The sequence below is a fragment of the Rousettus aegyptiacus genome, unplaced genomic scaffold (genome assembly GCF_014176215.1).
Source record: "Rousettus aegyptiacus isolate mRouAeg1 unplaced genomic scaffold, mRouAeg1.p scaffold_m13_p_11, whole genome shotgun sequence".
In the NCBI taxonomy this organism is placed as follows: domain Eukaryota; kingdom Metazoa; phylum Chordata; class Mammalia; order Chiroptera; family Pteropodidae; genus Rousettus; species Rousettus aegyptiacus.
Window position 1 is genome coordinate 78,302,857 of NW_023416286.1, and position 72,089 is coordinate 78,374,945.

Sequence of the window (72,089 nt, forward strand, 5' to 3'; positions counted from 1 at the left end):
AAGAAATATGCAAATGTAATCTTCACTTTAGTCTGCATGTTAACAAGCACAGCCTAGCAACTAATCAGTCTCCAATACCCCGATGTGGTGTTTCCTGCTGTAGGAGTAATGACCTACATCGAGATGTTTTACTGAGATATAAATATGTAAATGGAAAAATCTCAGGCAATTGTTTTAGGCCACCAGCTCTTTAAAAGGAATAAAAGCACTAAATAATGGTTAAGAAGGAGTCTGGGATCTAATCTTTTTTGTTTGCCCTTAAGAAATTAATGATTCACTCTTTAACCTTCTACATTTCTTTACCACACATAAACAATAGAAAATACAAGGCTATAATATCTTTTCATTTCTCTGCAGAAAGAAGTAAAAGCAAACAAACAAGAATATGTTTAGCCACACATCATGTCAACCCAGACCGAAAATAAAAATTACCATTTTTTCATAGAAACTAGTAAAAAAATTAATCTAAATTTTCTTGGAAATATAATAAATGAAGTGAAAAATAAATTACTTAAGTTGATAAATATATATTGGCTACCTAGTTTGTGCAGATATTTGGGATAAATGAACATGCAAAACAAACTTAAATAACTCTTCAGGGAGCTCACATTTTGGTACAAGACACAATTTAAGAATGAACAAAATGACCATATATCACATACACAATATGTTAGAAGATACTGAGAGCTATGAAAAATAAACAAGTAGACCAGAGGAAGCAGATAAGCAACACTTTACTAAGAAGATGGCATTTGACCAAAGATTTGAAAAAGATGCAATAATTAGGTATATGTATGTCTGAATGACGAGGGTTCCAGGCAAAGACAAAAACTGGTATAAAGGCCTGAATTCAGTCTTAAATGTTCTTACCACAAAAAAGAAATAGTAATTATGTGACAGGATAGAGGTGTTAGTTAATGCTATGATGGCAATCATTTTGCAGTTTATAAATGTATCATCAAATCATGTTTACACCATAAACTTATACAATGTTATAGATCAATTATATCTCAATAAATCTGGAAAAATAAAATTAATAATGAGGTGGAAAAAAATATTCCTGATGTGTTTGAGGAAGAGAGAAGCCAGAGTGACTGAATGGAGTGAGCGAGCAACGGGGCGGGGAACTAGTGGGAGATGAAATCTGAAATACAACGGGGTTCATATCATTTGGATAGAGTTTCTCCACCACCACACTATTGGACTGGATAGCTCTTTGTTGTGCGGAGGCTGTCCTGTGCCTTGTAAGATACTTACCACTTTTCTGGACTCCATCCACTAGTAGAAGGTATCACTCCCTCCTGATGGAGTGATTGTCAAACCTGTCTTAGGATATTAACAAATTATTCCCTGGGAGTAAAATGAACCCCAGTTGAGAATAGGGCTTGTGGAACATTGTCCAAACATTATAAGGACATTTTCTTTTATTCGTAGTATAAAGGTGCATTATTGGAAGATTTGGAGCCCAAGTCTTACATTTTAAAATATCATCCTGATTACTACCTTGGAAATAGATTGTAGGACCAGAAGGGAAACATGAGGATACCAGTTAAGAGGCTGATGATGCCCACACAAGAGATATTAGTGGGGCCCATGCAGTCCTAAGCGGTGGGATGGAGAGGATGGGAGGGGCCAACATGGCTTTCTAATAGTTTGGATGTGGGATGTGGGAGAAATGGAGACGTCAAGGCTAACACGCTTATGTTTTTGACCTGAACAACTGGAAATGTGGTTGATGCCATCAAATATGATACGTAAATAATAAAATAAAAGTATAATAGAGCGTTTTAATGTTTCAGCTATTTTTCTTCAAAAAAAAAAAAAAGTCAGCACTACTTGTCTTAGGCTAAGATCTACTATAAATTTAAGACATTACAAATACATAAGTCTATTGGGTCCATAGTAAATATCACTCTTCTTAGATATTTTTTTGTTCACTAGAAACTTGAATCTCCATTATTCTGTATAATGAAAATAATAAATGCCAATCTCCTGAACAAAATGAAAGTAATCTTTTTTCATGTAATTTCCTTCATATTAACTTCTATATTTCAATTCTTTATATTAAAGAACTTGCATTAATAAAAATAGCATTTCTTTTAAACCTAAAAGTAAACATTGAGTAAGTTGGTTGTATGTAGAAAATCAGCCTACCACACTTCTCCATGGAACCTGAAAATCTGCTGTAGAATCCTTGATAAGTTCTCATTTATCAAACATTCCCCTTTACTAGGCTTTAAGAAAAATACTCCTTGTGAAGTCCACTTACATGCTTTTTCTTTCTAGTAAAAATGCCTTTCTCAAATCTTAGTTTTTCATTTTTGTCTGACTTTATTGTTTAAATATTGAGACATTTATTTAAAGGCAAATTTCATATGGTTTCTCTACCTCACAACTTCTCAAAGCCTTGTATATGCTGAAGCATATCTGGAAATACCAAAGAGGTATAACAAATTTAAGCTTTCTCAAAGCAATCTGAATATAGATATATATTTCAATGTACGTGTAGCGTGTATGCATCTCCTATGTTAAGAAATTCATTTTAAGACTACTTTAGAGTACAGCCATGCTACCCTAAATAAGCCTGATCTTGTCTGATCTTGCAAGCTAAGCAGGGACAGGCGTGGTTAAGTACTTGGATGGGAGACCACCTAGGAAGACCAGGTACTGCAGGCATCAGAAATAAAAAAATAAGGGATTGTAAACTGACAAGGTCTTGGCAATCTGTGAGCTCAACCAAGGGTTGCCTCTGTTTAAAATTCTTATTTTTTTGCTTCCGAGTACTCTACTTGTGCATTTCCTCATATAAACATGTTTTTCTAAATAAATTTTTTGCATACCCGATCCTTCCTTACATATAGGAATGTTGTAGAATTCTGTTTTCAGCACCTTTGAAAAATGCTTTACATAATATTTTTCAACCTCATGACCACAGGTTTTTTTCCATATGCCTGGTTTCCGAGTCCACAGTTTTATTCTGACCTCCAACCTTTTGATTTTAATTAATTTAGTGCAATTTCTGTAATATCTCCATCTGTGTAAGCAAATTGTAATGCTTCAAACTGTGTTTTTTTCTACTCTTTCTTTTATCTTTCATTCTATTGTCTCTATACGCATCAAAATACTTCCAGTCTACTATACTAAACCTAGAAGAAATAGTTTTAGTTTTCGTTGTCATTCACAGATAGAATTCAACTGGACTCTAAATTTTTCTGGGTTTAATTTTAGTGTCTCTTCAATTTTATTTTTGGTTCAATTATATTGCTCTCCTGGTTCCCTTAATCATCTTTCTTATGAACTGTTAGCAGGCTTTTAGCCAGAATTTCTGTTTAGAGCTTTCTCTGAATAAATCCTTCTAGTGATATCATGTTTTATGCATCACCCACTATTATGAGCTAAATTGTACAGTTTTTGTCTAAATTTCTACTTGTTGAAAAATATATAATAATTTTAAAAGCACTACTTCTTATGAATTCTCTTTTATCTTTGCATTCAGAATGATCACTCTCTTCTCTAGCCATTCAAAATACTTTGTATTTCTACTGCTATGTTTATCATTGTACTAATTGTAGGAAAATTAGTTGTGTATATTTCCACTTGTCTTTTTAGACTGTAAGTAACATAGTGCTGTGTAAAATAGTAATTTGATTTGGGGATAACACATTGACTTTGTGAATATAATAACTTCACAAATATGAGGCTTTGGTTTTTATTTCATTTTTAAAGCAGTAAAAATGTTTTCCTTAATTTAAATAACATAGCATACATGAGAATTAATAGCACAATTTTTGTAAATTAAACTATATTTAAACTCCAGGAACATCTCCAGTCTCCTCTTTATACACTCCCCAGAGTCTTTATAAATATCAGCCACATACTAGATACTTAATAAGTGCTGTTGAGTGAAAGCGTGTAGTTAAATTTCTTTTCCATTCTTTGTCCACGATAATGGAGACCAATATTTATTTCAAATGTCTAACATTGTTCTTTTTAGCACAATGTTCTATGAAGAATAGACACTAATTGTCTATTGTGTCATAAATAAAAGTTTTTCATGACAAAAGTAATAAATTCAGTTGAATTTTCCAAACATCCTATAATAACTTTTATTTTTAATCATTTTTAAAGTTAGCTCTAAAGCCAGGTAGCAATCATAAGCATTTATTGACCTTTTGTAGTAGTAATTTAATCTTTTGGGGAACAAAGTTGATTAATCACAGCTTGACATATTAAAATTTGTCATAATTTTTTCCCAAAAGTGCATATAATGCATCAAGTTCTAGGGCATTCAGTGTAATAACTAATGCACATATTATCAATGAAATATGCTTAGCAACGTCCTCCAAAAATTTAAGGTTACCAATTTTGTTGAAGTCTATCAGCCTGGAAATAGCCTTACAAGAGCACATGCTCTTAATCTCACTTTCATCCAGAAAGTCTAGGAAAATTATGGTTAATAATTTAAAAGAAAGGAAAAGGGTGAGTGTATAATAATAACGAGAATTCAAGAGACTCTATCAGTGAGTGAGAGATCTTTAAAATATGGCTGATATTGAGAATTACCTCATTGAATAAACATTCAACATCATCTCCTAACATGAAGAGGCTGGGACACTAAAAACTATTTTTCAGATCCCATTAGAGAATCTTACAATATTCATCAATAAGTTATACTCTTAGTAAATTTAAATTAGGAACTGAGACAAAGAGAGAGAAAGAGACAGTCCTGGAGATTACAGATTGTTCCAGAGGTGGTGAGGTTCTTGCAACTTTCCAAATCAGCAGAAAAGGCATGGATCTGGAACCAATATTTATAGCAGTAATCTCCTAATTTAGTGGGGTAATTCTTAATTCTACAGTTTCCGAATGTGACAGGGAGAAGCTTCTACAGAAGCACATTGACTATATTGTGAAATCAGAAACTTGGGCTAGAGTAAGTTTCTTTAAGCACTCAAATAATTCATCATGTCATTCAACACTATGAGATCAATCCTCCTTCCTTATTCTAGCTGAAGTGGATTTTGTTCTTATTTGTATTCTGACTAATAAAAAATTGTGTCAGGGATTTAACTACTCTCAACAATATGGAAATTTGGGTTTCATAATCTAGATAAATAGGTTGGAAGAGATTCAAGTGTGTGTTTGCTTTGTGAATAGGATATTGGCTATTCATATTATACAATTACAAAACAATCAAGTTATTATCTTTAGTAGTGAAAATAACGTTTTGATTGAAGGCCGGGCTTTGGTAGATATGGAAGCTGCTATGGTAAAGCTTATGGTGAAAATGAAGCTTATCCTGCAGGTTGTTAAATTATTTTCAGTGCCCAGTTTCATTCAGTCTCTCATCAGAAAGTTTGTTGGAAAAGAGTTAGACCCTGTAATATGTGATAAGGACATTTGGATAGAATTAAATAACACTGAATATCACCATCCTCTCAAAGTCCATGGGCCTGCATTGTCAATATAAGATGCCTCTTTGCCTTTGTTTTTGAAAGCTGTCCCTGTTTATCTTACAAAGGCCTCACTTAAAGTCAAGGCTGCCTCAGACACTCCAAGAGATATCAGTTCTCCTCATCTCCCAATTCTATCATTTCTTATTAACTCCAGACTTCAACCTGACACTCAGTGGGCAAAAAATTACCTAACCAGATTAAAAAAGATTTACATAGTAAATAACATAGATTTTGTTTATCTTCAGAAGTATGGATAGATGTAATGGTAATGGACATAAAACTAATTAAAAAGAAGCAAGCACACTTTAGATTGAGCGGCCTTATACAATGATTGTTTGAGAGAAATTAACAGAGATGATGAATTATATATCCTAGTCTATGGATCTAAAAATGGTTTCATCTATTTACTTTGTAAGTAGATTGAACCAACAATCACACTTATTCTATGATTACTGAAATTATAATGCCTGCAAGTCTTCGTTATGATAAAATGAAAGAAACTCAAAAACTTGAGGATATAAATATTACAAAGAATTCATCATATACAACTTATTTTGCTATCCCATAGTTGTGTCTAGTGAGCTAAGGAACTTTTAAATTTAGGATTATATTGTATTAATATCATTGAAAACACTGCGGTAATTGTTCTCTATAAAAAAAGGAATAAATATGAGAGATGCTCAAAATTGATCACTTCATTTCCATTGGAGATGATGGAATCCTAGCATGTCAGAAATCTCACCTAACATCTGTAGGGAAAGTGAACACACTTGCTATAACAGGCAACAAGCTTATAATAGAAATGCTTAGTACAGTGTATTTTTGGTATATTGATGGTGACTAATTGCTAGTCCCAGGACAGAAAGATATGACCAGCCAGCTAAAAACCATTCTTTTTAAAGGCATGATCAAAATATAAATCTAAGTCTAATTAAAAGTGGAACAGATGTGAATCGTCGCAATGGAGAGTTCTGAACTTTCTTTAATCCCCAGACCTGGTTAAGTTGAAAAAGGCAGGAACAATGACATGAAGGAAGAATGGCAAGGGTTTAACATTTAAGGAAAGATCCTGTGTTAGTATCTTAATTATGTACTGTAAACTTTTCTTTTAGCCTTCTGTTCAAAAAGAGACTTGGTCATTTACCAGTATAAATAGTCATTCGATGAATACACATTACAGTTATTTGTCTTTTTTTGTTTCCCCTCTTTAATTCCCCCCTTCCCTTTCACCCCTGATCTATGGATGTTGCCATTTTCCCCTCAAGAACTAGATCTCTGAAGATGGGGTGTCTTCTCCCACACACTTGCGGCGTGCCCCCGGGGCCTGGTGCACCCAGGGTAAGGTCCATGGCTCTACCTGGAGCACGAACCCAGGGTCTTCTGTGTGTAAAGCAGATGTGCCAACCACTACACTATGAAACCACCCCAACATTCTAGTTGTTTGATTTACTAAGTGATTAGTAATTTCTTGTGATCCAGAAGTGGTCTGCTCGTGGTCTACTGGTCAAAGTGGATTTTGGAAATAACCCCATGTTACCATGGGTTTTCTATATTCATTAACCTGACCAATGAGTACTTTCCAAGATCCTGAATATATTAAAATAGACATACTCAGAAGTTAACAGAAATGCCACCTTGGTTTCCTGACCTTAAAAGCAATTATTGTATGGAAGAAGTGTAACATCTGGAACAAAACTTCCTTAACAAAATAGCAAAGCAATAGCAATACTATAGGACCAAGTAAACTGCATTAGTAAGTACTACTGTTAAATGGTTAAAAGAAGTAGGTAGCATATCTACATTTAACTCATCTGATTGGTCTACGTAAGAGACAGATGTGCTTTGAAAAAGTGATACTGGAAAAAATGAATGCATCTCTTGGTATGAAACTATCCATCTGCTAAAGGTGTTTTCTCCATTCTTTAAGAGAAAACACCAGAAGCAATTTGATTCAATCTCTCAGGAAACAGCAGTAGACTCTCACTTTCCTGCCTGTGTATTGTATTAACTTTCTGTTAAATGTTCTAATTAACCCACAGGGACCTTGTTCATTTCACTTCCCCTTAACATAGCATATTAGTCTATGACATTTATAGTGCCAAGACCTGGTAGGAAGAAAGAAGCAGGTTCCTTGAATGAGTTGGTAAGATATATGCATTCTGGAAGCTGAGAGATAAGCCTCATGAAAATTCAGGAGTCTTCCTCCTGAGTGAAGTTTCCAGGAGTCATTGCACGTGTCGGGGAGTGATGTCAGAATATTCCTTTCAGAGTGAAATGCAGATTGTAGCTCCATTCATTCACTACCACTAAAAGAGAAGCTCAATGTTGTTTGGAATTTTTCAACTTTGGAAATAAACTGTATCATAGGTATGTGCATCATTCTGACCCATTTTACTCAGTAAGTTGAAGGTCTACTAGCTTTTATAAGAACCCAAAGCAAGATGTTTTTTCCACTTTATCCAGGGTTCACTTCAACCAGCACAGTTACTAGTCCTCAGGATCAGATGGACAAAGTTAGAGGACAAGCAGTAAAATCCCAAATATTGGTTAGTCTGTAAGGCAAACACACAAGTTTCAGTTTAACTGATAACACAATTCAAATACTCTGTATTCTTTTTTGAAAACAGTTGAAAATTTGTTGCAATATTAGAATTGTGTATATAGAAGAGATAAATAAATGATCCCTAATGTATATTACTGTAAACTTTATACATTTAAAATGAATTAATATCGATAATAATTGAGAAGCATGAAGTATTAGATTAAGGAGGAAATATAGTGTATCAAAAATACTGTACAGATTACTCACACAATTTAAAAATCTTTGTTTAGAAGTTAATATGTCATACTTATTCCTACTTATGGATTGATTTAGAATGTTGATTGGTACTTGTATTTGTCAACAACTTTTTGAAGTTTTACTTTTGAAGTTTTACTTGCTAGAGGAGATGTCTCGCCTTACCTCTGTGTTTAGCTCAGCTTATCTCCATGTGTGGAATGCTCTCACTACTGTGCTGGTTGGGGTGGGGTGGGGGAGGTGTGAGAGGGGAGCCTCTTTGGTTTCTTTATTGTGCTTGAGAGATGATTCAGAGGTAGCTTTTTATACTATGAAGATAGTAATGAACCATAAATCATGTTACATACAAAGCAATGATTATTATTTTAATATGAAGGCAGGAAAATTTACCAATACAAGTCTTGAACAGAGGTGATAAATTTTTTTTTCACTCAAAGATGAGGCATTTAGTTCTGTGGACTCTGAGCCACTACAGCCCTATGCTCTGAATTTTGACCTTTGAAATGGGCTCTATCTTGGTCAAATTGCTCAACATATCTTTTAAAGAAGGCTTATTCTAGATCATTCTCATCTTTGGGTTTTATTATATTTCAGTCACACTCATTTCTACCCTGCCATATAAATCTTTTTCATTTTATTTACAATAATCTGTGATGGCAAATGTAGTTCAAAAGGAGTGGAATAGCTTAGTTTAACTAGAAGTCATATTGTTAAGAAAAGGCAATTTTGCCTCACACAAAGATAGGAAAGTTTCATTCTTCCTAAAGAAAATTATCTAGGCATTAATCCCTGGAGACAAAGTAAAGGAGATATTTTCTTTTATCCAAGGAGTTCAGTTTTCTGTGAGAAACACCAAGAATATTCCTTCCAAAGTACTAAAGCAAATAAAAAACTTTTTTCTTCTTTCACAAAACAGTTTGAACATTCACATTCTGCTATAAACTTAGATATTTTGCTTTGTTTCAAAAATCTGGATGAAATTTTCCTAATTCTAAAGAAAATGTTTCTTTAGAAATAAAAAATAATATAGATTTTCCTGCTACAATCTGGTAGTAATTTGAGAAGGGATTTTTGATAATTAAAAATGACTGTATAAATAATACACTATTTGCATGAATTGGAATTTTTTTTTTTTTGGCACAAATGAGTGGCATAAGAACTGTGTTGGATTTTTCTTAGGTAAATTATAAGCGGAAAAGAAGCAAAAGAGATTCTTCAGAGAGTTCTTATGACAGTCACTGAGTGATTTTATCCATAAATGAAGGCCAGTGGTTATAGTTACCTATGAGTGGTACAAAACAATGTAAACAACCCTGTCACATAACATGCACTACATTTTTGAGATAGACTATTGAAAATAAACTGATTATAAACCACAAATAATAATTGTTAAAACTACTCAAAATTGTGGGGAATAAAGAATCATATTAATAAGTTAAACTTATAAAGTAGAATACGTGGTTTGTATTTTATTAAACAGAAACACAAAAATTGAAATACATTGTTTCATTTTTTTAATATAAAACAAGACGAAACTAAGCCAAAAACAAAAACATGAAGGAATAACTATGTTTTAAATCAGCTAAACATCTTATGGTATCAAAAAATATCTGTGTCTATGCATATATATATATATATGTATATATATATATGTTCACATGTGTATATATGAGTATATGTTGTGTATATATATGCACACATATAGATATGTGTTTATACACTGACACACATATATACATATATGTAGATAGGCACACACATAGTCAACTGTGCATACACATATCAATCATTTTGTGTAATATACTGATTAATGCGGTTGCTTAGACATTAGAATTTTGCTAAATCAATAAATTATGCCATTTTCTTGGCATGGTTTCTAGACATTGATATTTTGTGGCAGATTATCTTTTTTGACGTCATGAGAGGATTCATTGTATCTCGATTTTAAATAGTTAATGTTAGCCTGTATAATTTTATTTCAAACAATGCAGTAATCAAATCCTTTTAGGAGTGAGGTGTTAATTAGCCATTAACTTTGAGCACAGCATATGAAATGCCCAGGAAGAGATGATTAACAAAGCTTTGAGAGTTATGATTTGTGTAGCAAATGCAGGCTGTTTGCTGATATTTTTATTTTCTTATTGATGATGGTGATATCTCATTATAATTATTTAACTATAGCCGTGTTTTAGTTTGCTCCTTATATTTTTCTGAAGTGATGCCTCCTTCATGACATTTGTCTTTGAACATTGATAAGTATTGCTTCTGTTATTTATTTTTGTGTATTTAATGAAGTATGTATGTATCATTTTAAATTTGTACACCTTTATTACTTCTAAGTCACTTCTGTATAATTGTAATCACTGTGCCTTAATTTATTATTATTGAAGTTCCATAAAGTGTGATAAAACTGTCAAAAACATTCTGCTTTATATATGAAACTTATATTTATTAAAATTCGGAAGTAAACATTATGTTTCCAACTTACAAATAAAGAAAAAGCTATCCCCCTTTTATCTCATCTTCCTACCCTTCTCCATAGACATGAGGGAGTGGCCACATAACCCAATTGCAAATCCTCCTATCACGTGTTGATGCATTAGAGACGGCAAACATTGTGGAAGAGGACTAAAGAATCAGGTAGACAAAATAAATTGTTCAGTTGATAGTAGCTAACTTGTTATCGGTTATCCTAGTTAGTACAGAAAGCACACAAATGAAGTAACTATGGTGAAAGGCACGGTGACTGTGCATTGGTCTAACAGTAATAGCATGGACTCCCATTTATCAAGTTTGGTGAAGCCATTACTACTTTTCCAAACTTTGAGCAACAAGAACAAATATTGAGCCCTCAATCCTCGAGCATTTGGAGACTGGGTAGAAAATTGACCACCTTGGACCTCTTCTTCCCTAGAAGGGGTAGGAGTTTATTTCTGACAGGAAATGATACATATCCCAAAATATAGTTTGCTTTCTTGCTTCCTCAGTTAGCACCACTCTCCAAAGACTTACAGAATGATTCATGTGCACAGGATTTCATATATCATATCGGACCAATGGGTACACTTTATACAAAGAAGATGCAGGGATGAGTCCAAGACCATGGTATCCACTATTTGTTTCAAAACTACAGTTTCAAGAATCTAGAAGACTGACAGAGCAATGAAATGATCAGTCAAATGCACAGCTAAAGAACCAGCTCAATTGTTATGCTTTATGAGTGAGGTGCCATTTTCCAGGATGCAACATGTCAAAGATCCTTATGCGGTTATGTATCCCAGCTGGAAGAACACGTGGTTCAAAATTCAAGAGCTGGAAGCAGGAGTAGTCTCACTTATTATCATCCTAGAGAGTCTTGTAGGAATCAGTGTAGGTGAAAACAATAGTAAGGAAGCAAGATTTGGCTGAAGGAAAAATTAAGCTGTGTTAAACATTTAAAAATAATTTTGACTGGATTAATGGAAAGACTCTTTCAGAGTTTCCTTATTTGGGATGAAGAGAACCATGAATTGCCAAGAGAAAGGCTTGTTCCTGGGTGAGGCAATTAAGTAATTAATTTTGGAATTCTATGCTTCACATTCCTACAACTCTTGTTTTGTTAGGTTTGGAAATCTTATCATGCAGAGGAGAAATTGAAACCGATTATCAAGAGGGGGTAGGTAGGTAGGAATGCATTTGATGTCTAGGCAGGTCATTTCAGTGCTTTTTTTTCATTCTTTGACTAATTTTAATTTTTAATGGATCAATCAACGATCTGAGCTAAAATCATGTGACTCATGGGCTTAGTTATCTCAAGGAGGAGGGCCTAGGTCATGCCACCAGGTACACCACCCAGACCATTAGACATTCTGGCTGAGCATAAGAGGAACCTAAAATGAATAATAGAAGAGGAAAATTATGGATCTCAATTGTAGTCCCAAGATCAGCTGTAATGCCAGGTCTCTTGTTCATCATCTAAACTTTCTCTTTTAAGCTTCATTCAAGTCATAGCTCATCAGAATACCAAAGGAACCTATACGAAGAATAGATCTGAGCAACATAATAGGTGGAAAGTGAAGGAAGCTATGAAGTCTTTAGTATTCTAGCTACTGAGAGTGTGGCTAGAAAATTGCTCTCAGCTATTAAGCCTCTTTTGGACTTCTTTCCCTTTTAACAACTATATCATGCCTCTTTCCTTGGTCTGCCTGCATTCAATGACTAATCAACACAGGGTATAAGGACCTGGTCCTCCTCACCCAAATTGGATCAACTCTGAAGGGAGTTCCCCATTGGGCCAGCCACATTAGTATTGAGCATGTACTACAGCTCCACCCAATCCTACTTCGTTATACTCTCTTTCGCAGATATATCCATCTAATAAATCTCCTAGGTGCTAAATTCTATCTCGTTGTCTGCTTTGTGGGCAACTTAAAGTATACATAAGAAATTTATTATGTGCCCAACAATGCTCTAAACGTGTTAATATGTTAACTAATTTTTTTAATAAAAACATTTATGAACATGCTTTTTTATAGATATCAACTAGATAAAAATATAAAGTATATGCTAGATGATCAAGTCATTAAATGGGACTAAAATAATACTTTTTCAACTACCAGAAATAAAACTATCCTGTTAAATATGAACATAGGCGGTATGTTTCCAAAGTTACTGTGAATATTCATTATCATACACTCTCTTGTCATCATCATAGGGTATAATGAAACTTCTTTTTGACTATTTTTGCCAGGAATTCAGTTTTGTGAACATTAAAAATGTAGGATAATATTCTTTCAGTACCTAAAATATTTGTTGCATGCGTGGAGGTTATTGATGCTAATATCAGCTCTGTTGCCATCATTATGATTTAAAAAAACAGAGGATCAGGTAATACTGTGTATTCTAAAGACTCACAAGACCTTTTCATTATTTACTCTTAATTACAGTTGCGAATGCTTACTCCTCCGTTCCCATCAAGGGAAACCTTGTTTTAAATAAATGAATATTTTTTAATGAAGTGTTAATTTATACTAACATTAAAGTAAAAATAAACTATGACAGTAACTCACTAAGGATTCTTCTAGGGGGATAAAGAAATTGAAGAAACTAACACAGATTTATTTTAAAATTAAAAAGCATTCAATTTAGAAAGAGTTTAGAAAAATTACTTTCAGTAGCAAGTTTCCCAGAATAAAGTGTTCCAATTTACAATTTTCTTTTGTTATGACAGCAAGTAGAGAAAACTGCCATGGGTAATAAAATGCATGAGCCTTAGATAAAATCACTGCTTTGCTATTTAACCTTTTCTTCCCTCTCCAAGGTGATGTACAATGGTTAGTTTTACTTAGGAAATTGTCGATGAAAATAGCTTCGAGGCATGGAAAATATATGATTACTGTAATTTTTATTCCTTTGGCTTGAAAAAAATTTAGGTTTTATGTTATATAAAATAAACTACCCACATTTAAAAAAATTTCTTCCAAAAAAAAGAAGTGATAGTGCAGAGATAGATATAATTTAACAGTGACTTAGATGAAATAATTTGTTTATCAAACAATAACACTAGAAAGTTCTCTTGTCAATTTTTCTAATTTTTACTATATTGAAGTATTCTGAAAGCATTTTTCTTTATAGTATGGAGAACCAAAAAGAAAAAAAAGTTTAGTATGTGAAGTCTCCTATTATTTACTTGAAGAACATGTAATTATATATAATCATTTATGCAAACTTCTCATTGTTCGCTGACCTACAAATTAATAGAATTACCTCAATTTAAGTAAAGGTTACCCCCAGGGAAATTTCTTTGGACAAGAGACAGTAATAATCCTGTTACTTAACAATCAAATTTTAAGTGGAAACCTAGGAAAAGCTGTAGGGAATAGCAGTGTACATAGTCCCATTGTGTATTTATTGAACTACAGACCAGTATCTTACATGGGAGACAATTTAAAAGGAGTATATATCTTTCAATATGATTCCTATTCTACAGTGTATGATTTCTATCTTATTACTCCTCAATGAATGGAAGAAAAAGCATAATATACTCACATTTTACTCTATTGGAACTTAATAAGCATTTGGGCTGTCCAATAAAATAATCCTTTAATTCGGAATAAAAGCTATTGTTTCATATAAATATAGCAATAAATTTAAATGCAATCACATTTAAAAATATTATCTTATTACAACAATAAACATAATTAAATTCTACAAACACATACAAATAAAAAATGCCTAGCATTTACAGGCAAAATTTACCTCAGGTAATATTTTTATAAAATGGAAGCTATTTAAAAATTGCTTATTAAATAAAGATGATATTCATATGAAATTACACTTAGAGAAACAATTAATCAATTAATTTAGCCCAGCAATATATAATGTACCCTGAGAAGATCCAGGAAGTTGAATGGTATATTATTTTAAATAAAATAAACATTCGATCAATTTGGAAGACTGTGATATTTCTGGGTTCAAAGACTACATGTCCTCAACATTTTTAAATATGTATCCTTGGTCATAAGAGATATTATGTCAGAGACTGAAGTATCAAGTAATGCTGTAACTTAAACTGAAAAACTGAATGTAAAACAACAAAAACCAACTTTTAGTATTGCTTAAATGATTATGTGATTACTTATGGAAATGTTGGGTGTATAACAGTGATCAAAACAAAAATTTTAAAATAAATATGTGAAAATTATTTGATACATAGTTGCTTCATCATACAACTATTATTCTAAAACTAAGGAGTCGAACAAAAAGGAATGAAATATGATTTCCTGTTTTTAGTAAACATATATGAGAAAATGCAAATCATTTATATTGAAATAACACAAAATTAAAATATAAGATTTTATACATGTACCTTACTAATAGTAAATTATCAATATATATTTGACTCATTGAAAGAAATTTAGTACAAGAGATTTGCAAGTTCAGAAATGAGGCATATTGGATATATGAGACACAAGTCCTGAGTGTTTACTATTTGGTAAGAACTGTACAAGTTACTTTGTTTATTATCTCATAGAACAGACACAATGAATGAGTGAATAAAGCTGGCTAAAGGATGGAAGACCAAAAGAAGGGTACTATAAGAAAGGAGACAATATCAGTTGGTATGTGTGGTGACATAGACCAGATTTAAATGGAACAACAGAACTGAGGAGAATACAACTGGAAAATTTCGCTAGGGCTGATTTTGGAAGGCCCTGAATATTAGAAGAGATGTACCTATAATAGCAATTATGTTTTGTTAAGTAGTTACTATGAGTTTTAACATTTATTCCTACAAAACTGTACAGAGTAAGCACTAGCATTCTCCCAACATTATACACAATAAAATTAAGAATAAATTAAATTAATTAACTTGCTCCTTGTTGTAAATAAGATTTACAGATACCAATTGCTTAAATAAAATTTATACCCAAGAAATTTTATTACAGAGCTTCTATTCTTAATAGTACATTATATGGCCATTGAAATGAAATAACTTAGCTTGACTCTTTGTTTTGCTATTAATTTTAAATAGACTACCTTTAGCTCTTCTATAGGTCAATTATCTTGGTTATTTATTTTAAATACAGATTATCTATAATTTATAAAAATCTATTCTTAATTCATGATATCATTCACAAATAAAATTAAAAATTTAAATATACTTAGGATCTTTTCAGTATTTTTCTGTTAATGATTAACAGTATAATTATATTAGTGATTATAGTATAATTTTTTTTGTATTAGACAAGTTTTTTTAATTTTCTCATAGGAGATATATATATATATAATTGTTTCACTAAATTAACATTTATTATTTAAAGAATCAGATGAATTCACAAATTATATTTTGAAGTATTCAGTTTTCTATATAAAAGTTAGTTAAATTACACTATATTTTATTCACTTACATTCTCATTTTTTACTTACTTCCAGATTATAGATATATTCTAGGTGTAAAAATGCCAGTTATTATGGAAATAATAGAATGAAAGAAAAATGTGAGTTTCAGCATAACCCAATCACCAAAGTCAAGAGCCAATTTCCTTTCTCAGACATAATTCTCTCATTAGTAAAAAATAAAAAAATAAATAAATGTATTTAAAAAAATACAGCAAAGAAATAAAAAAGACAAGTAATGGTTATGTAAATATTACAATATATATGACTGACTACTGAATAATATCAAAAATATATAAGTATCTCTTTAGTTCAGCTAAGAACACTCAACCCAGCTGTAAAGGAGGCAAATTATATGAAAATACAATTTTGAAGAGAATAAATGCAAATATCAGTAAGTACATGAAAAGGCACTCCTACTGCAAGAAATTGGAGAAATCTGTGTGTGTGTGTGTGTGTGTGTGTGTGTGTGTGTGTGTGTGTGTCTGTGTGTCTGTGTGTCCTACATTGTTTACTGTGGTTTCTCCATTTACCAAACAATTTGTTGTCTCTGTTATGGTGTCTTCTCCCATTGTTTAATACTTTTTTAAATAAGTCTCAACAAAAACAATATAAAATGCTGATGAAACACAAGAAATAGTCTAGAAATTCTGAAAAATTTCAAAGAGAATATAAATACGGGCCGGTTATTAGGGTTATTTCCTGTATCCTTAAAATCAATGAGGAGATGTAAAATTGGAATGCATACCTGTTTCTTCAGAACTTTATCCGGCAGTGCATAAATAAAACTAAGTATAGCGTGACTCTAATCTTATCAACAGAAGATGTAAAGAGATTTCGTAAGTAACACCCATAGAAATACACCTTCAGAAAACCTATAAACATTTTTTGTTCAGTCATCTTAAGGGTACTCTTCACAGTTTTGTTCTTATTGGAACTATAATCCTTCTTCCATCGCACGATCTACTTAGTAAATGGTGTATATACAAAATAAACTATTTTCGTATATTAATTTTATAAATTTTGATATGATATCTAATAATTTTTCAACTAGTTTTCTTAACAATTCAGTTGTATAATACCACATAATGATTTTGCTGCCTTGCCAAATTTAGCCTCCTAATTTTACAATAGTTTCTAATATCATTGTTGTTACTATAAAAAATAAGTCCGTGTTGGTTATAGCCATCTAGTGTTGCATTTTTAAGCTCATTTTTTATTTTCCATTTGACATATATTTATATACCTATAACTTAAATATCTACGTACCTATATATGCATGTATCTGTCTATCTTACCAAAAGACATTCTGCCATTTTATTGACATTAGTATTTTGAAATATAGAAATAGATTTCCTAGGATTGAACCAGGAAGTAAAGCCCTATTTGCTATGCTGCATAATCTTTTGAAAGTTCTTCTGTCTTCTATTTTATAATATTTTATTTAAGATATTTGCTTCAGAATTCACAAGTAAGATTGTTCTGTACTTTTAGGTTTTGGCATCAATATCATACTGAGTCTGTTAAAGGAATTTCAAAGCTTGTCTTTTCTTGCTAGACTCTGAAACATTTTAAATAACATTTGGCATTATCTATTCCTTGAAGTTTTCAAAGAATTGGCTTTGGAGCCCAATGCTTTTAGGGAAAAGTAATTCTTTGACACATTCTCAGTTGCCTTCTGAGTAATTAATCCGTCTGGATTTTCCATCTCTTTTACTCTTTATCAATACTAATAATTAGAATAAAATAATTCAGTAAATGGGGCTTATTCTCTAATACATTACTAATAAAATAAGCTTTTTTGAGAGCAAGCATTAACTATTTAGAAAAGAGTAATAAAAAATTTTCCTATAAACTTAAAAACAAATAACATCTAAGAATAAACACAAGGATGGTGTCATTCCTATAAATTCCTATGTAATCCCTGTATAAAAACTGCATCATATTAATAAGAAACAAAGAAATATGTATATAAAGGGGAAGACATACTGTTTACTTTTGGTGTGGAGATATTCAAAGATGTTAATTATTCCAAAAATAATCTAGTAATCCACTTGAACTCTGAAGGAATTTAGAATATTACGAGATTTTGTTAAAGGATGTCAGAATGAGAATACGTGCAGGGGTGGCTCATGGTTGTAAAATAAATAACAGAAATGAGAAAGAATTTGCCCTATACAATATCAAAACATATGCTATGGCAATATTCATTAAAATAATGTAAAATTAAAAGTGAAATAATTTCATAGGGCGGTGAAACAGAATATTATCTAGAAACAGTCATATTTTATAAAAATGATATTTTTAACCAGTGAGTACTGAATATTCTGCTCATTAAAGTATGTCTGTTTAAAACATATACAGACAGTTTCTGACTCACGGTGGTTCAACTTACAAATTTTGGGCTTTATGATAGTGCAAAAGTAATATGCATTTAGTAGCAACTGTACTACAAATTTTGAGGTCTGATCTTTTCCTGAGCCAGTGAGATGGCTTATGGTTCTTTCTCAGGATGCTGGGCAGCAGCAAACCGCAGCTCCCTCTCAGCCGCATGATCACGAGGGCGAATAACCAATATTGTACCATGTATTCATTGTTAGATGATTTTGCTCAAGCATAGGCTAATGTGAGTGTTCTAAGCATGTGCAAGGTAAGCTAGGCTAAGCTGTGATGTTCTGTAGGTTAAGTGTAGTAAATGCATTTTCAACTTACAATGTTTTAAACTTACGATGGGTTTATTGGAACACAGCGCCATCTTAAGTGGAGGAGCACCTATGAATTAAAAAAATAGAGTAAGATAAATAGAAGTGTGATGTACATTTTCTGGACTGTGTTAAATTGTGTCAGACTTTTTCCTGCATAACAATGAGTTAAGATTTTTAAATTGTGTTCTGAATTCATGAAGGATTTAAATAACAAAAAATTCTATTCTGTTCTTTAATAAAACTCACCTATAAACTCTCTATGGTTTGTTTTATAATTTATTCAGTATTTCTTAAGTTTTTGTGAGTGAGACTTTTAAAACTCGTTTCCCAGTAAAATATCTATTTCATTTAGCTTTTCAATAAATGGTTATTGGCTTCTTCAGGTCAGAGTGTTCAAATTTGCGGGAGATTTTCATTTCCATTCTAACATTGTAAAAACATTAGATAAGCTACAAAATAATAGCTTCTTAGAAATATAAATGAGGTAACTTACAGAGGAATAAGCCCTTCTTAGGAGGAAATAGATCGCATAATGCTTACATCGCTGACTCATGGTGAGAAGCTGTGCAAACCCAGCGGTGACAGAGGGTATTTGCTAGAGTAAGAGCATAATTTCCCAACTTTTGGTGGCGAGAATTGGCTAGTGTGAGTGTTTAGAATCCCAATGATTCTCAGACCTTGATTTAACTCGTAATAGTTTACCATTTTGTTTCCATGGGACTTTCATCAAGTACATAGAGCCAAAGGCTAGGGAAGTGTAGCATGTAGACAAAGCAGTTACAGTTATTTGAATAACAGGAAAGTGTTAATGAGGAATATTTTATGCATCATTGAGAAAGTGAGCAGGATGAAATTTATAATTGCTTTTTTCTCCATCCTTAATATTAAGTTATAGCATTTTCATGCCATAACTATATTTTCATTAGCTTTAAAGTTACCTAAATCTATGTGTTAATATTATAACAAAATTAGTAATCAGTACTTTGTTAGGTAACAAAATTATCATCTTTATATATAATGGTTGGGAAAAAAGTTAAATATAAATTATCATTAGCTTAAAGTACAAATTATTATATAATATTAAATTGCAAATTTAAAAATATCTTGAAAATATATTTCCGTAAAGGTATAATTACAAATTACAGACACTAACAATATTAATATTTTTTGCATTAAAAGTTATTATTTGAGTCTATGGCCATGCCACGCTGAGCAAGCCTGATCCTGTCTGATTTCGGAAGCTAAGCAGAGCCGGGTCTGGTTAGTACTTGGATGGGAGACTACCTAGGAAGACTAGGGTCTGTAGGCATAAAAGATTAAAAAAAATCAGGGATCGTAAGATGACAAGGTCCTTGCAATCTGTGAGGTTGACCAAGGGTTGCCTCGTCCCCCCCCCCCAAAAAAAAGTTATTAATTGAAGTTTAAAGAACAATAATTACAAAAACCTTATTAATGGATTAATCATATTAACTTTATATGTACTTACTCTAAATTGGTTTATATGTATTTACTCTAAAATAAGAGATTATGGATTTTTAATTATATTTTAACATTTGTTAAGAAATAAGAATACTTGTATCATGAAAGATAATATTTAATGTTATTATTTTATAGATCAAAATTAATTAAGGTAATTCAGGTTCATTATGCTTTGTTATTAATGTGGAAAATGTATACTGTATACATATATATAATGTATACGATGTCCTGGTAACTGGACTTTTTAGATTGTATTTATCTAACATTATTTTGTATTCATATTTTTGTATTGTTTTCAGTGATTTCCAGTAAGACATGTCTTCCATGGTACCAAGGGTTTCTGTGAAAGTAGAGAATGAGAACTGCAGATTTCTTTCTTAACCATTTAAATTTTTCATATTTCATTAATTTACTCAATTTTTTTACACGTATTTTTATTAGATTATTCATATTTTTTATGGTTCAATAGTTAAAATCAAATGTTTATACTCAGTAAATATTTCGGCTGTCTATTTTTTGTCATATTAATTTTAATGAGGTAATACATCATAATGATAATACATTGATAATCATGAACTATTTGAGGGAGCACATTTTAAAAATGAGAACTTTATTTATAGTGCAATGTATTATCTATTCTTGTAAGCCTTAGAAGTCACTACTCTGTCCTTTTCTCTGCACTTTTCAAAATATTATATAAATGGAGACATATAGTATATACCCTTTGAGGCTTTGTTTTTTTCACTCAGTATAAGTTCCTTGATAACTATGTAAATCATCGTATAAAATACAGTGATTTAGTGAGTGTGGCATTGATACAAAGATAGACAAATAGATCAATGGAATGGAAATATATCATTTCAAAACTAAACCTACACATATGTGGTCACTTGATATTTGACAATGACACCAATGAAATTTAATGAGAAAGGACAATAGTCTTAATAAGTCTTGGTAGGGGCAACTGAATACCCATGTAACTAAAAGTTATCCTTATCTCCTACCTCACACCATACACAAAATTTAATTTGAAGTGGGTGATCAATCTAAACATAAGGTTTAAAACTATTAAGCTTCTAGATTAAAAGCAAGAAAAAATGACCTTATGACTCAGATTTGGGTAGATTTTTTGGGCAGGTTTCTGAGCTCATATATATATTTAAAAAATATTTAGATACTGTAAAATTTAGAAAGTACTGTTCACAAATGATATCATTAAGAAAACTAAAAAGTAAATCAAATAGTGGGAAAAATAAATGCAATGTATCTTTTGGCAAAAGCATCATATTAAGAATATTCAAGGGACTCCTGAAAACTGAGGAAAAATTCAGATAATCCAGTTTAAAAAATGGTGAAAGCCTTCAACATTCATTTCCCTAAAGTGGCTCAAATCATTAGTTTAACAGTATTACTGGAATGTAAATTTAAGCCACATTGAGTTACTACTCCACTCCATCAGAATAACTAGAATTTGAAAGATGGATTTCGAGTAATTGAATTACTCGTGTGTATTTAGTGGGAGTATAAATTGCAAATAATGCAAAGAATTTGTCAATAAACTTGAGCATATGCCCAAGCTGACCTCAGTTCCACTCTAAAAATATACTCACAAGAAATTAGAGCATATGTTCACACACATACATACACACACCAAAAAAAAAAAAAAAGTTGTGTTTACTTATAGGATTTATTTAGGATTATTCATAGCTGTTTTATTTATAGTAACCCCAAACTGGAAACAGCTCAAATGTCCACCATCAGGAGAACAGATAAATAAATTGTAAACTAATTCTATTGAATGCTATACAGAAATAAAAGTGATGCATGCAACCATGTGGACTTAATAATAACGAGCTAAAGAAACTGCATACAAGGAGGTTAATTTTTATATGATATGCTTACATTTATGTAAAGTTCTAAAGTAAACAAAATTAATTTATTTTAATAGGATTCAGAAGAGCGGTTATGAAGAAAGGTAGGAGAATTGAATGTCAAGGAACATGACAAAGCTTCCTGGGATGATGGAAATATTTTGTTTTGATCTGGGTGGCAGTTATCCAGGAATAGACATAGATTTAATATTTACCAAGCTGCACACTTAAGAATTACGCATTTTACTTCATGTAAATTGCACTTAATATACAGAAAAAAAAGAAAGGCAACAAAATGAAGCAAAGCAATCTCCTTTCCCAGAAGTCTCATATAGATGAGAGGTGGAGAAGACAAAAAAAAATCAATGACAAAATCACATTTCAAAAAGCCTTGGACACATGGGATTTAATAGTAGCTACTTTGAACTACATAAACAGAGAAGAGGTATGCTTTTAGAAAAGAGAATATGACTGATTTTGTAAGAGGAGTTTAGAGCTGCTTAAGCTCACTCTATCATCCCCGTTTCTTCTCAGCCTACCCTCAACAAATAGCTATCTGCTCCCAAAGGGGTATAATAACTAAAGGAATCAACATTAACTTTGTTATATTGTGCTATGCTGTGCTATGTAAAGATGCTATAAATGAGTAAAGTGGCATGAGGAAAGGATATTTAAGAATATCAGAAAAATACTCCTAGGAAACTGGTATATTGCCAAGAAATAAATCTATTAAGTCTCAAAGAAATTAATGGCAAGATAATTTTCTTAAAATTAAAAAAAAACAAACTATGAAAGCCAACATGAAAATAGAGACACCAGGCAAATAGAGAGCAGGGAAGGAATATATAAGTGCAATTTATGGCGTTAAAGCTATTTTGCAACCTCTATAAGAAGCAAAACTACAATTGAAAGCCTTGCTAAGGAAAGTGAAATCAAACTCAAAGGAAATACAAAAGTAAATAAAAATAAAATCAAATAAAATCAAATAAACTATCAAAAGATACAGATATGAAAGAAATGTAGAAGATCGCCATTTGCATAATACTTGTTCGTCCTTCTATTTAACATATTTTATACACTTGCATAATTTACTTTCTTTACGTATTCATCCAGGGCCTCTAAAAAGGACCAAGAGAAGATTGAGTTGTAAAGATTTTTTTAGAAGGCGTATCTGCCTAATAGAAAAAGAGAAAGGAGTCAAGGATGGGAGAGCGGTCAGACTGCTGTGAAAGTCTGATCCCAAATGAAAGGAAGAAAGACAAATTTGGGTGGACACATCCTTCACTGTCATACAGTCTAAGGAAAGTTTAAAAAGAAAGTCAGAATCTTTTGGTAAAAGTCAGCAGACAGGGGAATTCTGTCTCTCAGAAGCAGAACTGCCTTACCATACCTCCATAGTCTGTTATTAGATGCAAGCAACCTGTGGGAAGTATTGTCTTTGCAGAAACAATGGATGAATAGCAGAAAGCTGCTGCCCAGGTCTTTGGTTGAAGGTCATCCTGTAAGTGGAAGACTGAGATGCACATTCTCACAACTGTCAAACTGATGCTAATATACAGGATGCATGTTTATTATGGAGCATTACTTCACCAGTCCCCTTCTTTCCTTTGGAGAGCTTGACCGCTCCTTTCAGAGTTTTAACCAATTCCTACGATAGTTGAGTCATCAAATATGATTAGTCCAAGACAGAGCATATAATGCAAGCCAATTATGTGTTCTTCATGTTTAACAAGTCATCTTAAAACTATTTTCATGTGAGTGTTTATGTATCTATTTCATTATTTTTAATAGTTGAGTAGTATTCTATTGGATAATTTGACGAAATGTATTTACTCTTGTATTAATAAGCATTAAGTTTGGTCCTAGTTGTTTGATATTAGCACACTCAAATGAACACGCACATACACTACTGTGACTCTAAAGATAGAATCTAAGAATTGCCAAAGACAAATAGATATACAATTTTATTTTTAATATCTCTAAATGTAAAACAAGGATAGTGAAGAGATATTATTTTATGCTTAACAAATCTAATTTCTTTAATGTAATTAGTAGTACTTTAAATTACTTCTGCTGTTTGGCCAATATTTACAAAAAGTTAATCATCTTTTTACATTTTCATACCTTAAAGGAATTTACTGAGTTTTAGTATACATACATTTAAGCTGTTTTTCTCTAAAACTGACTTTTTGAAATGATTATGCTTAATGCATTTATTATGCTATTTGTAATAGAAAAATTGCCCAAAATAAATCTATTAAATTCTTGTTAAAATGTTTAAATACCATTTATTATATTTAGAGATAGATTGATTTGGCATCATATGTAAATAAAGAGGTATACAGAACATCTCAATTTACCATGTGAATGGAAATAAGTTTATATTTGTTTTTTCATGTTTGTTATGATGACATAAATTTGGATACATTTCTATTGGGTGCTCAGCATCCAATGTTTCAGTTGAACCCAAAGTTTCAGTCTTTATAAAGCTTTGAAAAATTATTTTCTAAGTTATTAAAAAAGACTCACAAATAATACATGTTTTTTTCTAACTTTAAACTATAATAAACTCAGGTATAATTATTTAGACTGTAAATGTTAAATTAAGTTCTCCCTGTCTACTGAAAGTAGAATTTTTAATGTATTTAACAAAACATGAATGAAAATATTTGAATCAAAATTTCATATTTTTCTTATTTTCAAAAATTTTGAAAACGAAGCTTAGGACTAATTTAAAAGTGACCTCATGTAAAAATGTCATTTAAATGTTGTCATATATTGCACATTATATTTCAAAATCTATGTCTGATTGGTTCATGAGTTATGTAAAATCAGAATCCATAACCATCAGGTATACACTTATTTTATTTTTATTTTCAGGATGAGTATAAGCTTTATAGTCACAAAAAAAGGCAGTATAAATATTACTACATGGGACTAGTTATTTGCTGAAATTCTTTAAAAATCTAAAACTAGAAAAATAACTTTTAAAAATTTAAATTTAAATATTCTGTGAGATATTTTAAGTGCTATTCTTTACTATAACAAAGATAGTTAAAATCAAGGGTAAAGGTTTGTTATGAAGATTTCCTTAAATGCTATGGGATGCATGTAGACTACTCAAGATTATTTGAAATCTGTTTGAATGACTAGATTATTTCATTTTGAGGGTAGTTTTGGCTCCCTGTATTCAAGGTATTGTAATGTTTTGTGAAGGCAAAAGAAAAGCTTAGAAATGTTTTATCCAATTACAAAATCAAGACTAGAAAAAGGCAGTGCTCAGGACAATTTTTACTTTTTAAAAGAATCTTTCATTGTTTATTGTATTTATTTTTAATGCACATTCATTTTTTAGGCACTCAGAATCTGAAAATTATTTTAATCATAGACCACATGTCATTGAACATTTTCGTCACTGTCTTCTAATCTAGTTTATTTCTACATTAGTTCATTTAAAATTATTATAATGTGTTTATGTTCACCTACAGCATAACAATGTTCATATATCTTTGAGGGTATTTATGTTACTTAAATAAAACATGGCAAGAGATAGAATTCCAAATTCTAATTATTTTCCTTTAAGACATATTATCACACCTTTTCTTTCTATGCTATTAATTATTTCCATGAAAAAAATTGAATCTAATTAAAAATTTTTCCTATTTTGGCATGGCCATTCTTTTTATTGTGGAATAATTTAAATTTTTATTATAATTCATGTTTTTAAATTTTATTTCAATATGTCTTGAGCAGGTTTTCACTCATCTTTCATTGGAACTTCGTAAATAAAAAAAAAACACTCCTCTTTTTTGATTCTCCATTAAGAAACTTTAAAAAATTGATAATTTCAATATTCTTTTTTCTTTGTTTATTGAAAATATTGGGGTGACATTGACTAATAAAATAAAAAAAGTTTAAAATGTATGATTCAATCATATGTCGTATATATTATATCGTGTGTTCCCCACTCAGTTAGATTTCCTTCTGTCACCAAATATTTGACCGCATATACCCCTATCTACCTTCCTCCTATTCCCTCTGGTAACCACAAATCCACGGTCTGTGGCCATGAGTCTCCCTTTGTTTGTTATTTTTGTTGCTTTCAGTTTTTTATCCACATATGAGTAAAATCATGGTTTTCAACTTTTTCTGTCTGATTTATTTCACTTAGCATGATTATTTCAAGATCCATCCATGGCAGTATTTCATCTTTACTTATGGATGAGTAATATTCCATTGTATGTATGTATCACAGCTTCTTTATCCAGTCATCAATTGTAGGGTCCTTTGATTGCTTCCATGTCCTGGCTACTGTGAATAATGCCGCTATGAACATTGGGGTGTATATATCTTTGCAGATAAATGTTTTCAGGGTTTGAGGGTAACAACCTAGAGAAGGATTGCTGGATCATGTGGTAAATCAATTCTTAGGTTTTTGAGGAAACTCCATATTGTTTTCCATAGTGGTTGTACCAATTTGCATTCCCACCAGCAGTCTATGATAGAGTTTGTTTTTCCTACAACCTCTCCAACACTTGTTATTACTTATTCTGTTGATGATAACCATTCTTATAGGTGTGAAGTAATATCTCATCATTGTTTTGATTTACATTTCCCTAATAGCTAGTTAGGTTGAGCATCTTTTCATATGTCTATTGGCATTTTTATGTCTTCTTGGGAGAAGTGTCTGTTCAGTCCCTCTGCTCATCTTTTTAATTGGATCGTTTGTTTTTTATTGTTGAATTGTATGAATTCTTTCTATATTTTGGGTATTAGGCCCTTATTATCTTTTCTTTTGTCTTATTTTTTCATTAATCTTATAAAGTATTTTTTATATAAATAAATCTTTCAATTCAGTAATTTATGCTTCATCTCCACTTATGATGTTATTTAGCACACCTATTTCTTTCTTCATTTTATATATTATTTTTTCACAAATGCTATTTTTTCATATTCCTTTTCATTATTTTGCATTGTACATTACATTAATCATATTACCCTAATTTTCTTAAATATATTTAACATCTTTAGTATCTCTCTTAACAATTTCACTAGATAATATATATTGTTGAATATTTGTATATTTTTATTTGAAGGCATTTTATTATTTTGGTCTTGGAGTGTTTATTCTAGTGGAGGCATTAGCTGTTTTTTTGTTTGTTTTTTGTTTTGTTTTGTTTGTTTGTTTGTTGGTGGAGTATATTGGAGAAGTGCAGAAAGGCAGCCCCTACTTTTATTCACTTCAAGTAATTTTCAGGAGAGTGAAGAGATGAGTCCCTGGAAAGAGACTCCAGATATCAAATAACTACAGAATATTCTTTACTGCTACATAAAAGCTAACCATGCTACTCAAGTTTTATCTTTTCCTTGTTAGGAGAAGCTGAATTTGAAAAAGACATTGCTCTTGGTAGTCAACCATCTGCCCTGGGTATTTTCAGGGGTTAATATCAAAGAAGTGAATATAAAAGGTTGACTGGCTCATGTTTTCAATGGCCCTCAATACTAGCCAGAACTTCTGTGACCCTAATGTCACCTGTGAAGTCTGGCATGTTTTATGCCAACATATGAGAGAGAAGTAAGGAAAAAAAAAATGAAATATTTTACAGCAACAGTATTCCTGGTCTTCTCTGGAAGCCGACTGCTTTAAAAGCTCAAACCCATTCACCAACCCACAGGTTAATTACATTACAGTCATCAGAACAGATTTTAAATCCCCCTTGAAGTTTCTCACATATGTTGCTGTTGTCATCTTATTGTCATTGTTGTTGTTGTTGTTAATGATATTAATCCAAGTTCTCATCAATTTTTATTCAAAGCCATGCTGTTTTTTGTCTTGATTAAAGAAAAAAGATAAATATTTTATACTCATATTGTAAACGTCTCACACATCTGCCTGTGTAACTTTTTTTTTCTACTTTAACACGTGGGAAGAGAAATAAAAGCCAGATGGAAAATGACTTAATAGGTCAAGTAACAATAGGATAACCTAATTCTCAATTTTAGACTTCCATGATCATCTGACAATCCCTTAATAACTTAAGATACTTATGATTTTATTTCTTCCTTTGTAATTGGACTCATGTTATATTTCATGAAATTAAGCCTCAGTGGCACATAATTTCTGACTCATGGAATTTATGTTGGTAAATGAAATGGAAAATGAATTAACTTCAGCATGAATTTCTAGTATTTTGTGGTTCCTAGTGTAAAAAACAATTGCTGTCAAAATATGAAATCTCCTTCTCAGTCCCATTTAAATGGGTTATGCTGAAAAGAGAAGAGAATACCATAGTATTTAAACAATTTTACCCAAAATGTACATTAAAAATAGGTATAATGTATATACTTACATAATATAAACATATTGCATGATTTATAAGATCAGCTAAGTAAAATACTCTGAATTGACAAATATTTCAGCTTATGCTTTGGCACTGTCATCTACTGCTACTGCAAATCTGTAGTCACTTTATTTCCTATTATCCCATAGAAAAATCTGCTTTATGATTTTCCCCTATGAATAGATATGTTTTTATTTTACCTTATTAGTATTTAGTGTTTTAACTATCCTTTTCTGGTCTTGTTTGCTATTACTTTTTAATCTGAATGTCTCTTCATTTCCAGAATAATTTCTACCATTTTCTTTTAAAATAATAAATCTCATATTTCTTTTTTTTCCCCACAGACTCTTGGTGCCCTGATGTTTTATTTTTTATCTCCATATCTAACTGACAGTTTTCTTCCAAGATTATTTCTCTCGATTGGTGGTCTATTGCTACTTCTCTAAGAGCATGTTGGCTTTGCCATTGGTGATTTCTGCTAGTTTATAGGTCCTGGAGCAACTGCCTTTGCCAGCGAATAAGTGCAATTTTTGCCCTTCCCCCATTGATGAGAAAGCATTAATGAGGCTACAGACAGTAGATAAGATAATAGCTACTTCAATTCTTATTCACTGTTACGACTTTAAATTTCTTTTGCAGTTCAGTTTGTAGGAGATTTACTTTTCTTTCTTTTGATCTTTGATATGAGGGAATAAAATATATATCACCATCAGTAAATTTTGAATTATTACTGAATTTATTCCAAAGCCATTATGAGAGAGATATATGTATATATCTAAGTTACAATATTAAAAATTTCTATATTATTTTATAAGCTAAATATCAACATTCAGGTCAAAACAAGTACTCTCTTAATTATTTTAATGTAAACCTTGTGGCATATTTTGGAGAATAAAATAAAGATAGCTATATAACTTACAGGGAAGTTTCCTCATCATAAATGCTTGCTATTGGTCTAGGGGGAAAAAAATGCTAAAAAGTCAAATATACATGTCTTTTATATTCAATCTAAATTGATTGGGATAGTATGGAACCTTACATTAAGATTTTCAAATTAGAATGTTTTTCAATGACAGTAAACATGAAATTTCTAATATCTTGTTATCTGAAACAACAAATGATTGATTTGTCTAATAATATGCAAAACACATCTGATGAACTGGTTTGAATATAATTGGAATGAATCAATATCGTAAAAATAAATATCTGTGGGAACATTTGCACCCAACTACTCAGGATCTTTCTTATTTCTGTTATTTTCCCCAAATAATTTTCCATTGAAAAAAATATTGATAAAGAAAACACCAACACAGACCCTACCTGTTGAAATCAAGAGAGGAGTGAGGCGAGTGAAGATAAAGAAACGGTGAAGAAGGTCTTCGATCTACTACCCTAATTTTAGAGCCGTTTGTGGAAATTTTGGAAACTTTATGGGTGTACTTACCATTAAAATTGTTTATATTTCTCGTATCTTTTTAGAAAATTCAAAAAAGCAATAATTATGGACACATCAATGAAGGAAAACATTTTTTCTAGTTATCACAATTTCTAAAGGAGAAGGTGGCAGGCAGGAGCAGCAGGCGAGGCAGCAGGAAAGCCATCTGCTTCTCAGACAGCAACATATAATTCTTTGGGATCGTTGATTAAACGAGTTGATTTAGCTTATTTTTCTTTGAGAATGATCTGCGGAGATCATAAATTCAGTTAATAGGTCTTTCATTATCAGGAAAAGGGGACCTTCATTGTAATTTTACCTGTCCTCTTATGTTGAATTGCTGTCTGTCTATTGCACCCTCTAACAATACTGAATCTGTTTTCATGTGAACTGTGCAATCAATTATGGACAATCCACAACATAGTTTCACTCATCTCACATGGGAAATGATCAGTTAGATATAATTTGTTTGATGTTATTAAGCCCAATAAAATAATTATATAAATACCTGGCGTTATCAATAATTTACTTAACACTGGATTCCTTTCCAATTACATTATTACTTCATCTAGTAGAGAAGTATAAAAATAGTTAAATTCATTCTGGTCAACTTGGGTAAAAAATAGATTAAAGCCCTTACCTGGAGTTATCAATAATTTACTTAACACTGGATTCCTTTCCAATTACATTATTACTTCATCTAGTAGTGAAGTATAAAAATAGTTAAATTCACTCTGATCAACTTAGGTGAAAAATAGATTGAAGCCCTAACTAAAATATATGTGAAGGTTTTTCTAAAGTCTCTTCCTCGTAACCAGTAAAAATGACAGAAATTGGTCCTTTTGCATTCACCCTTTAAAAATGGTTTAAATTTGATAACTAATAAAAATGGAGTAAAGAATGGCATGAATAATGAAAGCATAATTTCAAAACTAAACCTGGCCAAAAGATTCATTTTCTTCTTCCAAATATATTTTACAAAAGTAACAAACAAGTAACTTGACTGGAGTTTGATTAATTCTTCTTCCACTCAGTTCTCTTTATTTTGCCCAAAGCAGAGGTAATTAATTAAGATAAAAATAATATGAGATCAGAACCAATTAAATTGGTATAAATTTTCCTTAATTAAGTCTCTCAACTTGGCAGTTGATCATTTTGGCACTTTTTCACATATAGCTGAACAAATTGTCAAATATTTTAGGGGAAATGGTACATTGAATATATTTGTGTATATACTATAGCAATGCACCTTTTGTTAGTATATAGTAACTTCATTTCTTTTAAAAATAATTACTAAGTTAACTAATTACAAAAGAAGAAAAGCAAAAAAAAATTATTATTTTTCAAAAAGAAAAAAATAAATGTGAATTCAGTTTTGCCTGGAGTGTTGACGGCCTCAATGTTTATGGTTATTTGCATTCTCATTCAAACAGATGGCATGCTTAAATTCTCCAATCTCTATCACCTCTTTGCCTTTCCCAGTTCTATGTCAAAGTAAATAGTAACTCTTGATAGAAAAAAAAGCACAATAAATAGCATAAAGTAAATGATAAATTTAACTTATCATGTTCGTATCAAAAAACATTCGTTAACAAATTAAACTATTAAAAGATTAAGTTAACTACTTTACTAAATTAACAAATTTAATCAATTAAGCTATTAAAGACACAAGCTAGTTATATAAAAATAGTAGGATCAGTGTAGTTGGCCCAAAGATTTGATCAGTGTTTTGTCTTTCATATCATTTTGGAAAATATTTGTTGAAATATTTTGTTATAATTCTTAAATTGCACTGGGTCTTGAATCTTAATGGAATTGGGCAAAAGCAGGTACAGAACCACCACAACGTCAGTTTATACACACATGAATCTCTTTGCTCTCTCCTGCCTCTTCTTTCTCTCTCTCCATCACTTCCTCTTCTCACTCTCATTGTCCCTTTCCTCTCTCTCTCTCTCTCTCTCTCTCTCTCTCTCTCTCTCTCTCTCTCTCTCACACACACACACACACACACACACACACACACACAAACACAAAACAGAGTTGCTTACAATTTTAGGAAGTGCTATAGACCTCCTAGATGTTATGCCTAGAAATTAATTTTAGAATCAGAATATAGGCTAAAGCTTATTATTTTAAATACTACCTTTTTTAGCCACCCTCCCGCATCACATCACATGCTACCTCTGGGCCTATATCGTCACATTGTTTTGTCCTTTTCGTCATTCAAGTCTCAGATGAAACACCATCTTCCTAGGGTTCATTTTTCTAGTTACCTAACAGAGTAGCCTAGTTTTGCCACCCCACATGTCTACTCCATTGTCCTTTCCACTTGGTTCATGATATTAATTGCCATTCGAAATTGTCTTTCTCATTTATTTAATTACATATTTGTTTTCTGCCTAAATTTACCTAATATAAATTACATGAGAGAATGAACAATGTCTGTTTTGTTAATTGTTACATCAATAATGTTTCTAACAATGCCAAACTAAAGGAAGTATTTGGCAAATTTTGGTTAGAAAAAATGAAAAGTAGATACCATTTCTCTAAAAACATTAATGAAAATTATTAATCATGCAGATTAAATCATTTCTTTCATAAGTAACTTTTTTCATTAAAAAATGAGTATTTCCTTGATGAGTTAATTTACCTTCCTTATTTTATTTATATTTATATAGGAGCATAAGCTTCTCTCAACTGAGTCAGAAAGATATTTAAAATCAATGCAACAATATAATTTCAATATCCCAGATGAACGAATTTACATTAATGGGGTCTTAACCCTTTAAAATCGATGTCCATTGAAATAAACATTACAGTGAAACTAAAATATTCGAATGTTACAAATGAAAAACTAAGTTAAGTATACAACCTCTATGTCTGAACAGGAATTGCTTTGTGCTCTCTTAGAACTTCGTGTCATTTTTTCCCCATTAGTTATAAGGAACTATAATATCGATTTTTACTTGCTTTGAATACAGTGAGGCCAGAGAAAGTCTTTGGCTTCTACTGTTTTTTGCCTGACCTAAGTGTGGCAATTAGTTTTACAAGAACTATATATTAAGAAGAAACTATCCCCATACATTATTATTCTGCACTAAAAGTGCTTAGGCTCAGAATAGAGCAGAATATCAATCAAAGCCCATAAAAGAAATTAATGAAGCTGGAATTGAACATTAGCAGAAATATATTCGCAGTTTTATAACCATAAATGGCAAACTATATTTTATTATTTATATTTCAAAACATTCCACAGAAAAGTTACTGTTAGTGAACTTTGGCCCTTAAGGTGAATTCTAATTTGATATTATATGTGATAGATAACTAGTTTGCTTAATATGCACAGAGCATGCATTTTTATGATAGATTTCAATATACGTTAAATTTTTGAAAAAGTGCTATTGTATAATTTACAGCATTAAACTTAGTCTTTAGAAAAAATCACACAAATGTTTCTATATGACATATTTTCCCTCAATATTCAGCATCTTGTATATTATTAAGTCACAAGATTTTAAATAAAGTGTTATATACTGCTTATGCACTCAATTTGCTTTTTGCCATCATAAAGAAACATATTAAATTATATGGCAAAATTAATTTGAAATGAAAACCAGACAATTGATTTTGCCTTAGGGAGTTTGTTTAAAATATTTAAATATAGTTCTTAAAGTTACAATCTGGCACATTTTGAAGATTAAAACCACTTCCTGGATGCCACTTATGGCAAGTATAAAATGTCACTATCTAATAATCTTGTCTGAACTAACAAATAGGACTAGTTTACTAAAAGCTATTTTTGTAAATGCTAAGACTATTTTTGCTTAGTATTTGTAAAACAGTGTAGGCATCCGATTTGAAATGAAATAAGAATTTTATAGTTTTATCTAAGAGGCATATTTGTGAGATACCCATATGACCAAATAAAAATGGAAAAAGATTGAAAACCATTACTATTTATATTCTACTATGAACACCACCACTGCTATTATTAATAATCACAATACCAAAAACAAATCACACTTATATGTGCTAGGAATTATTCTATCTCATTCAATACTCACTGCAAACTTACCAGCTAACATTTGTTACCTCCTCGTTATATTGAGGAAATCTGTTTCAGAGAAATGAAGTAAATAAGTCACAGTCATAAGTTAGGGGGCTAGAAATCCAGTCCAGGAATGTTGGTATAGCAAATTTATAGCAGCCTCCAAAAATAAATATATATCTTAACATCAATATGTTAATGTATTTCTCGGAATATAGTTATTTATTTTATTATATTTTGCTTGTATTGATATATTTCTGTTTGAAATTTTTAGAATCATATAGATTTCAAGTCTTAGGATAGAAGCCCTCCAGGATTCCTTCACACCTAAGCATCAGGAGTCTGCAGACCCAGCTGCTCTGGGATTAAGCAAATGTTTGCTCGTACAGACTGAATATCAATTAAAGAAAACCACACTTCAGTAAGCTATTCTCTCTCTTACTATTTATTTTTTTTAGAGTATGTTGGATTCCTTATTTTATATATAAGATCTAATGGTATTTATCTGGACAAGAGGAAAGGATCTAAGTTTAAACGGGTAGCAATGTACACCTTTCTGGATTTATAAAATGTATGGTTATGAATCATTACAGGTAAAGACAAAATTTCCATTAAAAATTGGCTACAAATTTGCACTGACAAGCTTATTTATTCTGCTTCTCTTCATTATGTTTTCTCTATTCTTCCAGTCTCCCCCACCGCATATTGTAGATTGACGTTAGGAAACATGCAAGGTATTATTTTGAAGAAAGGGGCTTTTTATTAATGACTTACGGTATAAAAATGGGGGAAAATAAACAGGTGTGAGCATTGCCAGTATTCTGTAAGGCTTATTTGTTGTATGAGTATAAGGCCTGAGATGGATTATAGTCTTTTAAAGTTATTGTGTATTACCAACCAGCTTAAAAGAACATAACAAAATATTGTCAAATGTTGCAATTGTGTAACTGATTATCTTAAATTATGTTTTATCCAGACTACTTTTTTACAGTTCACTATTACATGGATATAACACATTAATTTAAGGTTGTATTTGCTATAATAAAATACTTGCATTTCTATGGATTAATATGAATAGAAGTTTATTTCCAAAAATAAGAATAGACCAATGTTTGTTTTCCTGCTCAAGTGCTGAGGGAATTTGGTTTAGGAAGTCATTAGTGCACCAGAGTTACCCTAGGAAGAGATATGTAGCTCTCAGAAGGTGAAAGAGGATACAAGAGAATTGCGAGTTGAATTAGTGAGGCTAGATTACTAGATTACGAGAATTAGTAAGTGGCACACTGCATCTCTCGAATGCCATGGGCTGGGATGCTATCCCAGGGCCACAGCTAAATACAGGCCTGGAGAAAAGGCAAGTGAATCCAGGAGAAAGAAAAGCACACATTTTGTTAAGCAGCCAGCTTAACAAAATTCTCTTCCAAAATTTCCAGTTGCATACACTTTATTTGTTTTCATTTGTATATGTTGACTTGGAGTATGATTTTATGAATCATTCTTTTTTTCTAATAAAAACAAGAATAATCAATATAATAATGCCTTTTAATAGGGCTTACGAATACGAAAATATATTTAACATATTGCCAACAAAATTATATTTTTCCAGAAATCAGTTATATTTTTCAAGAATTATTAGATTTAATTGCATAGATTAGTTTAGTTGCTTAGTTTGTGAGACGATTTGAGAAAATTTCTTTTTGAATCAACAATTTTAATTACACAAGTTTTAACTAAATTTGAGTATTATTGTGAATACAATATACTACTTTAAGTGTTGTGAGAAATAAAGAGAAAAGTAGATCCAAGAGCATTTTGAGGAAAAGGTGATCAAGTCTAAAATGAATAAAAGATAAAGGGAGATTTAATATTCAAGGATTCCAGAAAAGAATTTAGTTAACAAGACAGTGAGTAACATGGCTTCCTGTCACTCTATTAAACAAGTGGCACTTTCTTTTGAAGCTACAGCAGAAATAAAGGTTTAAATAATCCTCCTGCATGAGCCAGAGCAAGCAAATAAAGAATCAAAGAGAAGAAATCCTTTTTCTAAGCTCCTAAATGAATTTCCTAAGAGCTTTCAACTTTTCTTAGGAGTAGAATTAGAATAGGAAAGAAAAGATTTTTTAGACTATTGTCTATAAAGTGGTTCAAGTTAAAATTTATCCAGAAATTATGGTAACACATAGCTACATGGAGCTAAGGATTCTTAAAGAATAGTTATTTCCTAATAGAGATATATTTGAAATCATTATGAGAGCAGGAAAAGTCCTATCCCAGAAGGGATATAAATGAGCTGTTTATCAGAACAATGCCATTACTCCCTTTATAAAAGTATTATTAACTGTGTCAAGTTGTTATATATCTAATTTTACTCTTGGGAAATATTCATTTCTTAAGCTATTTGCATCAATGTACTTCTTAATTGGTTTTAGCATCTTTGTGGCACATCGGTTTTAAGTAAAATGAAAGTTAAACAAAAGATAGACTTTTAAAATCTTGAATAATAAAATACATACAATAATTTAAAATAAGTAATAATAGTAAATTCTCAAGCAAGAGACACCCGTTACCGCCTCCAGGGGAGGAGTCCCAGAGCGTGCGGTGCAGCAAAGAGCATAGCAACGCCTGCCACCAGGGGCTGCAGTCTCAGCATGTCAACCTGCTGTAGAGTTTGCAGACGTCAGAATGGCCAAGAAGGACGCAGCTTAGACAGAGTCTAGATGGAATGAGGTTTTACTCACAGAGTGAAGAGACAGAGTAAGCTCTGCTACAACAGTAAGCATTGGTCCCCCCAGGGCCAGGTCTCCCTGCTACCGCCTCTGTCTGGAGAGATGGTCTGCCTAGGCCCCTGCTCAAGGAAAGGACGCATTTCTCCTCCACTGGGAAGGAATAAGCAGAACAACAACAAAAAAGTACACATCAAATACAGAAAAGGGAGAAATTTTCCAAAATAACTCAATATGCCCAGCACAGGCTCCTTATCTCCATGTAAGGAACTGTGCCAGATTCAAGGCACATTCTCTTGCAACCTAACACACTCTTTTGCAAGGGTCAATAGTCTGCCTTTCCCAACCTTTCATCCCTCAGCCCCTTACTCCGCCACTAAAAACAGCAGATAGAGCATGTCAAGTCTGGCAAGAATGACACTGTTTGCAATAATATTGATTCATATGATGGGTAGCTTAAATTGAAAATCTTGTTTTTCATAAAGCCAGTTGATTTATATTTTTGCACATTATTTCTATTAAATTAGGAAATACTAATTTAGGTCAGTAAGTCTCACGATACATGTTTGGTAGCTTGCTCAAGTAATGCTCTTTATTTTAAAGTATATTGTGATTTCTCTTCGAATATCGCTTTCATCTCTCAGTTAATAAGTAATACACAAAAGTTGTAATTTTAAGAAATTGAAGAAAATGGGGTCAAAATCTATATACTTTGATATCATTTATCATATGAAAGTATTTCTTAAAGTTCAGTTGTACTACTTGTGTATGAGTTTTTGATATTATAGTTAATAATAACAATATATAGTTGACCCTTGAAACACATGGGTATGAACTGCACAGGTCTACTTATATGAGGATTTTTTTTCCAGTAAATATTGTAACTGTATTTTCTCTTCCTTATAATTTTCATAATAACATTTTCTTTTTTCTAGCTTACTATATTGTTAAGACTATAGTATACAATACATATATCATATAAAATATGTATCAATAAACTATTTATGTTATTGGTACATCTTCCAGTCAATGGTAGATTATATTAGTAGTTAAGCATTTGAGGAGTCAAAAGTTATATGCAAATTTTTTACTGCATGGAGGCTTGGTGCCCATAATGTCTGCTTTGTTCAGGAATCAACTGTATTTGTTTTTTGTACTATTTCTGGAACAGAGCTCCTAAAACCATTGGAATTTCCTGAGTGATGGAATGAAAATGGTGTCTCATTAATAAAAATGACTTTGTTAAGTTAATGAAGAGACTTTTGGACCTGAAGCTAGGGATGGGGGCTGGTTTTCAGGAGACCAATCATGTGATCAGAGGGTTAGAACTTTCCGTCTTAATCCCTGACCTCCCGGGAGATGAGAAGAACTAGAAGATGAATAAATTGTCAGTAGCAAATGATTTAATCAGTCATTCCTATGTAAGGGAGCCTCCATAAAAACTCAAAAGGACAGAGTTCAGAGAGCTTCTGGGCTGATGAACATGTGGAGATTTGGGTAGAGTGGTGGGCTCAGAGAGCATGGAAGTTCTGCAGCTTTCTTCATACCTAGCTATAAGCAAAAAATAATTTTAGACTTTAATAAAGAATAAAAAGCATTTATTTGAACAAAAGACACTGAAGCCCGGGAGACCCAGATTCAGGTAGCAACTTAAATTGTGCTCCACCAAGATAAAGGGGAGGCCTTCTTCTACAGAGAAAGTTCCCCTCGAAATTTCCAATTCTATGCAAACGAGGTTTCCAAATTGTGCAGTTCTGATTGGATGAGGCTTGAGATTTGCCTTGAAGTTGCAAAATATCTCCTTTCATTTCCCCTTCTCCTGACATAAAAGAAATCTGAACTTTGTACTCCGGTAAGATGGATTTGAGGATTAGGTCTCCCTTCTTCCCTGATGGCACTTTCTACATCAATAAAACTTACTCCAAACTCTGATGTTTTGACTTTTAGCCTTTGAAACATTAGGCACACAGACTTTGGACCAGTAACAAAATCACTACTCATCAAATCCTTAGGATACAAGGAAGATGACACTCTACAAGAAAGAATGCTGTGTGAAAATTGTTTAAGACCCATTTGTAATAAATATCATAACCAAAACAATCACTTCCTGAAAAAAACTTTCAAGACTAATTTCATAATACTTCACCTACCTGTCCACCATAACCACCAACAGAACTGCAGGAGCCCATTTCACCTAGCACGGATTTATTATTTTATACTACTTTCAAAATCTCCATATATAACAAAATACTTTTTTTCCCCTCGCTCTTTTATGCCCTTCCACTGTGCAGTTTAAAATTGCTCTTCACTTTCTCACACATATTAAATTCTGGCTTTTATTTGAGATACCACCTCTCAAGCACCTCTCTGAAGGGAAGCCTACATTTTCTCAGATCACAGGATTACACTTCCAACCTTGTTCAAGATGGGGACAGCTATTAGTGGAGATGGTGCACCTGGCAAATTGGCTTTCGATTCATCATAATTGACACTCAGGAATCTAATTTTTTTTCTGGTTACTTGTAACATGGTAGAAAAGCAGACATGTTGGCAGACTTTCCCTCAAAGCCAAGAGGTTACAGGAAGTTACATCGAAACAATCCAAAAATGTAATACTAAGTTTGTTAAAGGACCTGACAGGTTCCTGACCCATGTCAACTGATAACATGTTGTGAATCCCAGTTGGGGGGACCTAAGAGCCAGGAAAATTTGCTACTCTAACCAAAAGAATTATATCTTAAATGTTGAAAGGTCTTCTTCAAATTAAATTATTGTATCATTAACTTAAACTCTAAAAATATGTAACTTTTACATGTTAATCTCAGTGTCTGAATGTCAAGTCTGTGGGGGAAAAAAAAGTGGGCATGGCTAGATTATTCGGAGGTGGTTTGAGGAAGCAGAAGGAGTGGGGATAAGGAGTATGGGACAGTGAATATGAAACAGCCACAGAGATAGTTCGCTCGTGAAGTTACTGCTTTAAGCTACTGGGAGTCAACTCACCTGAGCCCTCTAAGCCCGGAGCCAACTGTCTGAAGGAAAAGAGGCTCTGTCATTTGTTTCCTCAGCATTTGAGCACCACTTCCCATCCCGCCATTAGTAGAAGGCTGTTGTGGAGGTGTTAGCTGCCCCAAACATCAGAAAATGTCCTAAGGAAGAAAAGCAGAAGGATTGAAATCGTAAAGGATATCTGAGGTTAGATTCTGTTTCCCTACAAAACACAGTCTGTCACTGTTATTGTTGGCGTCAGGGCTGACCTGAGGGGAGATGGCATAGGGAATAAAAACTGACCGCTCCACTCTGTACCTTTTCATTGATCACTGTCATCCCTTTGCAACTGCGCACATACTACACATACTGAAAAGTATGAAGGCATGTGACTTTTAGTCATTTACCCTGTTTTTATTATTTTTAATTTTTTTAAAAAAAATTTGTTTATTTAAATTAGTTTCAAGTATACAATACATTGGTTACACATCTATACAGTTCATAAACCTATCCCCCGCAATTGCTCCCTTCCTCCCCTGGCCCTCCACCTAGTCATCGTATTAATGCCAACTGCATTCTCTCTGCCATGCTCCCCATCCCTGTAACCAACTATCAACTATTAATTTGTATTTCTTTAACACTTCGTTCTCTCAGTCCCTCCAAACCCTCCTCCCCTCTGTCTGTCACTAAGTTGTCAACTATATTTGTGAGTCCGTTTGATTATTTTGTTCTTTTTGTTCCTTAGATTTTGCATGTAAGTGCAATTATGTGGTATTTATCTTTCTCGTCTGACTTATTTCACTCAGCAAAATAACCTCTAGGTCCATCCACGTTGTTGCAAATGGTAGGTTTCCTTTTTTTAATGGTCGAGCAATATTTCATTATATACACACTGTTTTATTTTTTAAAAGAACAGTTCTATTTTAGCTCTTGCCCACTTCATATCTAATGTCTCCCCCCAAGTCTAGAATACTATTTCACATTCACAGATAAATTGAGCATGTAGCTCATTTGTTTCTAATTCCTGCTTATACTCTGGTGATAAAGGCTCCTCAGTTAAAGGAGGAGCTGAAAGCACAACTTTCTTTAAAGCTTCATAATGCTCTACTGTACTTTTTAATTGCTGTACTGTAGCAGGAAGTTGACTGGCAGAAGGTGCAGGGTCAAGAGTATCCCTTACTAAACCCCATAAGGCAAAAGTTGGAATAGGAAAATCCTTAGGTCCTTCAGCTGAAAAACGTTCCCTTAAGCACACTCTAATCTTTTCTCATCTTTCTAAATTCATTGTTCCTTCATCTGGAAACCAGGGACAAATTCCCTGAATAAAATCTAAAACATGCTGAATCTGTTGCGTACGCACACTGCATCCCCTAGTCCTAAGCATAGTTTTAAGCAACTGTACATAAATACTATGGTCTTTTGACTCTAAATGCCTCATATTTTACTCCTGACTATAACAGCCAATTCCTTAATTTTCCTTAATGTCTTAAATCTACTCAACACGCCTGTTTTCCTAAATTCTACCAGGCCGTTCTCTGCCTTCTCCCTCCTTTATTCTTTTGCGCGTGCTTTTCCAAGGGAGTGTCTCCTCACCTGACCATATTTACAAGTTTTCCCTTCCTCAGGGAGCCACTTGTTGTGTCCAGCAAGTGGTAAATCCTGCCATGTCCAGCGCAGCCCTGGAAAATAAACCTGAGTGGGAACAGTGGGAGATTGAGAAAAGAAGGAAGACAGAAAGCGAGGATCAGGAGGTCCACTGCCCACCGATGATGGACCACTGCCCAGTTTTATTTTTGCAAGCTATTTTTATACAAGAATATACAAGTTGGTGTAAGCAGTTTCTCTTAGGCATAAACATACTGTTTCTTCCACTTTTCCCAAGTCATACCTTCTCATGACCTTCAGTTTGTTTGCCTGACTGCAGCTATGTTTATACTTTCTTGTTCTCAGGGGGAATCTGGGGAGGATTTGTGAAGGAGAAGTAACCCTTGGTTGCCTTTACGGTTTGCAAGGACCATGTCAGTTTACAAACCTCTCTCCACAACTACAAACTGCTCTCCACACTCATTGTCCTCTTTTCTATCTCTACCTCTGTCAGATTTATTACTATTGTAAAAGTTTTACCTTTTCCTGCAGATACCCACTTCCATGGTATACACTTTGTGTATTATAAAAACTGCACCAATATTAACATATTAATTTTAGAAATCCTCCCTCAAGAGGGACCACTTATATCACTATTCCATGTATGTAATTGTATCCATTTCAGTAATTCTTTGATGTACTGATTCATCCGAAAAATTAACCCCATTATTATTTTTTGAAATAATATTATTATATTTATCACCCCCACTTATATATTCAAATTTTTATGGTCTATTATTGTAATTGTTCGCTTGATCTCACTTCTTTCCTTATTATACTCCCTTGGTGATAACAAATCCAGGTTAAGCCCCAAACATCCACATCTTATTTGCCTAAAACTAGGGAATTAAACGTTGATATGAAGTATAACACAGTAGGCCTGATATTTCTCATGTTATAATCAGAATGCTGAACCTTAACATACATTTTTCATTCTTATTTAACTTTTCCATATTCCTGATTAACTATTGTATCTTTTTCTTTTCTCTGAAAACTTCTTAACAGACTCTCCTCCTCCCCATAATCTCAGCTGATATACTTATCTTTTAATTTAGAGAAAATATTGAATAAATAGACATTCACTCGGCTTCTGAGGACCAATGTATAAACTGCCTATTTCTGTACTTCTCTTTTCTAGTTTCTTTCATACAGATGGGAACTGTCCTGTCCCTTTCAAAAGAAAATCAATTTATTAGTGTCGGAATTCCAATTGCTCTTTATTTTTTTTTTCATATTATCAATTTCTCTCTCCCATATAAATCATTTTCAGCAACATGCAGCATGCTCTATCTAATACATCCCATCCTGAAGGGAAAAAAATTAGTATAGTAGTTATCCCTGATGCCATACCCACTTCTAGCTATTGTTTTTTTTCTCAGCTATCATCAACAAAAATATCTTTAGAATTTTTTCTTTAACTACTGACTTCTTTATTTCACTTTTACTGATTTAATCATTTAACCTGTGGGTTTTCTTCTCTAATGATACACCCTCTTTCACGATTAAGAAAAATTTAAATGTCATAGGTCCATTGGTTAGAAGATTTGTTGTTAATTATCAAATAATTATGAAATAGGATTTAAAGATAAATTTGTATCTTTATGTCCATCTTAATAATAACATTTCTATGGTAGATGGTTAATTTGAGGAACAAAAATTATATAAATATTAAAATTTATATAAAATGTATGTTTATAAAATATTAAGTTAAAATACATTTTAATATAAAACCATATTACATTACTCCACTGACTGACTCATCATGTAATCATGGGGAATTTAAATTATTGTTAAAAATTCTGATTTTATTACTAATAGAACATCAAATGTAAATTATCAAAAACAATAATTGTAACTATTTTCCTGAAATAAAAATGATAGTCATTGTCTTGTTTGTTTTGTTTTGTTTCATTTTTGTTCTAGTTATATATAAACTAGCTATATACTGAATAGACTCCTCCATCATTTTGGAAATCTATAATAAATTTATTAAAAAGTACATGTTTCTCTATATATTCTAAAGTGAGATATTGTGAATTTATATTGCCACCTAAGATTTTAGTTTGTTCTTTAATCACTGAAGGAACATTCAGGTTCTTCTTGTTCAGGTAATTCGACGTGAAGCTATAACATTACAAAATTTTTTTTACAGAATTGTTTGTACTATATATACATGTAGTGAAATTTCTTAAAATAAGATATGGTGCACTTTTCAAAAAGAATTATATAAGAAATTTAGAAACACATGATATTAGCACTTTAATGTCATTTATAATACATTTTATTTAATAAAAGATTTAAATATTGTTAGCCTTTTAAAAACTATATGATAAAGCATTTCACAGAAATGAAACATTACTACTTATATTTTTTCCATGTTCTTAAAAATTATTGGACATGAACGATATCCTAACTTGACTAATGTGTACTTGTCTTTGAAGCATCAAATATAAATTTACTTAATTGCTTTAAAAAACATTATTACCAAATGGAACAGAAATCATAAAGATATAAAAAAAAGTTACACACCTTTATAACCTGAACAGAAATTGTTCAGTATTGCATTTTAGAAAATTGAGTGTAAGATAGTAAAGGGACATTCATTGGAGCTGTTTGTAAAATCCCATATTTTAAAATTATCTTCACAGAATGCACTCAGGTATTTTCAATTTCATATATTGATAATACTGACATATACAACATTTTTATCCCTTTTTGGTTTAGAGTGTTAGAATAACATGAATTTCAAATAATCTTTGACGTAAGGATATGATGTTAAATGATCTAACTGCCATCAGAATAAGAAAAGAAGCAAACATGTGAACATGCTGATAGTGACTTTCCAGCGTCTGATCCTTTATGGATGAGCCAGTTTTTTCTTTTCCAGACTGATTACTCTGTCATTCACTGGAGCCTATCTTGTCTGAGGCTGTCACACTCAGTCTTTGACATTAACAATAAGATTAGGGCCAATACTGACTGTCACAACAGCAGCCAGAGACTGGAAAGAGTGTAGGGAGCCAGCTCCGATACGATTACATTTAAAGGATGACCAGCAAATTCATACTTCCAATCATTGTCTAGCTATTCCCAGTGGGGGCGGGGGAAGGGGAAGATTGCTGAATATGTACATATTTTAAGCTCATAGTATAAAAGACATAAATAATGTAGCCTGATAATTATTAGATAATTTATTGATACACAATGCATTTTTGTTCCCTGATGAAAATCTCCCTAGAAAAATTTACATAGTCTATAATAACCAAAGAAGAGCTTGAATAAGCTTAAATCTTCCATTTGGGCTTGGCGATACATAATTTCTGAGCAGGAACAGTGTACACTTTTATTACTTTTCTGTGTATTCTCATCCATTTGAGTTGTGTCTACATTAGAAAAGGAATCATTTTCAGAAAATCGACAATATGAAAGGCCTTCTACTTTTAAGCAAATATATATGTTTTATTTTTAATTCAAAATCTATATGAAATATGGAGTGATTTTTCTTTATAAGCACATTCTATATTTTTATAAAAGAAACTTTCTAATGCATATGTTAACTTGAAAGTATGATATTGCTTAATGTTGAGATTTTCTGATAAAAGATCATGAATTATAAGAGTCATGGCATGAAGAGAGATTGACGGTCATATAAAAAAGCTGAGATCTTTGAAAAAATATTTTTTTAAAATAGTATTACAAAAATATTAGTTTCCTATTTTCTGTAACAAATTATCATACACTTACAAGCTTATATAAGCACATATTCATTATCTGTCAGTATCTTTAGGTCAGGAGTCCAGGCACAGCTTACCTAAGTCCTCTACTCAGAGCCTCACAAGGCTTCAATCAAGGTGTTGGCTAGGCTATGTTCTTATCTGTTGGCTTGACTAGCAAAAACCTACTCCCAGTATCATTCAAATAGTAGGAGCATTTATCCTCTTGCAGCTATGGGGGAATTATCTTGCTGGTTATAGGCCTGGAGTCACCTCCTAGAGACCAGCCATGGTTCCTTGTCATTTGGTCCTCTCACAAGCCCTTTCAAAATATGGCAACATACCACTTCACAGCCAGCAAAAGAGTCTCCATGGTCTGCAAGTCTTATATAAATAATGCCACCTGATTAAGGGAGTAACATTCGTTTTCTATTCATTAGAAACAATTCACAGGTTCCACCCTAATTCAAGGTTGTGACCCAGTGAGAATCACTCTAGATTGGGTATTTATTCTGAAGATGTTTTGTTTTTTGAAAATGACTATGATTTGAAAATAGTAAGAAAGGTAAACTAACAGATAGATATCACAGTTCAATTGTACTCAGGATATGAATGAGTTTTTAGAACTGAAGAATATTCAGGGAATTTCAGAGAATGAAATTCAGCCATATTTTAGAGTTGGAAATTTGTTACAAAAAAAGCGTGTTTTGAACATAAAGCATGCATTCTTTAAGGATAGAAGCTGTGCTTTAGTCCATGTGCTGTTCAAGATTGATGCTCTACTCTTCTCCATTGGGTTCTGCCCCAGGAAGCTACACTTCATGAACTGCATTACTGACTCATTTGTTGACTGTCTTCCACTTGAATTTAATCAAAGGAGGCACATGAGAAAGATCAGAGTGAAGACGAAATAATAATTTCCTTTTCTAATCCCCTTCTAATTGTCAGCCACTGCTCTTCCTTCTTTGTGATGACCACTCTCTCTTTCTTCCTCTAGAGGTCAAGGATTAGTTTCCTGTGGTTGTCAACCATGTCCCGAGTCCTTATAAATTCTCAATATCTTTATAAACAGTCCTGGCACGACACACGAAATCTCTGGATCAGACTGTTTATTGCTCACAGACTATCTTAGATTCAGGTTCCCATCCCCCAGTTTTCCATGGGCAGACATGATAACAGCCAAATGTTCTCCTGTTCTTGTTGTGAGGTTGTGCCACAGGAAATGAATCCTGAAATTGTAAGACCCAGATTTTATATATGGTGGTTGGCACATGGGCTCACTGTCCTCTCAGGAGAGACACCTTTGGTATGCGGTTAAAACAATCTTCTGGAAAGAGAGATAAAAGTCTGCCTAAAATCTAAGCAAATGGCAAAAGGCACTGAGGGAAATAGATATATAAATTTCTATAGAATAATACATAATCTCTAATTTTCAAGGAATGTTTGACATTTAATCATCTTTTAACAATGTTTTTTACTGCTCTTATAAAAAAAAAAGCATTCATGGAGATTTGTCTACTAACATTTTTAGCATTAATTTTTTTTTTTTCTATCTCCTGCTGGGACCTTGTCTAACACAACAAGAAAGTAGTGGAACTGAAACTTTAACCCATATAAGCTGGCTCCATAGATTGAGTTATTAATCACTGTGTTATATATCCTGAAACCATGCACATTATTCTGTCACCCGCAACAAAGGAAACTATTCACTTAAAAATCTTCTAACTGTTACCTTAGCAGGATTCTGTAATTGAATTAATATTTCCAACATCTTTCCAACAAAATAGTCTGGAATTTTATTGGCATAAAATGAGATATATAAATAAATTAGAAACAATAGTGCAGTTCTTCACTTAAAAGCATATTCTGTGAGCTCAGCATTCTTTTATAGTTCCAAAAATTGCATGCAAACCAGGAAAAAAAAAACCATTCTATTATTTTTTAATCTTTGACTGTGTTTGTGTTCCATGCTTTCACTTACACTATGATAGCTACATAGAAATTTTCTTTTCCAAATGAAATACCTTGGGATTTATCTGATTACAAGTATTAAATATGAAAGCTTAAATGAATGGTAATAAGAATAGCATTCTCCATTTCTCTGCCTTTGAAAAATTCTGAATCAATTATTTATCCCATTTCTTCTTTTCAAACACTTGGAATAAATTATTTTCACAGCCTCACTTGCATTTAGCCTGGAGTTCTGTAACTAGGTTCTGTTCAATGTTATGTGGTTGTGATCATTGGGCATCATATCTTGACCTGGTCCATAAAAACACCTTGTTCTATCTTCATGTGTTTCTTTAACCAGCTCTTTGATGTGGCAGTCTCAAAAGTTGGATGGAGAATGGATTTCTAGGTTAATAATTGGAGGATATCTGCCGAACTTAATTTCTCAATAGCATTGAATGAGTAAGAAAAAATATATATACTGTTAAGCCACTGAGATTTGGGAGTTGCTTTTTATATCAAATAAAATAAAGTATTTTAACTAAACACCTAACTTCCCTCTACTACTCTCAATTTAATAAAACCCAAATATATCAGGACAACTACAAATTAATGGTAGATACTGACACATTAGGACAGATATTCTTTCCATTTCAAAAAGCTCCTAATATTCATCATCATTATCATCATTATTATTAACATACTTGGCCCAACAAATAGCCAAATGCTCTACATAATAATATCATGTGTCCTTTGAATCAATCGAAAGGACTGGAAAATCCTGAAATATCTGTTTTATCATTCTAGAAAAGTTAATTGAGATCTCTTGCAATGAATAGTTACATAGCCACTCTCAAAATGGGCTACATTTAACTCTTCCTCATCAATAGATTTCCTTCTCTTGATATTATTTGACATGTGCTTTCATCTGATATTTCTCTTTATAATGTTAAAATTGAGCCATCAGAAACATAATCATAATAAATTCAAAGTCCTTTTTTATAAGAAAAATAAAATTTCCAGTTGTAATGGTTTATATTAAACTAAGCACTGTAAAATTTTTTTGAACAAATGAAATAATTACATTGTTCCCTGAGATAGTTAAATACCTGCCAAGTTTCAAAAATATTAAACAGTATTCCAATCAGTAGCTATTATTCATGAATGAAGCATTATGTATATTTAAAAAACTTTATTTATTTATTTATTTTTTTGCTTATTCTTGCTTTTTATATAAAGGAAAATGACCTCTGGGAAAGATAAAGTCTAAAACACAAACAAGCAATTACAACAATTCACTGAAATGTACGTTCTAATTATAAAAGAAAGATGTGGATGTGGGAATTTTAGCAGAGACGCTAAAGGTCGTCAAAATTTAAATATTGAATGTTTATTGATGGAGATAAAATGTGTTGATGCATTAATGAGTAAGAATTATGCATAAACTAGTGAAAATAGAGTGAAAGAAAATTTAAGAGGTCTTATTGGAAAACTATTCTGTGCCAAGATGCTTTATTAGACCGTTGGAGACGTTTTCTAAGAGATATGTAGAATCATTATTTAAATCCTTTGAAGTTAGACAAGAAAAACTCTTCCAAATAATTCTGTAAATACAACCCTGCTCAGTTGCTTGACAACAGTATTATTCTGAGTAATGTTCTGACAAAATTCTCTGAATATCTTTTTTCCCTTCCTTTAGAGATATTATTGGCATTTTACCCACTTTATAGACATAGTTAATCATCCCTCGAGGATAAAAAAGGTTAAGTGTGGTTTTGTGTTAATGAGTACTTATAATTTCTTTCCCAATGATTATGGGAAGTTAGGAGAACAGTTCTGAGGAAAATTAAATAAAAACCTTTGAATTAATTAATATGTTTGATAAAACTTTTTGAGATTTACATGCAATTTAAACTGTGTGTGTGTGTGTGTGTGTGTGTGTGTGTGTGTGTGTGTGTAATCTAAAGATTGTGAAGCTCGGTCAATTGCTTCACACCTGAATTTTTTCTTTTAACATAGTATCTACAAGCAGATAACCGAGGGTTAGTGTCAAGTATATATCTGGGGCAAGACCATGCCCTCCCCCCACACTCACACACACGCACGCGCACACACACACACACACACACACATGCACACAATCAGCGGTTTAAGGTCTCTGAATGATATTTGAAGTAGGCCTCAGATTAACTTTTCCCAGGAATTGGAACAACAACAACAAAAAAGCCAGTGTAGTAAGAACAAAGTGAGTGACTGAGTGCGTTAGAAGATAAACAAAGCTCAGATATCATGGTAAAGAAGCTAGATTTTATTCTGAGATGATAATGTTAGAATGATTTGAGCACATACACACTTAAAAGATTACTCTGTTTTCCATATGAATAGAAAACAGTAGAAAGGCAGGGTATTGAAGATGATATTATCCAAAGGATAGTTTTTGGAATGAGGAATGGTCAGAATCTTCATATTTTCAAAAGAGGCAACAGAGTTCCCCAAAGGAGTAATCATGGTTGTGAGGAAAGTTAAAGAATAATTTTGTGATTTGGGGCCTAGGAACTGGATGAATGAAATTGAGAATAATTAAGATGTAGAAAATGGAGTACACGTATGGAAGGAAAGAAAAAGTTATCCTTAACATGTTAAATTTATCAGACATCTAAGGAAGTGTTTTGTAGGTGAATATATGGTCCAACCTGGAGATATGAATTTTATAGTCATCACCACATAGATGCTATTTAAAGATTTCAGTACAGATAATGTCGACTGGGAAGTGGGTATAAATAAAGCAGAGACAAAGTCTGAAGACTAAGCCTGCATTTTGACCTGTGAAGATGAAAAGGAATAATATCCAGTGGTGCGGATGTAACATTCTCTTCTGATCACATCTATTTCCTTAGTACATTGAGAAACAAGCAAGCAGCAGAATGTGTGTGCTGGGGAAAGGCACTCAAGATTTAGTAGAGTGTAAAATGCATGACATATTGGAGTGCCGGAGGGTGTAATGACTAAGGAAATGTAAAGTGATTGACAATCAGCATTGAGATCCCACCTAAGATTGTCTAATGAATTTAAAGTCAGCATGGTTGTGTGTGTGTGTGTGTGGGGGGGGGTTTGTTTGTTTGTTTCTTTGTTTTTTACCAGCATTAACCAATTACTTGGCAACAGGTAAAGAATTATGGGAATATAAATTTTAATCATCATTGCATTTTGCCCAAAATGTTTAACAGAGAGCAAGAAAATAAGATAGCGGCTTATGTATTTATGTGAGAATGGTGGTTAGTGAGAGAAGTAAGAAAATGAGTGCGGTGCGGGTGTGTTGGTGAAGAGAAGAGAGAAGTGGGAGAAGGGAAGGACGTAGATTGTAAAGGCAGTGGATCTGAGGTCCTGGTAGAATTCAAATTTGCTAAATGGGGATTCTATAGTGAGCGAGTTGGAAAGTTAATATGTGGTTTTCGGACTGTCAGATGCTTGAAACTTAAATGTTAAGATCGTGCAGATATCAAGGTCTCTTAGCATTTGAACACGGGAATGGGTCACTCCCTAGTTGGATTGAAAGATAAGACATTGAAGAGACAGGACATCTCAGACATAAGAAATTAGGAAATCAAATGGAATCATCCATAGAAAGTGGATATTTTAATAATGATGCAGGATAAATGGTTGGGAAGGAAATGTAATCTAGATCTTAAAATATCCCATGAGAGCAATGGTAGCTGCCTGAAACAACAGGGCAAGCGGGTAGAGTAGCTTGATTCCATCTACTAGGTTAGGGATGAAGAGAAAGCAACACTGAAATGCCAATAGGAGTAAGTAGGACTCTTATTCTATCTCCGTGCTCTATTATATATGAAGTATGAGAGACAAGGAAAAACAACAGACCACTTATAAACATTGCACAGGCACACTAATGTTAAATGACAACCAGTTTTGGGCAGAGAAATAAAGTGACAGGAACAACAACAACAAAAAATGCATTGAAGATATAGGAAATTTCGCTGCTGACAAATTTCAGAGGGATAATGGAAGATTTGTTAACTCTATGGAATGTGACATTGGGCCAAATTTAGATATGTACAAAACTATAGAGATGAGAGTGGTTCAAATTTTGAATTTCTTATGGGAACTGGGATAATAGAGACATAAGGTATGATGGAGTTAATTTTGATGGTCTCTAGGAGAGACCTGAATAACCAGTTAGCATTGGGTCTTCTTTGTTGGCACAAATCCTTTTGGCCATATTCAGTAATGAGGCAAGGAGTTCTGAGGAAAAGAGAAGGATATTACTGGAGAATGTTGAGCACTGAGGACCTATTCTTCAATTCTGAGGAACGTGACAGTAAGGTTGAGGTTGCTGTTCAACATCAAAATAAACAACTAAATGAATAAAAGAATTAGACTTTGAAAAATATGAAAATAATTTCAGATAACTAATGATTAGGAGATAAGAGTTGCTATGTGTCCAAAATTATGGAAAATAGATTTACCTCATTTGTTTTTATTATGTTAGTTTTGTAATATTCCTCCTAAGTAGATCCCTATATATTTCTCTTTTTCCTCTCTTTATACTTTTTCTTTCTTTCTTTCATTAACTTCTGACATTCTATTATGTGCCAGGTCAATTACAAGTCCAAGGAGAGGTATAATATAGAAATATTCACATGTTCAAAAATATTATTCTCTTGGAGAGGAGATAGTTATGTGAACCAAAAGTGTAGCTCTAGACACCTTATAATATCCAGTAAATTAAAGTGTCATGTTGGAAGAGGGTGGCTCCTGTATTAATTTGGTCTGAAAACCAAGGAAACTTTTATCTGGTTGGACAGGGGAAGATAGGGCATATTACATAGGTTTATATTGGGTGTTTAGAAATTTTAAAGGTAACTTGAACCAAATGGAGAGGAAAAAAGTAATTTGGTCAAACTTACTGCAAATGAATTCTTTTCTTTGGTAAATGAACTTTTCATAGACCCTTGTCTTAGTGAATTAGGTTTGTAGAAAATAGTCTTACGTATTTTTCCTCCTGATGATTTTGCTTCATCATGGATAGTATATTTATATAATGGGTCCCTCTCAAACACGTGCCTGCAGCTAATTCTCCAATATTCACACAATTTTAATGGACACTTGGAATAGAGCATATAAAAGTAATCCTTCTTTTGTCATCACATTCAGGACAATGTGGGTTGGTGCACTATTTGGCAAAAAGTACAAAGCTGTCACTTTTACAAATTAATTTTGCAGCCTAATGTTCATTGAGGATCATGATACAAGTCTTTTCATTTTCTTGATGAGGAAATTGAGGCTAAATGATATTAAGTAAGTTATCTGTGTAAGTACCATTTTTTCAGGACAAAATTAGTATAAAGATTATAAAAGCTAGCATTTACTGGGAAGTACTGCCAGTCAGTAGGTTCTATATAAGTAACATTTGATATTTAATGTATCCTCCATTATACGATACTAACAAGCAAAATGCATTCATGTATATATATTTTAATGTTAGAAATGTATTAAATATGCATTTGAAGCAAATCAAATTTTTTTGAATTAGAATATTAAGATGGAGCAAATCAGAAATTTCTCTTTTTATTTAATATGACAATCTACAGAAATAATTAATATTAAAATTTTGATACAGAATTTCATAGAAGATTTTTAAAAGTCTGCAGAAAATTTCACTTTTTATAATTCTAAATGACTTCGGAGAAGAAAAGAAAAAAATTCACACCAAGTCTCCAGTGTTAAAATCTCTCTTGAAAAATTGTTTTACCTTCCAAACACTGAAATCAAATTGGATTCTTTAACCTATCTTTGTTAAGCCCTTCATTCCAGTTACAACTAATTTGCATATATTATTTTTATCTTTTCTAAACAGTAGCCAAGTAACACTGTCCAAATCAATGCGAATGCCCTTTATTAAATTACAGTTCAGTTTCTAATTTGTTCTCTTTGCTAAATCATATTTCTGCACAAAATATTAATACTAGACTATTTCTCAATTTATTCAAACTTCTAAGGTTCATTCATCTGAGACAAGGAGAGCCGAAAGTCATGGCCTTTATCAGAGTTACAGTATTTTCTGTAGAAAGAGTTAGTAAATATTAAAAATCAAGTCGAAGATAGTCTGCAGGACAAATAAAGTCCTGCTGAAAACTTTATACCTATACCATGAATTTTAAAAAGCTATAATCATAGTAATAAGAATTCCTTTCACTACTTCATAAGTAACAATGCAAGAATTAACCAGTTTTAGTATGAAATTTGGAAATATATTAGGAAATGGCAAAGAACAAGGATAATTAAAGATGTAAATGTGATGGGCAAAAAGGCCTGAAGAAATTTTGGATGTTGGTTGAAGATTTTGGATTTCATTGTAATTTAAGTTTTTATTTTCTCTTGCTCTAATATTGCCACTTTATAATTTTTTTATAAATGCACCCTTTCATATTATTTCCCAAAGTTTTTTTGGCATATGATTTTTTGAATATTTTATTTTACTTTACAAATATCTATTGCATCTGTAGTTGTTTCTTCCCTCTTTATGTATTTTCTTACTTTGAAAAATATGTTTTCCTGCTTCATGTTGTAGAATTTTATTTATTAATCATTTTCCAAGAAGTAGATTTTTGTTTTATTTAACTATGCTACTTTTTCCTGTTCCCCACTTAGAAAGTTTTTGTTCTTATTTTTTAAATTTTCTCTCATTTTATTTGGTTTTACCCTAGTGCTCAAGTTTCTTGAGTTACATACTAAGCCAATTTTTCAAATTTTGTTGTTAATTTCTAATAAACAAAACTAAAATTTTAAAGAAGTGACACTGTATCACAGAAGATATTTTTGTAGTGTTTTAATTGTCTTTACACTTAATTATTTTGCAATTTCCCTATGTTTTCTTATTTAGCACAAGAAGAAGGGTGCCTTTCACACTTCTCTCTCATTCTTACTCTCCCAACTATCCTGCCCCCCTCCCCACACAAGTCTATATTGTGGATATAAAAGGATATTAGATTACCAAATAGATTAAAATGGGGTATTGAACGGACTATTAGAATCTGTTAAGAGCTTCACCTACATTATTTATTTATTTATTTATTAATATTCTAACTTTTTTTTAACATTCATTTAAATTAGTTTTAAGTATACAGCACATTGGTTAGACACTTACATAGTTCATAAAATGATCCCCCCAACTGCTTCTTCCCTCATCCGCCCCTCCGCGTAGCCATCATATTAATCCTAACTGCATTCTCTCTGCAGTGTTCCTCCTTCCCGTGATCGACTATCAACTACTAATTTGTACTTCTTTAACCCTTAACCCCATTCTCCCAGCTCCCCAACTCCCCTTCCCCTCTGTCTGTCACCATATTGTCCTCTATATTTGTGAGTCCGTCTTCGATTAGCTTTCTTTTTTGTTCCTTATTCCACATATATGTGAAATCATACGGCATTTATCTTTCTCTATCTGACTTACTTCACTCAGCATAATAACCTCTAGGTCCACCTATGTCATTACATGGTAGGATTTCATTTTCTTAAATTGTAGATTAAACACTCAGAGATATAAAACCAAATTCAAGGCTTCAGAGACAATAAATATTCAACCCAGGATTCCAATATCTATACATTTTATTTTACATCATATTTCAGAGAATGCACTAATGTTTTAACCACTCTCTATTCTATGTGCTGCTTATAAGTGGATGTATATTTGCATATGTGCATGTAAATCACTACTCTGAAAATTTTCCATAGCTCTTCTATAGTGGGAATTAACTAACTTTTCTACTGACAACTTGTTTTAGCACTGCACACAATTAAGGGAATGAACTTTTTAGATATTATGAGTCTGGACCAGAAGGACCAAACTGACAACTGTGCTCAAGAATCATTTTCCTAGAATGCCTGCTGACTCAGGCTGCTAAGCTCCTCATGCCAGGACCAGTAAGGAAATACTGAATATCTGGACCTTAGGGACACAGATTGGCAATGTTTTAAATTTTTATTAGTGATTACTTCCCTTGATAACAATGGAACTAGTTATTGCACACATAAATTCATTGATAACAAGAATTTAAAAACTGGAATGTATTTCAGAGTGTGCCCAGCAAGTTCCACATTATCCAGAAGAATTTGAGGGCTAGTAAAGCTAACTGAATGCCCATTATCTCCAAAATAGTTAGTGGCAGGACAGTTTAAAAGACAATGTTTCTATGGTACCAAGGCCAGTGTCCAGAACCTATGGCAATATTAAGCCCCGTAAATAATAATTACCTTTGCAAATTTTAGGACTCTAACGCACAGCTCAAGTACTGAATCTTAACACATAACACCCAATTGCCATGTAAATTTATGCCTAAGTTTCCGATATGCACTGGTATTCCACATTTGTATTTGAAGTCAGAAAAATATCCCAATAAATTATGTTATCCCAATGATCCCTTCCTTTTAATTGTGATTTTTGGAAAATTAAATTTAAAATAAAAAATTTTAAATAATGAACATGATTTCTGCACAAATTCAAGACCTTAAAAACATCTGAAAAAATTTTGCTACAGGTTAACCACTTCATTCACCATAGATATTTTATTTATATAAAAGCTTATCACTTATGTAATCACATTTTACTTAATATTAGATCTTAATGCTACAAATTACTTCAGTGATATTAAATTACTTAATTTTAATGAGAACAATTTTTTTGTGTGTAAAAACCTGTTTAATATTAATGTGACAAATACTACTGGTTGAAAAATAATAATGGAAAGTTTAGCATGATTACTACAAAATACAGTAGTTAAAATATGATTATGTATACTAATACACATAACTAGTATGGGAATTGTTTAAGGGCTAAATATTTTTAATACTAAATTGATAAATAGTTGAGAAAACCAAAACACTTAGATTTTATTCTAGCAATTATATCACTCCATATTTATACCCATAAGTTATGAAGCACATGTTTATATCTCATTATGGCTTATAGTAGAAAATATTCAAAATTTCATGAAATATGTTTTTGAGTATTATAAATTTCACTGTGGTACCTAAAAATCATAATTATTTTCTTGAATTAAACATTTGTAGATTATGTAAATTCATTTCAATGAATTTTAAGTGCACTGTTACTAGAAATTGAAATAGAAAAGATAAAGGTATTTTATAAACCTCATTTGGGATTCCTTTCCATGTATAAGCTACAATTTTCGGAGCTATTTAGAACTCATACTGTTTAATTTATAATTTAATATTATTAAATGCTGGAGGATTAATTTATGCTGATTTTAATACTTTATACAGAGAGTTGCTCTTTGGAGCTTCAGTATGTTACATGACTTGATATATTACATTGCTTAATCTTAGGACTGATCTCACTGGACTTTCCCACATTATTGCTGATCATTTTAAATGCAAACACCATAAAGTTATTTGTACTATTAAACACTATAGACAATTTTCTGCCTAGGAAAATTTCCCTACCCACATTTGATAAATTCAATATTATTTAGTTGTTAGGAACTGTTGTCACAAAGTGCCATTTCCAGGTCAGTAGTGGATAAACATAAATGGTAACATTTTTGTTCGCATGTTTATATGGCTATATATAAATGATTGATCAATACATCTTGATCTTTAGACACACGTTATGTTGAATATGATGAGATGCTTATGCATTTTGTCAAAAACCCTAAAAGGAAATATAAAAAGTGCTAACATTTCAAGACAATCTCACCATAGGTTACATTCCAGAGGCTCCTTTTAATCATTCTGGGAAAGGAAAGTTTCTCTATTTCTGTTGGGTTTTCTTTATTTCTTTTGGGTTTTCTTTTTCCATCTGAACAGACAAATATTTTTGTTGCTCATTTTAAAGTAGTCAGAAAGTTTGTTAAAATTACTAACCTGTCATGAGCCCTCATTTAATAAAATTTTGGAGGTCGGGGGCTTCCCTGCTCTCCTCCTCCCCCACAAGCTTTGAAATATTGGAAACAAAGAGGCTTTAGGGTAAGAGATGTGTAAAAGGGTTACAACTATAAATGGTGATATATGGAGATCCGAGTAAAGAAAAAAAAAATCACTACCTCATTTTCTCAACATCGGTGATACTGAAAGAGTTTATTTTCTGGGAGGCAGGTTACAGTATATGTTCCTCGTAATATCTCAAACATTTGTCTGCCATTCTCTGATATGAACAATTCAATTTTTCATACCTTAATTAAAACCTAATGCAAAAGTAGCTGCTAGACAATTCCCCTAATGTTCCCCTTTCTATTCCAACTTTCAAAATATTTGTGTTTTACATTCTTCTGTAGAAATCTGCTGAAAGGCAGGCTCTAGGTTTCCACGTGGTAAGTTTGAAGTCACACAATGTGCTACCTGCTCTCTCAGTCCAACATATCAATGTTCATATATCCCTATTAAATAAATTTTCTTATCATATTTTAATGTGCTACCTACTCAAACACTTCGTTGCCCTACATGCTACTGAACTAATCTGCTGTTTCCCAGGAGAACATGAACTGCTGCAGACAAAAGAGTAAGCACTGACAAATGTATCGACTAAGTACTGAATCTGCATAAAATCTAATAATTTTAAACATTTAGTTTCATGATGATAGATTAAAATGAGTTGCGTGTGTGCGTTTGTGTGTGTATATGTGTGTGGAGAAGGGAAAGAGAGAAATGGAAAGTTGGAAGTGAGTTTTTTCTACTTGAAATTTAACATGGTTCTGTAAGTTATGTATGTATTTAAAATGTATTATTTAACTGGTAAAAAGAATCTATGCCAGGAGGAAAGTGGCTACCTCTGCATAGAACTAGTCTGGCTCTAGCACTACCAGTTCTTGATATAAGAGAGTGACCGGGGCATGAACCATCCTCAGTGATAAGAATGCTCTCTGGACTTCTGGTTTTCTTTCAGGGCAGCTGATTCTCTGTAACCTTTGAAATTCAAAAAATATAGGTTAAGAGGTCATTTTCATTCCACAAGGAAGCTCTTTGGCCTCTGTGTAAAGGTTTACACAATTTGCTTGTCGAGAGGTAAGGAGATGGTTGGTCTTTGACAAAAGAAATAATAGAAAAAAAATAAAAAATATATATAAAATGAAAGGAAATCCTTTTACACTAAATCATTATTGCTAATATTTCATCAGTTCATTTATTTGCCAGATACTGTGCTAATGAATTTATATCAATTTAATCCGCAGAACAAAACATCAAGTATAAACTATTTATAACCATATTTTAGGGGGGCTCACGGAATAAAATGACTGGGCTGTGTTTAACTTAATAAGCACGAAGAGAATTTTTAATCAAGGCAGCTCCCTCTACAGGTCATGTTCTAAGACAACTACACATCTGCAATAGAATAAGGAATGGTTAGCACCATTTAAATGACTTTTTCTTATTAGGAAACATATAAAGATCTGCTTCACCAAATATTCTACCATATCCGTTTTTTTTTTTTTTTTTTGAAGAAAACTTTTTGTACATGATTCAGGAACGATTTTAAAAATTATCATTTCCATTATTCAATATAATCAAAGTTATTAATTGATGCATTTTCTCTATGTTCTCTATTTTCTCTCTCTTTGTAGCACCACTCCATCCAATCAGGTTTTTATTGACAGTGTAACGAACCAATCACATTACAATTATATCGTCTTCTTTCATGCATATGCAATGTTACGATGTTAATTATTCGACACATTTTATACAGCTATTATCTAATAAATACTTGGCTATCAAATAACAAAACACTCATCCTGTTTCCAATTATCTCTTTTTATAATACTCAGCTGGCCTTCAATGGGGATTGTGGAAATTATAAAGGGTAGTGTGTTTAATTATTACAATCATTGCAGGCCTTGTTTATAAAGAGAAGCTGTGCTTGAAAAGTGCTTCAGAATTATCAATGCCTCTGATTTAACACACACACACACACACACACACACACACACACACACACACACACACACACGTTTCAGTTATCAATTACCGATAACACATCTCTCCAAAATACGAGACTTAGAATAGCAATCATTTTATGATACTCATGATCTGTGGACAAGAATTCAGGCAGAGTTCAAGTAGAAAATTTTTCTGCTTCATGTGCTCCACGTGCTTTAATAGGGTGACTTCATAGTACTCAGTTGGCAGTTGGGTTGGGCTGCAAGGCACATTGTCATGGATGACTGGAAGGCTGGGCTCAGCAGGCATATTCTCTCTCTCCATTATTCAGAGTCTTTCCCCATGGAAAGGAACTTGAAGATTTCCCTCATCCTCTAAGTTTTGGGCATGGAAATTGCAACAGCAATTCTTCTGATACACCGTATTAGTAAAAGCAGTCCCAGTGCCTGTCCAGATTCAGGGAGAAATAAAAGACTCATCATCTCTTGACGTGCTTTATATAAAAGAATGTATAGCCATTTTTTATCTATCAAAATCAAGAGTAAAATGAATAACACATTTGAAGTAATATATTGTTTACAGCCTATGTATTGAGTGAATATATTTTTGTTTTGTTTTAAATCAAAAGCATCTGAGTATACAGAGGCCTACATCATTTTATATAAATGATAGTCTTTTCTTAATTATACTAAATATCCTCATTATGTTGAAAAGAGATGACTTTTTTATTTGTCATTCTGTTAGAGTAGTTTTATTGTTACATCTTTTAAAAATCATAGGTTTTATTTAAACTTATTAATCTTATATGTTATTTCAAGAAAAATATATTTATTCACCCATCAAATTATTATTTTTAATATCATTTTATTTAAAATAAGTTCTTGTACATATATACATAATAACATAATTTTTGACTCCAATAACAATAGTTACCCTTGCATTATTTTGAAAACCTTCCTAAGATCTTTAGCAAAATCATTGTAATAGCTTTAAAAATATAGATTTATCCTTCTTCCTCTAATTTTGTAAAGGAAGGAAATTATTTGGTTATCAACCGAAAGCAATGGAAGTTTCTATAAATCACTTCAATTTGCAGGCATCTTTTGGCATTATAAAGCAAAAATATCTGCTGACAACAGACCAGAACTACCTTACTCTGAGTAGTGAAATTAACATGCAGGCCAGTAAATGGAATTTTTAGCTACAATTCATTAATATGTTCTTAAGCATTTTTTTTTTTTTTGAGAACTATCCATGTACAAGAGTCAACATCAGCTACTGACAGCTGTCCCCTATATGCTTTCTGTGAACAGAAAAAGAAGCAACATCCCAGTCATTCTCTCTGGAAAGACAGCTTTCAGAGCTTTATGCAAATAACATGACCCGCTAGCTGTGGCACATTCTTCAAAAAGACACCTACCTTCAAAAGTGACAGCAAGTAATAATGTGACAAACGAGCATGCAGCCAGCACATGTGCCACATATTTCACCTAGAATCCTTGGATGTGATAAAATTAACGTGACCTCTATTGCCAAGGACATTATAATCAATAGAACAGAGCCGTAAGAGAAGCAGAATGGTAGGGCCGTGTCCTCATTTAGTAAGCTTTTACTTACAGCTTTTTAAAATCAATTTTCCTCTTTATTTTATTTTTTTTTGGCCTGAGATACGCTCAGAGAATTTCTATTGTTCGTTACAAGAAGAAGGAACTGTATTTGCTGATCATCAGGAAGAAAAAGAGGTCACATATGATATACACAAGTAATTAATTAGACTGTGGGCAGGCAATATAAAACTTTAATGAATATTGATATTGAGATTAAAGATCTTGGCTGATAGTACAGTCTGCTATACATTTTGCTTTGCTTTACAATTGATTTTTTCTCTTTTAAAGAGAGAAGACAAATGATGCACCTTTCTTTTTTTTATTGATGAGAGAAGTATGCAAAAAAGTATAAAATATTTCCAACTTTGCAAAATAGGTAATGTACAAATGAACTGTTTTCAATGTACTCTCACACATAAATGTAGTAAGCATACCATGAAAGCTTTATTGTATCTTAACTATAGCAATCCAATTTAAGGGAAAAAAAACAATAGTACATTTTTTCAATCTGCCTTGACAGACTTGGCAAACATTAAAAAGTCCTAAACTAAAATAATCTTTGTGGCATCAAGCTGAGATCTAGGCCACCAACTGGTATGGACATCAAAATACAGCACATGTAGATTTAGACATTTGCTTTATAATTATTCTGAAGCTACTGAACAGAATTATATCTTTATAAAATTCATATTCAAAGTTCAGAGTTATTGAAGATCTGAAGGAAATAAATAAGAACTAGGAAACATGATTGTATTTGTATTAATGGAGTTATGAAATTGACTTCATCGTGGAATTAATATACATTCAAAATAGAAACAAAAAATATCGTTTGATCTCAGTCACTCCTTTCTTAAATTTGTTGAACATATAGGTAGTAATTAACAGAAAAAAAGCTTAGATTTTAACTATTATTCAAACATGACATCACATATTAGAAGGGTTATCTATCTACTCCAAGGAAACAGAAACAAGTTAGTTGAGTAAGAATTAATTTCTGGTATTACCTCTAAAGGCAAAATGCTGTTTGAAATTATAAATTTGACAAAGTAATGGTAAAGCTGTCTGTTTTACCACGTAACCCATGTGTTCACATATTTTTAATTATGCTCCGAAAGAAATAGACATAGTAAAGAGATTTGCTCACTTTACGAAAGTATTTTAAAAGTATGAGATATTTCAGATATTCAACAGAATGCAAAATTATAGCTGTTTTCTCACTATTAAATTTGAGAGACATTGTATCTAATGCTTTTTATTATTTGCTAATATATTTTTATCAAAATTATGCATGCAAAATTATTAAAGACAAATACTTCCCTTCAACTATCTTTTCTGCAATGCAGAGGGAAGCATTTTTGATTATTTTAGCTGTTTAATTTGGTTTTGACCTTCATGTCTCTAAATAATATGTATATTTCTTTATCTTTCAGTTTTAGGCAATTTCCAAATATTTGCAGTTGGGGGCTAAGGTTTTTGATCTCCATCTTATATCAACCCTGAGACATGTGCATGCTGCTCAGCTCTCTTTTTCCAATAAAGTTGCATTATTAATTTTGTAGGGCCAACACTTAGATTTCACAATGCAATGGCTGTTTGGACACTATTCACAAATGATTGATTCATTATGTATGATTTGTTATGTACATACTATTCTACAGTTAATTTACCATTCGAGCATATATTTTTATATTATTAAGCTAACATTTTTATTTTAATGCTTATTTAGCTTTCTTTGCACTCAATTTTAATGTCATAGCAGTTTTTACAATCACAGCATTTTTACAATCACAGCATTTGCTTTTGTCACAACAGTCTCATTTTTATTCTTCTTGGACTTCCTTATTTTATACTTCCTCTTTCAAATACCAGTTTTTCATAAAAAGAAGAGAGACTTTTTTGACTTCTGAGTCGATTTTCATTTTTTAAATGTTTTTAGTGTCTCGTATTTTATGAAATAAAAAAGATAGACATTTGGATTATTTCTACCTTTTGGCTATTGCAGATGATTCTGCTATGGACATAACTATCCAAGTTTTTGTATGGATATAAGTTTACAGTTCTTTTGGGTATATATTTTGCAGTGTAATTGCTGAGTCATATAATAGTTATGTTTACTATTTTGAAGGACTACCACATCATTTCTAAAAGTGGTTGCAGGATTTCACATTCTCACCTGCAGTGCATGAGGATTTCAGTTGTTTTCTACCCTCACCAACACTTGTTATTTTCTATCTTTTTATTTTAGACACTTTAATGTGTCTAAAATTAGAGCTTTTCAAATCTTCCTATGGGAATATTTCATTTCCCAACTCTTCCTTTTAAATTTTGTCTATGCTTTTGTTTATGCCACCAGGTATCACAGCCTCAGGCATCTGCAGTATTAAACAAAAGCCACTGATTACTTCCAGTAAGTGCTTTGGGAATAAGTATTTTTCCAAAGTGAGGTCTGAGAACAGATATAATACAACAATTTCTTGTGAACGGGTCTTTCTAATGTAGTCAAAAGACAGATCAAGTAGCAACAGTGCTCCGGAAACAGGAACTTTAAGTAACTCTGGGAATTATCTGCTTCCTTTGGTAATTTCGAGGCTACTAGTTTCATAGCCACTGTATTTGAAAAGTGAAGGGGTGTGGCATCTAAAGGAGATTGACTTTCAACACTATAAACCTTGCTGTTCTTACTGAGATTCAGCAGTTCTTAATAAACAGTTCTTAGATTTTTGAAAATCTTTATTTAATTTGCATTGTTCTGAAAATGATGATTTTGATAAATTTTGCCAGACTTGCCCTTGCTTTCTTAGAGAGATGGATTATGGAGGATCTCATTCCACCATTTTAACAGTCCCACCAATATTACTGTATTTTAAATCATGAGTATTATTCTATTACCAATCTCTTGGCTATCCCTTAAACATGAGATAAAAAGGCACTTGTTTTGTGTTTTTTGTTTTTGTTTTTGCAGACTTTTTTTCTAGCTTTGTGGATCCCAGGTCTGGCTGTGATCCAGGCTTGCAGCCAAGGATAAGAGTCAGAATTTAAAATGTTACATTAATGTAGTAAGGTGCCTGTGCCTGACTTATGCAAGTATGACTTAGCTTATTGTTTGTTACACATGTGTGGCAGAATGCCACTATTGTTCTCTGACATATGTAAAGACCATGTGATCCCCATACTTGCTACAATAAAGTTGGTTCCTGCCGTTTCGTTCTCACGTCGGTTCCTCGTGCGTTCTTTCAACCTGGCATCTCACCACCGAAGCCTTCTCTTCTTGATCAGCTCAGTGCTGACAAGTTTGCTTTTTTTTTTAAACATTGTTTTCCCTTCAAGGTTGGTTTTATGAAGAGGGTTTCACATTCGAAAATAATCACAGCAAGGTATTAGTTGATGCCGATTCCATGTAACGTAAACATGTTTTTTTTAAAATTATTTTTAAACTATACCTGGGGTAAAAACAAGGCACTCTATTGGAATCATGGATAGTGATTATTTTGATCTCCTTTTGTAGAGGGCTCAACTTATTTTGGAAAATCATAACAAGCCTTTCATCCTTTCATCAGGTCAAATGCCTTTGTGCTTATGTTCACTTAGCTTTTAATCCAAGATCATAGCTCTTAGAATTTATTTTTTCTTGAATTGCACTGGACCGCCACTTCCTTAAATTTGAGCCACCTTTTCTGTAGGTTTCTCTCTGAGCTCGCAGACATATAGAAATTATTACTGTTCTTATTTTTGTCTAATATTTGAATATGTAACACTGAGGAATGTGTATGAACTTTGCCTTTCATGGTCCAGACCTCTTATTTTTTTGCAAATATAATTTTTATTTTCCTACGCAAATTGACTTCAGTAACTACCTATTCTTAACATATATTTAGATATGTTTGCCTGTAGAAGAATTTATCAATGACATGACTGCCGACAGTTGTTCTAACTTCATTTCTTAGATATCATTCTTTTTCATATGTTCTCTTCAATTCTGTTATGTGGGTCTGAGTTCCACATTTGTTATTCCCTTTGATTTCTAAGAACACTTCTTGATTTTTCAACCTTTCTTCATCATTCAAAGATTACTCCTTTATGACGTGTTTGGCAAGCTAGACTTCATAATGACTCTTTTTTCCCGAAATAATATAAATGCTATATTTTATTGAGTAGGAACAGTGGTTAATTTGTATTTTCCTTTCCAGGACTCATCACAGTTTCTGACTTATTTTACACACTAAAAGTACATATTTGCTGAATAAACACATCAATATCAAAAAACTAGATAATAATAACAAGTGTCTGATAAAGTAGCACAAAATATTATATAACTGTCGTTGGCTTTTTTTTTTTTTATGTTACAGAGTAAATTAATTAGCTTTCTTGAAATTTGTTGTTTCTCATTCATTTGTCTTTGCCATAAACTGATTAAAACATGCAAGTAGCTACTCATATAAAACATATTTAGATTTAAAGTCATCAAAAGCATTCTGTACAGAATGTCTTATTTTAATAAATCTGACTTTCTAGATAAGTATCCATGTGCATTAAAGAATCAACTTTAATATTAGTAAATTGTTAAAGAAACAATAATCAGCTGATTCAGAAAGGATAAGTATTTTTACATGTAGTATGTTGTATGAAGTTAACTCTTAAGTCAATTAAGAGCAGAATAAATGTTTTGTGACAGGATTAGATTGATAATTATAGTCTACAAAGGCAGAAAAATGTATATTTATTTTGTTTTATTTATTTTTTCTACAATGAAAGAATAGCACATATACCATGAAATATTTTAAAAACAAAATAATATTATCTAAAACAATTATTTTCAACATCGTGCTTTATAATTGTGACTATTATGCTATACATTTGTGCAGGTTGTAAATGTAGCAGTTATATCTATATTTATTTCCTGTTATAATAATTTTTCTATTAAAATATGTTGCTAACATTTATGCAAATGATTTTAATTATTATACATTACTTTCAAATCTTTTTATTATTTTCAATTATATATGTACCAAACTATATTTAGCTTATCCTTTTCTATCAGATAATTATGTTATATCAATTATCTTACTAATATAGTTCTGAAAAGTGTTTATTTATGCATATGACTCACATGATATATAAATATGTGTGTGTGTTTTGTAATTCTGTATATTTCCACCTGAAATTTCAAATTTATTAGAACACATGGTACATAGTTTATAGTCCATAACGTGCTATGTTTAACTCATCTGTATTTAAAATACATTTAGTTGTTAATATATCAGTTTATTAAATAAGCTTTTTAGAAATGTTTCAGTTTCATTGCATGTTTCAAAACCAACTATTCTATATTCATTAAGTCTTCATTTTGTTCTATTGTATTTTTCCTTGATTGTAAATGCAATTTTTCTTTCAACCAATTAGTCCGTGTATTTTACAGGGTAAAGCAGAGTGACTAAAATTTAGATGTGGTTAAGTTATTCCACTATAAGGATTTGAAATATGTCAGCCAGAACCCCACTATTGTATATTGCCTTTTATTAAATAATAGAGATTGACTGATTCTTATACCTATGAAGTTCATTTTTATCAGTAATTAAGGCCATATTCTCACAGTGATCAGTAATTACATTACTTTTTTACTCTGCTATTTAGACAAGATGTTATTTGAAGGTTAGAATATAGATCAAATATTAAGTGGTAATTATATCCCAACATCGCATTTTATATCCGCTGTGTTAAAAATCTACTTTAAAATTCAGTACACTTAACTTTTGATGTAGTTATTTTTATTTATTTCAGTTTTTAAAATACCTTGTTATTTTCTATAATTGTTTAGAATGTGTCCAAAATGAAGATTTAACAGAAAAGTTATTTTTACTTATATATTTAAAGTAATTGTATATTTATTTTTATAAGAATTTATGACATATAAAATACTACCAAAAGCAATCTATTATATTTTAGGCAAGGAATTCATATTTGGTATGTCAGTCCACAAACAGCACAGATACTATGTAAAAATGTATAGTTATAATTTTTCTAATTACTTTTGGAATAACTGATATTTATCTATGATCACACGCACACACACCACACACACACATTGAGGGGGAAAAAAAAAGAACAAAATTAACAGTATTCATTAGAAACACAATTTCTGACCTCAAAGATAACCATTTTAACAGGAGTCTAATATTTCCTTTTGAATTGCCCAGAGATCATCTCTGCAGTTATATAGTACTATATAGGGAGGGGGGCAATGTATGGATGTGAACTGGTAATGTGCTAAATACTACGTTTCCTGTTTTCCCTTCCTTTACTTAACTACTATTTTTTAACTTATTATAGTTCACTGACAGACTATATAAGGCTTCTATTTTATTAAATCATAAACCATTATAACTTTACATGAAAGCGATTTAATATATCAAACTAGTCTTACATATAACTTTATATTAGAGCAATTTAATATACCTAATTAGGCTTAGAGTACATTTTTCCACTATTTTATGAAATAATGCTATGATGATAATCTTTTTAAATCTTTTTAAATATTTTTTCAATATTTGGAAGTGTATAAGTAAAATAAAATTTCACATAGTATAATCAACGTTTTTTCAGTAGATATTGCCAATTTTTTACCCCAAAGATGTTTAATACTTTTTATTGACACTTGAAATTCATGGTAATGCTTATATTTTCACATCATCATCAACACAAAGTGTTCTGGACTCCTTTACATTTTTTCTTTGTTAAATAAGTAAAATCTAGGTTTTCATAATGTTAATTTGTATTTTTAAATTATGAATTTGAAAAATTTTCAAATGAGTAAGAGCCATTTTATTTACTTTTATTTATTTTTTATTTACTTTTCTACTTATTTATAAATAGAAAATATAAATAGAATATAAAATATATAGCTAATCTGTGCTTATATATACCTTTATATATAATTATATATAGTCATATATTAATATAAATGTATATATTTTACAGAATCTAGCAAAAATATTTTATTGCCATTAAACAAATCATTTGAAGATTTCTAAATATTTCTATTTGTTATCATGATTTCCTCCAGTTAATTATCAAAAATGATTGGTTTTATCCACAAATTTGACACCTATTTTTAAGACCTATTCTCTGAAGTATGTTTGAGTCACTTGAACTTTTGTAATCACTCACAAGCTTACAGTGATTTATCTGCATCATATGTTATTAAATTCAGAGTACTTAGGTGACTGACAATGAGTTTTGTTTAAAAATAATTCTGTCTTCACAATTTAAAGTAAATTTCTGTTGTCATTGACTGATTGTACTGAGCTATTAATACTCTGTCTTATTTTTTTTTAATACGTGTCATTTCAGTTGACCTGGGTTTTGGAGTCAAATAATGTATATGACCCTTAGCAGGGGACTTTTCTATACAGTGCTAGTACGCCTGTGTGATGATATGAAGGAAGTAACACTGCAGGTGCCACCGAATGACTATATAATTGGAAAAGCTAATGGGCTCGTTCCTTTGGGAAGTTTCGTTGTGTATTTGCTTTTTTATTGCATAGTTGTACACTTAAAAAATACGCTATTTTTATTCTGCCTAGTATAAATTTTACTCGGTTAAAAATAATCTTCATGACAGTTTAATCCTACTACAGTTCAAGACAAAATAAATATGACACATTTACTATAACTAAAATTCTCAGGAATTTTGCTAATGGTCCATTTAATGTTCCATGGAGGTGAACATTTATACCTCAGGAAAGTTGGCAGCCACAATTAACAAAGCAAGCTGTCAAAATTGACAGTAGCAACTTTATTTCAAGAAGGCATTTTAGCAGATTTCTCACATTTGTAAATTGAACACAAAATTTCCAGGAAATAATATAACCACACACAACTTAGGATGAAATTGCCTATTATAAGGTACATGGTAAGACTAATGTCACTCCTGAAATATTAATGATACAATCTGATAGAATGGTTTGCAATAGAGGTACAAAGAAGTAAACACATAGTTCTATTTTCACTGTCAAAAAGAATTTGGATATAAATAGCATTTGGTTTTATGACTTTTTTTCCACACTAAATTAACTACTTTTTCTTCAGTCATTTATTGGTAAAACAAATAGTTTTATTTTACTTCTTACTCACTAATAGGGCTAAAAAACATTTTTAAAGGCTAATGGCACTAAATATGGCAATGATGTATTATAACTAGAACTCTCATAAATCAATGATGAAAATGTAGAATGATAGACAAATTTTGGGAAACTGTGCCATTTCCTCATAAAGTTAACAAATGCTTACCCAATGATCCACTAATTTTACCATTATATTTTTATTCAAAAGAAATAAAACATATATCCACCAAGGCTGGAAAAATTATTATAGTTCCTCTATAATAGTCAAAATCTAGACACAACCTAGATGACCATCAATTTTTTTTTATAATGCTTGCAGAAACCGTGACATATTTTAACAATAAAATACTACTCAACTATAAAAAAGAACACTCTCATATACACAACAACATGGATAAACCTACAAAACAAAACAATGATATAAGATTTGTACAAAAGAGTAGATAAGACATGATACTTGGAATTGGCAAAACTAATCTGTGATTAAACAAAAAGAATTGAAATAGCTGTTGCTTCTGAGGTTTGAGGAGTGGGGATTGATTGAGGAGGCATAAGAAAACCTTTTGGATTGATAGAGGGGTAGATAGGTAGATAACTAGCTAGCTAGCTAGCTAGATGATAGATAGATATATACATATGGATAGATGATAGATAGATGATAAATAGGTAGATTGTACTTGTAGAATCTAAATAGAGAGTATATAGATGTTCACTATAAAAGTAGTTTCAACCATTTTATGATAGAAAATTTTAATAAAAAACGTAACAATGGAAATTAAGTAAATGAAATCTTTGCACTACCTGGATATTACTATTAGTTTCATTTTAAATGTATTATCTAAAGATGTAATTATAAAATCATGAAACCGATAAAGTTAGGGGAAAATCTCCAAAGTAGCTATTTATATTGCACAGACTTACTCTAATGTTTGTGGTATTTTCTTTATTGTTTTTGTGAGTTCTCATAATTTTAGCTTCTATATGTTCTTTTTTAATTAATTAATTAATGTTTTAAATGTTCCTTTTGTATCTTCCAGTTCTGTTAAGACTCACCTGTTATGTTTATACATTCCTGTCTTTTGTCTAGGTGATCTTCATTTGTAAGATGAAGATTTTTTTCTTGTATATCTATTTTTTTCTGTATTCTTATATCTTACTTGTGAAATTTTTAGTTTTTTGTCCTAATTTTTAAACATTTTTTTAGCTCATTTTGAAATATTAACTTATAGTTTATTTCTGTTTATGGCCCTGTTTTCCAGCTTAGTTTCATTGTTTGAAATTGTTACCATTTAAGGGAGTGATTTGAACTTCGATGTTGCCCCATTAGCATGGAGGGGATAATGATGCAGAAGTGTAATTAGCTTTGTTCCCCTGTTCTTCCGCACTGATGCAGTGAAGAATCAGAAGTCAGTGAGATTTAGAAAAGATTTATTAAAGGTATATTTTAGATAGACTGAGCATGATCCAAGAGAGGAATGGGGATCCAGTGAAGAAAGCTGTATTAACACTCCCAGAAGTGGGAAGGTCTGTATTATATTTGGGCCAAAACTGGTGGTTATGAAGGTGTTCCTAGGTGATTGACGTGTGAGGTCATTTTGATTGACACATTGCTGCTATATAAATCTTTGCCTAGTGTGCATGTGCTTACCCAGAATTCAGTCTGTTGTAATTAGATTCATGACCTTCCAGGAATAAACATGGCATTAAAGTATGTATACTTTAATACAATGTTATATGTCAATTATATCTCAATAAACTGCAAATACTATTAATGCTGTTTTGCAAAATAAGTTAAAAATCTTTGCAAATATAGAAATGAAGAGGTAATGTCATTGATGAATTTCAGAAAGGAAACTGTATTTTTTTATTTATATAGTCTGTATAATTTTTTTAAAAGCCTAATAGTAAGAAAGAAATAATAGAATTATGTAGTGAGAAATCAGAAATTAAGAAATATATTATTTACTAAACATCGTTCAATTTTTTATATCAAATAGTTAATTTAAAAGAAAGGAGTATTGTTTTACAATGTATCAATAATACTAATATTGGTAAAATGAATTTTAAGGAATTTCATCAATCACAGCAATGTTTATAGACCTTTATGAATTGTTTATCAAAACAATATTTTTAGTATTTAAATATTATTGTTATTTAAATGAGATATTTTGACATTTTGCATACATTGGCATTTAATGTTAAATACTTTAGAATATGATTCATATTATAATGAAATTAATTTTATTACCATTAAGTAATGAGGAATAGTTATAAATAAAGCACTTCAAATTACACATCTTACGCTTTTGTGGTTGATTATTTTTTAATATATGACAGGATTCTTTGGCAACTCTCCCTCATTAACATATTAACATGTAATATTTCTTTTCTGGAGCATGTGTGCGATTTATTTAGTATTAGATTATTTATTTTTAGGTTCTATGTTCATTAAATTTGAACATCATAATAAATAAAAGTATGACTTTTAAGTCATTAATGATATATGAATTACCCCAAAAGAGTTTTCTCTTGGTAAAATATTATTATCAAAGAAAAAATTATTGCCTATGATTTGCGATTTTCCTTTTCTTATATATTCAGACTATCTCCACATTGAAAACAATGTGCGTGTGTTTGTCATACTATGATATAAATATATATTATGTAATAATCATAGTAGTCTATTTATTAGTATAAACAATGTGAATTTACTTAAAGAAATGAACATGTTTTTATGAGAGCATTTAGCAAAAAAATCACCTAAGATAGTTTAAGTTGTTAGGGATGTTTTACTAAGAAAATTTTGCTGAAACAATGTTAAAGGGTGATAAATTATATATTTTGATTATATTATTGATTTTGAAGTATTTTTATTTTCACAAATTTACAAGTAGAAATGATTAGTGGACAGTTGAAAATGTGTTTCAAGAAATCATAGGAGACATCTCATTTGTGACATAAATTTGCGTTATTGGTGTTTATATGAAAGTTAAAGATCTATGTATAACTGACAGAAGTTTCTTGGGGAGAACAGAAATAGAGAAGATAAGATTATTATAATATTCTGCTAATAAATATAGATTTTGAAAAGCGACGGAGACTGAGCTGACCATTTATTAAAAGAATCAAGATATGTACCATCATGTAAGTTAAGAAAATGGTGTCAAGAAGTAACTAGTTAATAGTGGTATAGGTTCATGCAGCAATGCAGCAATTCAGTGACCTTTTTTTTTTCAGTAAATCTTTTCTTCTCTGTGTCGTGCTCTGCTCTTCTATGCCAAGAAATAAGCTATAACATACTATATATGATGGCAATAAGTACTGTGAAGAAAATGTAGAGGAAGTGTGTTAGTATGTCTTAAGGAAGCTTGCAATTCTGGATAGGGTATAGAGGGAAGGCCTCACTAAGTATATTTTGGGAGAAACCTAA